The sequence below is a fragment of the Lissotriton vulgaris genome, chromosome 5 (genome assembly GCF_964263255.1).
Source record: "Lissotriton vulgaris chromosome 5, aLisVul1.2, whole genome shotgun sequence".
In the NCBI taxonomy this organism is placed as follows: domain Eukaryota; kingdom Metazoa; phylum Chordata; class Amphibia; order Caudata; family Salamandridae; genus Lissotriton; species Lissotriton vulgaris.
In genome coordinates, this window is record NC_141693.1 from 970,692,094 (window position 1) to 970,764,182 (window position 72,089).

At 42.1% G+C, this 72,089-nt stretch overlaps 1 protein-coding gene and 1 pseudogene across 1 annotated transcript; one reads left to right on the forward strand and one right to left on the reverse strand.

Annotated features, from left to right (window-relative positions):
- Positions 1–1,481: 1,481 nt before the first annotated feature.
- CLRN3 (clarin 3) lies at positions 1,482–55,376 on the forward strand. The gene is made up of 3 exons (XM_086922568.1): positions 1,482–1,855; positions 49,784–49,966; positions 54,163–55,376. The coding sequence occupies exons 1-3, from the start codon at positions 1,615–1,617 to the stop codon at positions 54,432–54,434; spliced, it is 696 nt and encodes a 231-aa protein (XP_086778694.1). The 5' UTR covers positions 1,482–1,614; the 3' UTR covers positions 54,435–55,376.
- On the reverse strand, positions 2,915–24,492 carry LOC147711841 (ATP synthase F(1) complex subunit alpha, mitochondrial pseudogene; annotated as a pseudogene).
- Positions 55,377–72,089: the final 16,713 nt, after the last annotated feature.

Sequence of the window (72,089 nt, forward strand, 5' to 3'; positions counted from 1 at the left end):
AGCAGTGGCAAAGTGCCCAAAGCATCAAAATCAGCAAAACGAAATCCATCACAGCATCAAAAATAGAGGAGGTAGAGGCAAAAAGTCAGGGGTAACCACGCCAAGAAATGCCAGGTCTAACATCTTCCAACACTGGTGTAATAAAACATTAGAGCTCCCCCCAGCAAAGCATGTGGAGGGTTCCCCTTTGGGCTCAATCAGGAGCTCTCCAGCCAAAGTATTGTGCTGAGGAGGCTCCCAAGCTCCAGGGGGCTGCGGAGGCCTATGTTACACCACTGCCTTCTAAGTCTATGGGAATCTGTTCCCTTCTAACAGTGTGAACGCTAATTAATAAAAAAACAGAAACATCAGCAACAATTGTATCTCTTCTCACCCCACCTGGAACCAATCACCTCTCTTGTCTCATCCCACAAAGCTTGCATAGTTACTGCAACCTTGACCATCCTTCATTTCTGATACGCGATGAATAGGAGGCTTCCTCTGCTCATTAGGTCTTCACGTTTTTTGCCAGGAATTCTATTCCGATACCTGACTATCAAGAAACTAATACACACAGCAAGACTCCTTTTCTCTAGTCAATCAAACCTTGAGAACGCACCCTCAAAAGAAAGAACACAATAACCAAGCAAAATATATGTAAAAATCACAAGGCCTTTAACTGAACATTCAAACATGCACTTCAAATACGACAACAACAGTATACCTGTGCACATATAACTCAAGAATAGATGTACACGTGAGTAAAGGCATACATGATTACGCTTTGAAATATGACTTTCAGAATATATGTAATTGTAAATTCAAATATAAACGCAAAACATAAATACAGAATACATGTCTTCATATTAAACTGAACATTATTCACATGTGTATAAAACTTTAGTTTATACAGTAAATAAATTTCATTTAGGCGTTTAAATGTTCACATGTTAATATTATTAAGGCACACAGTAGATATAATATCAGAACATAAATGCAAATTAAGCATTGATGACGTGTAAGGGATGGAGTCTAAATATCGTGCATCAAAATAATGAAACTAGTCTGACAGCTAGGAGAGATCGAGCAATTAAGCACTCTTTCTTTATTGCAGGGCACATTTCATAACAGTCATGGCATAAGGAAGTATTGCATCTTCAAGCCGCATACTGAAAATGTATCTCCAGAACTTCCAGGTGAAATATTAGTTTTAGTTTATGGAAACAATCATTACTCAGCTCTAATTGGCGCCCTCCGCTGCTGACAGATGAAAAGTGACAAGAAAACCCACTATCTGCAATGTAAAACTGTATTTTTACTTTCATTTATGGCCTATCCGTGGATGCGTATTTGTTTGGAAACAGGCAATAAAAGACTAGACTATTCATGGACATAGTAGTGACTTATTCCCGAATGTTCTGCTACACCGGGCTGCAGTCTCTATAGCAACACTTCTCTCCCGACCAAAGTCTAACCACCTTTATTGCCTTGGTTGGTGCAAAGTTTTCCTACATCCCATGAGAGGGAAATGAGCCGCTGAGAAACATCTGGAGTCCTCGGGCGCCTTCCTTTTCACAGCAGGGCTCTCGTAAAGAGGGAGACGCGCAGAACAGCTCCCCTCTAAAGGGCGTCACCATGCCGTCCAGGAAAAAGACCTCCATGTTCATGGCCGGCTTCCTCGCCAGTGTGGGGTCCTTCGTACTGGTTTGCACTTCCCTCGGAACACAGGACTGGGTGTCGAGCAGGATCGCGTTCACCGAATCATCTGCGAATAATGCTTCTGGGGGGTACGTCAGCTTAGCCTACGGGCTTTTTGAAGGCAAATCACAGACAATCTATGAATCTGGACTCGGCATACCAGAATCCACTTTTCAAGGTAATTATTCGCATTTTATTTTGTATGCTATTACTTCTGGATTCCCAAGCTTTTGCCTGAAGTTCCAAAGTTACACCTAAGCATATAAACATTGAGACTTGAAATTGATATTGGGTTGCGGTGAGTGGGGGAAGGATGGCCTTTATATTATTCTCTGCTACTGTCTGTTGTGCAGTCAGACCAGCCATTCGCCTGGCAATCCTGCTTGACAGTATTGAAAATATCTGTATAGGAGGCCAATTTTCTGTTTATGTCCTACTTTTAAAAATAAATATAGCCAGCAATCAAGTTGTTTTCTGTACTTATCTCTAAAAACGAGCAAATACGGAACTCAGAGAGACCTAAATGTAACATATCCAGTAAAAGTTCAATCAGTACACTCTTTTTTAATTTTTTAAACTTTTTTAGCAATTCCATTATGAACACTTTTTATGGAACACATCAGGGACGGCCTTAGGCATGTGCAAGCTGTGCACCTGCCCAGGGCCGCCAAACCCCAGGGGCAGCCACGCCAATATATATCCTTAATATAATAATCCTTTGAGGATGGATACATATTTGCTTGGCGGCCCCTGGCAGGGATTTGGAGGCCTCCGGCTCTGTTCCACTTCCAAACACCCTGACCTCCCCCCTCTTCACTGGCCTCCGCGCCTGCGTTCCTCCTGGTTCCTGGTTGACTTATTTTTTCCCTTTCCACTGCTGGCCACGTCGTGTGTCACAATACCCTCCTCCTCCTGAATGTAATCGTTCTGAGATGAATTCGGAAGGGTAGGAGTAGCCGCAGGTGCTGGTGTTAACACCTTTTCTGGACGTTTTATTAAAACCCCTTCCTGAGCCCCGTGGGGCTCCGCCCGGCCCCCTCTTCCGGGCCCCCTACCTACGCTCCCTGCTCAGGGCGCCATGAGCCTAGAGCTGCCCCTGAACACATTTATTCTCAATTAGAGACATTTCTGTTCAACAAAAGCATAAATTCTTCAATAGTTTATGGAGAATGGGACCAGAGTATAATTTCAGAGTGTCAAGAGGACTGGCAATTCCAAAATTAAGTCTGTTGGATGGTTATGCTTCAAAGGTGGACAGGAAGTTCACCACAATCTCCTTCATCTTGGCATCAATCTGCTCTGAAATCGTTCCATCGGTCCTGATAGTGGCTTAAAGCTCTTGGTGCTGGATATGGATGTGAGCAACAAAAACACTCTCAAACTTTGTGATCTTTGAAGGCTCCAATTTGTCCGGGTATCCTCTAACACCAGCACAGATTACTGTTACCTGCTCTTCTATGGCCATAGGGACCTATTGACCTTGCTTCAGCAGTTCTGTCAGATGCACACCATGATTCAGCAGCTGTTGTGTAGCAGCATCAAGATCAGAGTCAAACTGAGCAAAAGCTGCTACCTCACGGTACTGGGCAAGCTCTAACTTCATAGAACCGGCCACCTGTTTCATGGCTTTAGTCTGAGCATCAAATCCGACATGGGATACAGAGAGCCCAACATTGATGGCAGGGCGGATACCCTTGTAAAACAATTCAGTTTCCAAAAAGATCTGTCAGTCAGTGGTGGAGATGACATTTGTTGGAATGTAGGCAGACACATCCCCTGCTTGGGTCTCAATCACAGTCAGGGCAGTCAGAGAACCACCTCCAAACTGTTCGTTAATTTTAGCTGCTCTTTCCAACAGATGAGAGTGCAGGTAGAACACATCGCCGGGTTAAGCCTCACGGCCTGGTGGGTGACACATCAGCAGGGACATTTGATGGTAGGCGACAGCCTGTTTGGATAAATGATCGTAGATGATCAATGCATGTTTGCCATTATCCCTTAAGTATTCCCCCATGGAGCAGCCAGAGTAAGGAGCCAGGTCCTGAAGAGGAGCAGCATCAGAAGCAGTGGTAGAAACCACAATGGTGTACTTCATGGCATCTGCATCAGTGAGTCTCTTGACCAGTTGAGCTACTGTGGATCTTTTCTGACCAGTGGCAACATAAATACAGTATAGTAATCTTTTTTTCATCTGTTCCATCGTTAAATCTCTTCTGGTTCATGATGGTATCAATAGCAACTGAGGTTTAACCAGTCTGCCTGTCGCCTATGATCAACTCACGCTGTCTACGGCCAATATGTACCAAACTGTTAACAGCTTTAATACCAGTCTGCATTGGCTCTCGGACAGAAATCCTGGGAAAGTTTCCAGGTGCCTTCAGACCAACTCTTCTGCGGGTTTTGTTACCGAGTGGCCCCTTCAATCAATGACATTGCCCAGAGCATCTACAACACGGCCAAGCAGTTCAAGACCAACAGGAACATCGACAATGTCTCCTGTTCTCTTCACAATGTCACCTTCTGTTATCAGTTTATCAATATCAAACACAACCAAATCTATGTTGTACAACCAGTACACTCTAATGGGGCTACTCACATAGGTAAGTTACGCTTGTGGGTAGTCTACATGTATCATCTTACTCTTACACCTCTGAGTAACTTTACCACTTTTGACAATTCACAAAATCTGAGTGTAAAGTTACTCAAAAGTGTAGACCTACACCACTCCACCCCTGAAAAGGGGGTGAAGCCTAACTTACAGGTGTAAGTTACTACAAAAACAAACAGTTTTAGGTCAAGCACCACACATGGACAATCACTTATAGTGCAACACCTTCCCATAGAAAACAATGGAAACATGGACTTAAACGTTAATATTTGAAAATATAAATATCTATAATTTAATATTAAAATATATGTTTTAAATTATGTATTTTTAATTTAATTGTAAAATATTGTAATAATGTTTTTAATTAAAAAAATTATGTATTGATACATTTTATTAAATATAGATATAATACTTTAAATTAATATTATGCATTACTTTTATTTATTTTTAATGCATAATAAAAAATCCACTTTGTACTTTAGGTAGGAATTTAGTTTTTAACTTAACTTTAAGAAAATACATTTAATGCAATTTAACGTATTTTAATTACATTTTTTATTCACAATGTAGTTAATAATTCTGCAGCATTTTCTCTTTTGTTCTACATTTAAAATAAATATATAAAACAAACTTTCTCCAAGTTGAAAAAAACTGTTTTACCCTTCCCTATTCTTTACTGTATGGAGATCTCTGCCAGCAGGGTGGAGATCTACCTATGCTAAACTATAGGCAACATTTCCCTGAACGTTTCCATACAGAGATCTCAGCTTTGATTGCCATGTCTCTCTGTGGTTAAGTATAGGAATAAGTAAAACAAATATTCAACATATTAAAAGTTTGTTGAAATATTTCTTATGTAAAATATGAACATTCATTATTTTTAGCTATTTATTGTAATCATAGAACTAAAGAAAAAATGCTACAACATTATTACCGATGTTTTAAATTATTAATTTAACATTAAATTAGTTAAAATATAATCAATTTCACATGAAAATATTTTTTCTGAAGGTTAACTAAATACATTTATTCCCACCTAAAGTAAAAAAAATATTATACATTAATAATGATTAAAAGTAATATGTCAAAATATTTAAAAGTAATTTACTCATATTTAATAACATTTATTTTTGCATTCATTTGTAAATGCAAAGTAATTAAAATATTTTGTATAATGTATATTTATTTTCCAACATTACATATTATTTAATTATATTTTTAAATGTTTAATTACTATTAATACTTGATTTAATTTAACATAATTTCCTTTGTGGTTTTACTTTACGTCCCTAATTTCATTATTTTTTATGGTAGGGTGTTGCAGTAGCAGTGGTTGGCTATGTGCAATGCTGGATGTACTCCATTTCCGAGCTGGAGTACTTTATTGTTGTTTTGGGTCCTTTTTTGGCTGTAGCAACTTTAGAAGTGCAGTTTGTGAATAGGAATGGCTTGCGTTTTTGCACCTTAGCAAAGGCAACATCCAGCAACATGGGCTATGCTGTCTGCCACACCTGCATCTGTTGCTCAGATGTTTGATGAACAGTTGAAACCAAGCTGTGGTGTCTGATTAGCCGAACATCTAGCAGAGTAAAATGCACTTTCTATGATACTAATATGGAATGCCTACCATCACAATGAAATCAGAAACACTGTGAACAGGGTGGCACATGACATGGGTGACATGGACATGGGTGGTTCTAGAGAAATTAAACACTGTGAACAGGGTGGCACATGACATGGGTGACATGACATGGGTGGTTCTAGAGAAATTAAACACTTACACCCCAGACCTTCAAAAAACCTGTTCATAGAGAATAAAGATGGGTGTACTGATTGAGAACATGGGAGAAGGGGCTAAACGTTGAAATATCATGGTTACAACTTGTATAAAGACCTGATTGCATATGATTACAACACTATAACGCAGTCCTGATCCACCTAGATGCATTACGTCTGATATAAACTCTGGATAACGGACATACATTTACATCTGTACTACATCGTATTAATAAAGTCTGTGGAGCGCATGCACACTCACATTGGATGCATGGGGTACACCGGTACATCTCGGTAAACACTCATAATGACTCGTAATGCCAACGGAGCATATTTTATTTTTCATACAATTGTTGTTTTTTTTAATCACAGTGTAGGAGATCGAGACCCACATGCAGAGAGAAATCAGCACTCAGGGTGAAACAACTACCAAACATTGAAAAGCAATAGGACTGAATGGACCATAGTCTGAGACCACAAGTCCCATGAGCATGCAATGTAGGGACCGGGTGTGGTCCACCATGGGTGCCGCCTTTATGACATCACTAATCATGGCCACACCATGCAGGAAAGCCCTCATTCAGGGAACAGGACCCATATGTATTGGGTCTCTCCCAGCCGGTGGGCTTTGACCGAGTAATTTACGAGTTTGGGACTATGAGTACCATGAACCTTAAATGAACGACCGGGATTGGTCTGTTTGAGATGCTGCTGTATTGATGTCATGACCGATGTTGTCTCTGTGCAGAGAAGCATACCAAGCACTCTCTTAGAAATGCTGCCACAGGTGAAGGCAATTGCCCCTCAGCGGTTAGGCATTATGAGTGACTACAGCTGCGATTTCAATCGGCATTAGCTTCCCTATAAATATGCATCCCGTCCCTCCTCCTCACGTCCGGAGGAAGGAGCAGACACAATCAAGTTTCTTGAAAATAACACACCTTGACAAAGTAAGAGGGTGGATGTGTACAGGGATTTTGAATCCCATGATGTATTTTACTGCAAATTGGGGTAGATGCTATAACTGACTGATGTTGAACTCCTTTCCGTTGCTACTTTTAGAGTGTGACTACAGGGGTTCCTGAGCCCTTCCTCCATGGGGAACAGATGAACAGATACTGGGTTAAGATTGTGAGCAAGTCTCACAACTCGCTAAAAAAATTGTTTCAGGTTATCTCACATGTGCAATGTCACTTCTCACCGAGCATGAACATGTTGCATGCTGATGGTTATCTATACTTGTACATATCCGTGATCTACACTAGGCGATATCTCAATATTATCTTTATCTGTTACAGGTACTTATAGGCCAAATACAAAAGAGGTTGACATAGGTCACCCTTTCTCTTAGGAGTGGCATAATTAGTGTATATTTGCCATACCAGGATCCCATGTTTCCATCCTGAGGAATGCCATGGACTCACATGAGCCACCAGGCAGAAACAGGTTAATGGTACAAGTGTCATTTCTAGTAAATATAAAGGTCGGTTCAGGATGTCACATTGGTGTTTAGTTTATGTAGATCACGGGCCCCTTCTTAGATAGAAGTGCCTCCCTGACTCCAGGTGAAGGTCCCCTCTCCATCAAACTGGGTTTATGGAGAGCATGGGTTGTCCTATGATGAAGCATGAGTCCTGGTGGTGTCTGAGGACATCCTGTCACATTTTTGTGTATGTCCAGCAACGGATGCTATGTTGAGTAGAAGCATGAGGGATATATAATTGAAAAATTAAATCTCGCGTGGCTCTTTTGTGTTAAATCAAAGGCAAGGAGCACACTTGAAAAAAGATTGTATTGTATTTGATAGGTTCCCTGTAAAAATTCTGGGGCAAGTTTACTAAGATTTTGTATCTGGGTTGTATTAATTTTGTGGTGCAACCCCAATGCAAAATCATTTTTGTTACTTACAAAGCCATGCAAAGCCACATTGGGAAGGCGTTCCATGGGTGGAACATTGGCATTACTATGCATCCACGCATGAATGTTGGAGCATTTTTCAAATTTAGAAAGATTTACAAACCTGGTAATGTATCAGAATGCTACTCCTCTCCATTTAGGCATACCAAGGAGAAATGTCTTTATTTCTCCTTGGTATTTCCTCTTACCAGGTGTGCTGCATTTTGCAGTACACATAGAAAGAGGAAAATGCTGTTAAGGAATGTTTTCATGCAGGAGCGGTCTCTTCCTGCACAAGCAAAACCCTGCCTGCAATGCACTGTGGTGCAAAGGTGCCTGTGTTTTAGCGCTAAGCAGCATACAGTTTGCCATCTCTAGGAGGCAATAGAAATGCATAATATCTTAGTTATTATGTCACCTCTCAGGCCCGGGCTGGCGTAAGGTGCATGATTCTAAAAGAGCAGAGCTCTGCAAACATTCTCTCTGACAAATACAGATTTTCCAAATAGCTTTTCATTCCCAGGAAATGGTCCATGTGCCCTGTTCTACATGTTTCTCCAGTTTGCTGGCATTCCTGTATTTCCTCTGAAGTCCAATATACTGCACATTTCACACAACTATGTTGCAGAGCTTCTTCCCTTTAAACTGCTCAGGTTCAGGTAACCGTTCGCAGATTGCCAGGTTGCCTAAAAGTTAAGAAAAGCTGTGAAAGTCCGAGTCTAGTTAAGCAGTGCACAAAAGAAAAAGAAAATGATAATATCAAGGCGTTATAATCATTTTATTTTTCTATGCAGCACTCCGAGCCAGGTGGGGGCGGGGTTGGGCTTTATGGCACCAAGCAGAGTGAGGAATGGTTTGCACTCCTCTAAGTGCACATGACAGTTTGGTCGGCCCTTGGGGCCAGATAAAAACTGTCATGTGCCCTTGGCATGTTCCACAAGAACATGCCTAGCCTCCCCAGGCACTGCCTGAGCATCCAAATAGGATGCTCAGACCAATCAGGACACTGCTTCCACAGCGTCATGATTGGCTGGGATCGCCCGGAAGCCTGAGTGCTTCTGGTGCTGTAGCAGACCTGGACGGAAGAGAGGTGGCGGTGGCGCGTCGGCAAAGGAAAAGGTATGTTTATTTTTTTGTTATTATTATTTTTTTAATCCATTTCCACCAACCACCCCTGATGCGAGGCAGCCACCACTGGTCTCTCCACATGGAACTGCCAAATTATATTTTACTTAAACCCAGGGCCAAGAAACTCATGGGTAAATGATGTGTTAAACAAATATCATAGGCAGGTTTGAAAAACAAGTTTTTCTTTATTTCCCACTGATGAGTCCAGACTAAGATATCCATGCAGTGGTGAGACACAAACTTTGGTGATGTCAACTCTTTCATTGTAGGAGGGCATTGCCCACATACAGCCCAGACGTTCTATACACAGGCCACCATAAGTTCCTGGAGTTGATGTCTTGTTATGCAAATTGGAATCTTTTGTAGCCACTCTGTGCTAGGGTGTACCGTGTTTGTGTGTTTTTGTGCATATACAATGTGCTGGGCTACACGTGGTCCCAGAATGTGTGTGCTGCAAAAGGAAAACTGTCTGTAGATGGACATTTGGATGGATCTAGTTGAGTGATATGATAGATACTGTGTGTATGACACAGTATCGTAGCGCGTGAGGCTCACGAATGAGCATGGAAGACCACCTGTGGGGAGATGAGAGCCGAGGTATGGGCTGTGCACATTAGGAAATGCTCTGCTATTATCTGGAGGGCACCTTGCATGCTGTATCATGAGATGGTATGAGACAAACCCTAGCATGGAGAAGTGAAATAAAAAAAACTCAACTGATATGGAAACTATGAGAACCAGAGCAAGGGTTCTGCATTAAAACAGAATCTGGAAGTAAATTCAAAAGGCCTGTGGACCGGAAAGGAAGTGAAAATAAATAACACTTAACTAAAATACATTTTCACTGTTTCAACGGGCATCAACTCCTTTAATGCCTTCTTGTCTTAAACATAGTTGCACTGGAACAAGGGGGGACCTGATAAGAGTGCATTACCAGAAGACCCTTTTAGAATCTGCAAAGAAGGGTAAAATCCTCATCCCATAATACCCTTTCGTAATCCCTGACAGTACCGTAATTAAAAGACCAGATGTAAATCTCAGGAATCTAGATGTGGGCCATCATGAGGTTACACACAGGCAGAAGTCCCATTGTAGCTCTTTCAGGACTCTCTTCTCTCACCCCAGCAACACTACACGTTCATGCCTCTGTACCAATCTGCTCTCTTCAACCATTTCTTGGAAGTGGATTCAAACACTACGCCTCAGTTGCTTGACATTTACTCTGGAGAGTCTCATGTATTCCAAACATGCTATAATAAAATACATTTCACAAACAAACATGCATATTTGTTTTATGTGCAAGTTAGCGTTGTGTCAATGAATCTAGATGAGAATCAATAGCTGATGATATCTTGATTACTTAAAACTCGGAACCACATTCAAAAGAAAAGCATTCTAAAGTTTGTATTACCTTCTAGAGATTATTATATTATTTTTCTGTGGACTCAGGTAGGGAAATGCAAGCTTTTGGCTGGGACAGCCTTATTGAAAGTCAGAACTTTCTGTCTCTGGTACTGATACATAGCAGATATTCTGTTTTGCTCCATCATAAGAAATTGAATGTAAGTAGTAAGATCAGTATAAAAAAAGGAATTGTTATTTGAGGTCAAGAACATTTTGGTAAGAGTGGAACATACACACTGTTTAGCACACTCTACTATGGTTATAATGGAGGTGAAATGCATGGCCATCCTACCTGGTAGATGGCTGCTTGCTTTGACAAAACCTAAGCATATCTCTTTAGGGCTCCCCTTTCCACTCTATCTGCTTGTCGCTGTTCTGTAAATAATAAAGAGAAACAGACTAAAATATCTATTGATTGTTTTGTATTTGCATAAGCTCATAACCCTCTAGTTGGAGCAGTGTTTGGTCCTAGCCTCTCTTCATAACTTTGAAGCCTTCCGAGCTCTAAAGAAGCAAGTACAAAAATAACAATAGAATCTGCTGCTGAGACGAATGTGGGTACTGTGATGTTATGAAGTTAGAATATATCCATCATATTGAGGAGAAGTTTTCTGAAACATCTCATTCACCTGTTTAATTATGGGACAGCTCCACTACCAATTTGAACTTTGAGCACGAAAGGATGCAAGCTCTATGCTCTGTGTATCAGAACCATCAGGCAGAGGAACATCACATTGGCACTGTCACCGTCATAGGTTTCTCTCTCTTGGATGAATTCACTTTGTCAGGGTGATTAATGACTCCAATAAACCCACTCCATTAGCAATTTTGGCTGCTGTCACCTGCACTCACCTGATATTTTTAGCTTCTGTAACTTGCGGCAACCTCAAATCAGAGCAGGCTTAGTTGCATAGAGCAGTCTGACAATAGTTGCTTCTGTTTGAGAAATGCAAGCACAGTGTACCTCCACAGCACTTTTCTAACACCATCTCACATGTTTGAACCCCTCTTGAATTCTCACTGAGTGCAGTGTCTAATTTATACTGTAGTATGGAGTTCAATAGGGTAAAATGTAAATGTAAATGTAAATGTAAAATATAAATGTCAAGGTATTTGTAGAGCGCACTGTCACCAAGCGGTTTCCTGGCGCTATTACTCATACCGCTCTGGAACCCTTCCTGGCTTTCCCTGTGAAGTGTCCACTCCTGGGCACCCCCAGGGTGAAACCAGGCATCCTAGCGCCGTTGGGGCCGGTGTGGAGGTTAAGCAAGCTATTGCCCAGAGTTGCAGCGTGGGGCCCATGATTAGAATAGGCACTGAGGCGAGAATTGTCAGGTCCAAGGAAATTAAGCCCAAGACCCGCCGAGGCGGGAATTGAACCCTGGTCCCGGCCCAGAACTTTGCATCAGGGTCTGCCGCTCTAACCATTGAGCCACACTCCTCCATATATACGTGAAAGCCTTGATGGGGCTCCCTGGCACCATTGATGTGTGTTAAAATCGGAGGGCAAGGTCTTCATATAAGAGTCTATAGCCATTCAACTAGGAGGTAAGTTCTTTAGTCCCTTCGGTTACATCAAGAGCAGGTAGATCCCATAAGGACTCCATCTTCTCCCCAACTGCAACTCTTTCCTAGCTTTTACTTCGGACTACACACCAAGAATCTATTGCATCCTTCTCTCTCAGCATTCCGAACACCAGCTCAGACATAGTGGGAATGGGGCTGCTGGATACTACATACCTTTCTACTTTAAAAACAACAAATCAATAAACAGCCATTCCCTCATTTATAAAGAGCAAGGACAATCATTCACAATCAATCAACATGTCTAGCTTACACATTCACCCGCCAACAACCTGTTAACCTCTCCAATACCCCCACAGACAAAGACAAAAAATATCAGTCACACAAACTCTGTGATGGGCCAAGATATGAGGTTCCCCACACCTCATGTCAAACTACGAAATACGACAACAACTAAGTTGTGCCTACCAGTGTTCAACGATCCAAGATATGCAAGTATTGAGAACTCCTCGGACATGAGGCCCTACCACTACATATATGCACACTCACACTGATGCAACACAACGTTTATGCACGCAGGTAATGTAGTCATGTGACAGCCTGGGACGAACCCACTGGCTTCCTTTGACAACGTTTTCCCTCATCATTCCTAATTCTGGAGACTCAAGGCACAAAACAAAACACAAATGCAACATTTAACCATACCTCACCTCAACTCAAAATTCCCTTGACCAGACTCCAACACATAAACTATCATTAAACCGTACTCATATGTGATGTCCCCAGGCATCTACTTCACTTTACAAACTGCACAGCAGAACAAACTCTTACACCTTCCCCATCTTCCACAAGAAACACAAACATCCCCACAGGGACAACAACTGCACCAAACACTCACACGAAAAAGTGCAACTCAGCACTCGAATACAACCCACACCCAGTCATAGTTGCTTGTCAAACCAACATGATCAAGTGCCAGGCTGAAGAATGCACTTAATCTGCACAAGGTACCATACCCCCTGGAACCTGTATCAGAAAAAGTGACATCCTTTAAACTGAATGATAGTATCCAGTCAAAACCTAGTGAACAATTGTTGACACAAAAATCAAACACAAGAGCAGTCCAGCAATATAGTCATTCACACCAGACCACTTCACCAGTTAAAGAGGTGCTCACCTACAACACACAGAGGCTACGTCAGATACTACCATTCAAACACAAACACTGACCAACTTCATTATAGGCAAAGTGAAAAAAACGTACCACAATACAGTCACAAACAAACTTTGCTCTGTTACCACAAACACATTGAATCTTTTCCTTTTTACTGAATGACGATGCAGGTGAAACTTTTGACTATCACCCACAACACTCAGCTGAACCTTAAGGCTATCACCCACAAAACCCTGGGGTACTCTCCTTCCCCATATCTGCACTCCATGACTTACTTTCTCTTGTGAACCCTTGGGAGATTAAACTTCTCTTCTTCCAAATTGTACACCTCTGGTGCTACCCAATGCATTCTCTCATGCCATGGGAATACTCTTCCACACATTTTCACTCCATGAGGTACTTTCCCATGCAACATCTTGCAACTGTGTACTACTGTTGCCCAATTTAGTACACCGTGGGGTTCTCCTTTCTTTAACCTCTAGTGACAGGGTACTGCTTTTTCCCCAGTCCGCATTGACACACTCATAAGTGTACTATACTGCATCTCTCACCACAGGCTACTTCTGTTCCCTACAAGTGCAACACTTGAACATGCATTACCAGGATGTATCTACACAACAGCACCCAGATTGGTACTAGACTCTTTTCCTCAAACTACTATATGTAGGAAATGACCATCTTTTATGTGACGTGCCCCCAGATTTTCACCCTATCAGTTTAATGACTTGTGAACTCTGTGCACTTTGACCCTGCTAACCACTAGTAAAGTGCCTGTGTTCCGTTATAAGCAAAGTCAGTTTGGTATACTTCTAATTGGTATTATAAGTCCCTAGTATCTGGAAGAAATTGTACCCAATTCCTGGAAGTTAAATGTCACTTACTGCAGCATCTATTGTTCCATCCGCTACAGTGGTTGAGCAAACATAGCTTTAGGCCTGGCATTGTAGCTTGACTGTAGCAGTGTAAAAACTAAGGGTGGGCAGAATATTCTGCTCCCCCTGTGGAATTGGTGGAATTTGGTGACTCCATATTACTCTTGTAATGCAGAGTTATAGCCAAATTCTGCTAATCTCCATGTGGTGGAATTTTAACTAATATGAAGGTCTATAATGGTAAGTTGGTGAGCGAGATTTGGCACCCCTTAGCACAATTTCTGGTCAAAAGGAGGACATCCAGAGGATTTTTTGAATGTAGGGGTAATGTTCAGGGTCAGAAGGCTGCCGATCAAGCTGAAAATCTACTTGAGCTGCAGCAAAATCATCTTGAGAAGTTGCACCCACTGGCACACAGTGTTGTGCAATATGTGCTGATTTTTCAGCATGGAATGTGCTACTAACACTAAATCACAGCACTATGGGCCCCATTAGGATGTCGGGCGGATCGCCACTGCCGTGCGGGCGGTGGCAATCCGCCCGACATCCTTCCCCGCCCTCCACCCAATTCCCCCTGCTATATTACTATGGCGGGGGACAGCGGCGGGCGGAAAGACCGTCCGCCGCTTTTCTGCCCGGTCAACGAGTTGACCGGGCAGAAAAGGGTTTCATACGGTGGCGGTGTCTGTTAGACACTGGCATCCATATTAGGGTGTGTGGGAACATGCTTGTTTCCGTGGTGGCGTTGCCACCACGGAAAGGCATGCAGAAATGTCTTGTGGGGGCCCGTTGCGGGCCCCCAGGGACTATGGGGGGTGGGGGGGTGCACATGGGGGTACCTATGGTACCCCCCTGCACTTCACTGTACAATGTGTCAGGCACCGCACTGTGCCAGTCATGTTATGCATTGAAGTGCGCAGTGTGCATTTTTAGCATTGCGGTGAGCGGTGCTTTCAGCTCTGCCCGCCGCAATGTTAAAAATGCGGGATGCGTCCGCCAGTGTGGCGGGCGCATCCTAATGGCCCCCACGGGACTACCACCCTTATGGCGGGCGGGCGGTCCCGTTTTACGTCGGGATGGCTGGCGGAAAAAGTCCGCCCGCCATCCTAATGGGGCCCCTAAGTGGGGCCCTAAGATTTTTGCACGAAGAAACATGTGTTGGCTGCTTTTCTTTGGATTAAAAATTGAAACATTGGAATAAAATTATTTTGGAAGAAAATGCGTACCTAACTGTACCAACTGAACTCATAATTTACATGAAGATAGATCTGATATGAACATTTCAGTACTGATATTGGAGTGCTCGGGGAAAGTTTGTGTTTGAGGTGCATATATTTGTTCTGCAGGTTCCTACAATCTATCTTCTGGAGAATACCCCACCTAATCTATGAGGCATTGGATTTTGCCTTTGTGCCTCCGTGAATCCAGAATGTGTTTCACTTTGTATTCTAAGTTACCTTCAATAGTGACAGGCAGGGGGGTTTCTCAGGATCGGATAAGGGATTGTACTTCTTTAACAAGGAAGTGTGAAAAACAGTGTGGATACACATGTCCTCAGGTAAGTCTAGTTTTAAGGCAACAGGAGACATCACTTTCTTCACCGGATAGAGTCCTATACATTGGGGTTGTAGTTTTCCTGGACCTGCTAAATTCAAGTTTCTTGTAGCCAATCAAACTTGGTCTCCTTCCTCATATAAAGGGGCAGGACGACAATGTTTGTCCGCTTGTTGTTTCATAGAGTCTTTTGCATGTCTCAAGTCTTGTGTAGCCTTCTGCCATATGCCTAAAAGGGTGTCATGATGTGTTTTGACTGTGGGTATTTCTGTTGAGTGTAAAGGCAGAAATAAGGGCAAGAATTTAGGGTGACACCCAGTACAGAAATAAAAGGGCCACACCCAAGTGCAGGAATGTGTGGTGTTGTTGTATGCAAATTCTGCCAATGGGAGAGTCTGAGCCCAGTCACATGTGATAGTACACATGAGACAGCGTAAATATTGTTCTAATGTCCGATGTGTTCTTTCTGTTTGGCCATCAGTTTGGGGATGGTATGCTGTGGATAACCAATGATCAAAAATCAGTGCTGTGCATATCCCTTGCCAGAACCTGGACACGAACTGTGTCTTTCGATTGGATATAAAAATGGAGGGTAACCCATGTAACCTTACTATTTGTTAGATGAAAACATTCACCAGTTCTCTAGTTGTGGGAAGTTTTTTCAGTGGTAGAAAATTAGCCACCTTAGTAAGCAGATCCACAATTACAAAAATGGTAGTGTAGCCTTGAGCAGCTGGAAGATTGGTCATAAAGTCCATACTGATGGAGTGCCACGGTATCTGAGACCAACCAGGGTGTAACAACCTGGTAGGGGCACAATGAGATGCCTTTTGTCTAGCACAAACAGAAGAAGCATTTATATATGTACTCACATCTTTAGCCATCTTTTCCCACCAAAACCACCTTTGGCATGTCTGCAGGGTTTTCTCTCCCCCTGGATGTCCTGCGGGTGAACTTTTGTGACACTATTATATGACTTGTTGTAAACCGGGATCGGGCACTAGTAACTTCTTCCCATGATAATATAGACCTTCTTTTATGATATTGTTGGGGTCCTGTTGCCAGCCTAGTGTAGGGATCTCAAAGCAGGCCTTGACCAGCAGCTCCAGAAATTCAGTAGAAACTTCGACCCTTTTGTCCCCATCTCAAATAATTGACTAGGTATGATAGCGAGTGGAGTTTCTGAGGTGGTTTTACGTTCCTTGCCCAGTCTGGATAAGGCATAGCTTTTTCTTGTTGAGCAGCAGGACGATATATGATGATAAAGTCGTATTCACAAAAAAAATAAAACCCATATCATTTGGCTGGGAGTGAGGGTTCTGGCTGCTCTAAAGAATTGTAAGTTTTTATCGTCTGAATAGATGGTGATGTGTGTGGCGACCCCAATAGGTACTGCCTCCATTCTTGGAAGGCACGTTTTATTGGTAACACCTCCTAGAAGTCTCGAAATCTGGTTTGTTGTTGGATACGAGAAGGCACTTCTCCGAGTGTGAAAGAAGTAGGGTGTCCGGTGTCTGCAAACACCAGCAGCTATACAAATGCGAACGCGTCCGTGCCTTGTTGAATGCTTCTCATGGCGAAAAATGAAATGCTAAAGGTACAAAGGTATCCCCCTAATAATTTGAGACCTAAGACGGGGGGAAGAAAAATACAATATGTAACAAGGATCCTCTTTACTGGCCTATCTGATTTACAAAATGGTAGTAACTCTAATCTATGTATTACTCACAGCAATAGAATCTATTCACACATATACATTTCCTTTTTTTCTGTTTATTTATTTATCAAAGATATTTTATAGTATTTTTTGTTTACAGACATCTTAGGGATTCAGTTTATGGACATCACAGTTATACCGTAAAGAGAAGTCATTATGTTGTTCAAAACACATGAATACCAAACATTTTTCCACTTTTTAACAAATTGTGAAATGTATTTACAGTGACCCCCACACTAAGACTCATCACACTTACATTCACTCCTGTCATCCTACTCATACATAACTACTACCATACCACACAAATAGATACACGTTAAAAAAGACATCTGAGAGAAAATCATATTCATAGATACACCAGTAACGTTGTAATTAATTTCACTTTTTGACCAAACTGCGGAAGTCCACCAGTTTCAGACTTGGTAATTTCTTCTTCTTGGTTTGATCTTGGATAAGAGTCTCAGATGCTTGTCATGGCCTACGTACGTTTCGGTGAAACCCAAATGTCTATCACCTTCATCAGGACCAAGAAAGACACATTTTCTTCTCTTCTATCATAGAGGTCATGGGGTCTATATGGTTCTAGAGGTGTGTTATTTCCTCTGTTAAGCAAAATGTGCAGTTGATTTCAGAGAGTTGTCACAGATCCTTAATTTTAAAGCTTTCCCCTTCAAAAAGGTAAAGGCGCATTGATTAAATGGCTTCTAATAATGCTGTACATCCAAGAAGGAGGATTTCCCTATTAACCAGAGAACAACATGTGCTCAATGACCTATGAGTCACATAGAGAGTCTTTAGTTCGGAAGAAATAGTTGGAATTCTTGAGTTACTTCAATAGTCAATCTCCCTTGTGTTGTCGTTCACACGTTTATCCTTGTTTTCAAACAAATCATCCGATAGCTACCCTGTGGAGGATACCACCAGTGAAAGGACACCACAAATGTGGCCAATTTAAGGCCTGGCCTATGACGAGTGAAGTGAAACAATTTATCCATAACAACCACACCTATTCCTTACAAGAACACAGCAATTGTAACATGTCAGGAGTAATATGTGCCATAACATGCCCTTGCAATTTTATGTACATTGGACAGAAGGTCCAAAAGGTAAAAAGCAGCATATTACAACATTGCAGTCGTATCCGCTGTAAGGTCCATGGAGCACCTTTGGTGGACCATTTCACATCTTTTGAACACACCCCTGAGAGTCTCAATGGTGGGTTATTGAAAGAGTAAAACCCAACCCCAGAAGGGGTGATTTCGTGAACATTTTGAACGCTCGTGAATGCAGGTGGATACACCTTCTGGATACAGTAGCTAGGGGGCTGGACGAGTCAGAGGAAATAGGTAGACAGGTATCTGTGCTTACCAATGTCTAAAAATGTGCCCTTCCAGCTACCTTACCTTGACTCACTGACATTATCAGAGAACCAGTGCACTTGTTGGACCCAGGTTCCTTTTTAATTGTACATAATTCTATGTATGCCACTGTATGTCCCCACCTTTTAATATGCGGATCCTTAATGTGCTTAGTTTCACATTTAATTGTACTCCTAAATATCAGCTTTATAAACGGATCCTTTGGAACTGCGAGCCCTTGTAGAATTATGTATAACCGGCTCCTGCCACACTATCTATTCTGTCTCACGTGTCTGAAGTATTAAATTATTGTTTTGAATTTTTGATCTATTAAGCATCAGAGTTGTGCCGATCACAAGAAATTGTTGATGTATTAAGTACCCGACCTTATGTATTTGTGAATACTCAACTGATCATACATGATCACTACTGCATCCTGACACGTGGAGCAGTCTTACCTCGCTCTCCATCTATTGAACATGACACGGGTAGCGTGAGCTTCACGCTACCACGAAGTATACGTCCTCGCGGTGCTTTAAGTAACTCCCCAGCACCTAGGCCGCCATCTCTACTAACAGAATATGAGCGGGAGCGCACAACGTACAGGTAAATCATCGGCGCTCCACATGTTTTAACCATCACACTGCTGTGTAATACAGGCCCGTCACAAGCGGTGCCGATACCCAATGCAAGGTTACAGCCTCTCCCAGCCATCATCACCATTATAGAATATGGAGTCACACTCCCTTGTTGTAGACCGACGCCCACAGCGGCTCGGCATCCTTTGGAAAATCCTTACCTACTGGCAATATTGCGTCCACGCCCCAGGTCATCATCACTCCTATATCTTTTTTAGATCCATGCCCTGGGCACTCCGTTTTTAACTATTAACTACTGTAAGCATACCTTGCTGACCGCCAATACCTCCCTCTCATTGTTTCACAGGCCCCTATTTATTCGGTGCATGTCTGACCGACCCCCGAGCAGCAGACTTTGACCCATGATTGACGCTTTTTTGCGGCAGAGAAAGGCTGTTCCTGCCTTGTGACCTGAATCACCAGACTGTTCCCCGCCATGATGAAATGCAGGTAAGCTCCTACCACTCTGTCCCCACTTTTCTGGAACTTTGGAGATGTGCCAGCCCTGACAGCTTTTTTCCTTCATTAGATGAGACATCCTACACCACTGGTTGGTCGCCCCCCGTTCGCCAGTCCTGAGGAAGACTCGCAGGCCAAGGTTCAAACACTCCTATGCGCCACAACTCGAGTCGAAAACGTTGACGACTATATACCCCCACACCTGGACCCACCCAACACCAACTCATGACGTGCCTCACAGGATAACAATCTGTGATTGTAAAATTATGTAAATAGACCATGTAGATTAACTTTGGGCCAGGCCACCCAGATTGATATCCTTTATCAATCTCCCTTTCTAACTCCTTTATGTTACTCTACTCCCTGGATTTTTTTCTTAACCACAACTTTTGAGCACTGTCTCTTCTGCACGTTCCCCCAGAGCAACCTTTTATGAAATTGTTATTGTGTTTTTTTGCATCTTGAAAAATTAAGAAGAATAGCTCCGCTACTCAACGGAATGAACTCACAATCTTCTGTATATGTTTGGCTGTTGCACATCTTTTCTTCTTCCCTTTAGGATTTGTTTTCTACCCAAAGAGTGTGATAATCAATTAGCTCTAAAATGTGTAAATAACGTAATTGAATTAATTTTGACAAAAGATTGGTTTGAGGACCATTGTTTTTCTATATCCCGAATTGCACCCAGGTCCACAAACTAGTATTGGGTTACCCCCTTGCTTGTAATGGTTGATGTGGCAAGGCAGGGAAAGCGGCCAGTGAAGGTGATCCAAAATAGGAAGTTGGAACCAAGAACTGCCAGCTGTAGAAGAGTCAGGAAGGGAATCCAGAAGACACGTCTCCGATATGCAGGTGGTGGCATGGTCATGTTCAGGACCAGTAAGCCAAGCAACGGCTCGATGGCGTGAAGCATTTTTTAAAAATGCTTTGCAAGGGAGAGGGAGCAAAGGCCGACTCCTGTCAGCAAACTTAAACGCATTTGCACCATAAAGAACTTAAAGAAAAGGAGGTTAAAATGGGAAACATAAAAAGCAGTCGTAGATGCCCAAACACAAAATGCACTTTCTATACTGGAGCCTGTTCCAGTTTATTGCACAGGACGGCTGGGTTCTGACATACAGGTAGTGACTTACCATCTAGGGGAAGAATGTGAAGGCTCTGAAAGACAAAGGAGCCAATATGACCCTGTCAGGTTTCATCTTGTGCCTGCAGTGCAGATTACCTCAGATATAGTCCACTTAGTAGTGATTTCTGACAATCAGGTCAGAAACTATCCCGTGGTGATGATTCCCCTGGTGTAGGATGGGGTAAATAGTTTTGCTGTAGCTGTAAGTCCAGCTACGCTGGTCGACTGTCTGCTTGGGAATGACCTGGAGCATACTATCTGGAAGAAGGTATATCCCATGTCACATGCTGAAATGTTAGGATTGCCTGAGTGGATGTTTATGAACACACAGACTATAGCTGCCCTGATGGGGAGTCAGGCATGCCTGGACCCTGAAACAGTGGCCCTGGTTCAAACCAAGATCAGAAGGGACTGGGGCCATTAGAAACTAGTGCCAAGGATGGCTATGGTCCGGAAGGATTCCAACCCAAAGGGGAAGGAGCTAGTAGGTACAGGGGAGGATACATCTGTCCTTGGATATCTGCCTAAGCTGGCCTGGGTGACAAGCTGTAGGAGGACCAAACCAGGCAGAGTTCTGCAAAGTGCAGAGGAATTACCCCATTCTCAAGGATCCTTAGTGAGAGGCTGAGGTGCAGAAGGATGGAAATATCTATGGTGATCACCACATTTAATGGGAGAATGGTCTCCTATATAGTGAGTTTAAGGTGACTGGGTCAACCAGAGTGTTAGTGGTCCCCCAGAGCTATCTGGCTTTTCCACTGGAGCTGGGTACAACATCCCCTTAGGAGGTTCTCTCTGGTAGACCTTTGACCACCTGGCCACCCACTTTTAGTGGCCCCAAATAAGTATCCAGGCAGATGCATTCAGTAGGACTTGTATGACCTATCAGGACAGTGGCAAGTTAGGAGGGAAGTGTAAGGCTTCCCTCCAGAATTTCCCTGCACTAGGGACACCCTTTAAGAGGACAGGCGTGAACATTGGTTTTCCCCTTAATGCTAAGACAGCCCTAGGGAGCAGGTTTATCCTACTGTTTGTGCCTGGTCTGAGGAAGTGTGAGGAAAGAAACCACTCTCCTCCCCTTTTGTGAAAGACTGAAAACTTTTTTATGTTAACAAGTTTGGCACTAACAAGTTTCACAACTTTCAGATGAGCGCCAAGAGCCCAGTAACATAACCTGAGATTGTACCCCTGAGAACAGTACCTGTGCCAAGACAATGATGGGGATATTTACTTGAGGAGGATTCCCCAAGGGACATGGTGCCTGATAGAGGGGCCAATTTAGTTTCATTGTACATTAGGTCAATGTGAGATGAGTATTGGGGTTACCCACAAGTTCTTCACATCGTAGCACCCTCAGACCAATGGGCTTATGGAAAGGTTTAGCAAGACCCTGAAAGGTATGATTGTGATTATGGGTGTCACTGAGCTCATGAGGCAGAAGTGAGACATCTTACTGCCATGCTTGTTGTTTGCTTACAGGGAAGCACTAAAGAAGGAATAGAAGTTTCAGCCCCTTTAAATTCACCCTGTGAGAGGATTTCCAGTCTTGTGAAGAAGAGATGGGCGAAAGCCCAAATGACATTCTCACAAGACCCAGTAGAGTATGTGTTGGCCCTCAGAGCAAGGATGGTACAGATTCAAAATGCTTTATTCGGTATATATAAGTATATGACCATATAGCAACAAAAAAACATCAAAGCATAAAATAGTACATATACAAAATATATTCAGCCCATGAATATGAATAACAACAGCAATTTCCTAAATCTTCGAATGCAAATACGTGATAAAATACAATTTTATCTTTATAATGCATGTGCAAAATTTGCATAAAGTGACGCATACTAACAATTAATAGAACTTGTGCAAAATTAGCATTCGGAAAGTGCAATAGTCAGCTTTTAGTTTGTATGCAAGACTAGCAATAATAAGATACATAGGAATTAAAACACAGGTTAAAAAGGATTAAGATGCAAAATCACTGTTGCAAGGATGGTACAATATCTGGAAAGGGCCAACCTTATTTTGGAGGCCAGCCAGGAAAGAATAAAACAATGGTTTGACCAGAAGGCCGCTCTGGGAAAAAACAACCTGGTCATAAAGTGTGGCTTGTGGAGCATAAAATGCCCTGAGCCCTCCAGGATTAGTGGATCGGGCCATATGGAATGAATGAGAGGAAGGGGGTGGTCACCAACCTGGTGGATCTGTAGACCCCATGTACTCCTTAAGGGTCAATGTGACAGATTGAAGCCCCATTATGAGAGGTTTGAATTTACTATGCTCATGGTGACAGATTGGGGTGGGAAAGAAATAAGTTAATTCCTCCCTGACCTATCCTGTCATACAATGAGCAGGGTGGGCAAGTGGAGGGAGCAGTCTACTCCCCTACTTTGACAGGTTAACAGATGGAATGCTGCCAGTTGCTAGGGCTGTTTTCCATTTTGTTCTCAGTCCAGCCCAGTGGTGTTGGTACCAAAGTCCCCCCTGGGTAGCACCCCAGGACATTGAGTCTGTGTGGACTACAGGGGAATCAGTCCAGTCACCAAGACTGATGCTCACCCAATATCCAGAGCTTGTTGGCAGATTAGGGTCTGACAAGTTCTTTAGTATCTTTGACTTGACATCAGGGTATTGGCAGATTGCCCTAACTGAGTATTCAAATGATAGAAAAGTAGTCTCCATGCCTGAGAGATATTTCCAGACCCTGGATAATGCCCGTTGGGTTAAAGAATGACCATGTCACCTTCCAATAGTTAGTCAACCATGTACTGGTTGAGTTGGAGAATTCAATGCCGCCTCGATTGATGACATTGCAGTCTTCAGCTCTATCTGGGAAGACCACCTGAGTTACTTGACAGAAGTGTGTCAGCCTCTGCAACAAACATGTTGGCTATCATGGGCAGTAAGTACTAGATAGGACAGGGTTCACCTCTGTACTTGGGCTGCCAAGTTGATGGAGGACATGTAAGGCCCGTCCAACCCTAAATTTAGACCACCCTGACTAGGGAACCTTTCAGAACTCTCACTAAGTATTGCAGGTGCTTTGTGAAAGCTGTATGACCATTGTTGCCTCCTTGCTGAACTCACATCATGAAATCAACCCACAAATTTGATCTGAACAGAGGCTCCTCAAAGGAAATATGACACATTGAAGGAGATCGTGTGGTCAGCACCAGTACTCAAAGCACCCGACTTCAATAAGGAATTTACTGTGTGGACAGATGCTTCAGAGCATGGCACTTGGACAGTTCTCCCACAGCTTAATGATGAGGGGCTAGAAAAACCTGTAGCATTTATCAACAGATGGCTACTACCCCGGAAGCAGAGGTGGAGTGCTATGAAAGGGGAGCATTCACAGTGGTCTCCGAAGAAATAGAGATCATAAATGTTTGATACATAGTTCTGGTTCAAACAGAATACAGATCTGTCAGGTGGCTCATGCGAAATGTGGAGAGACAATCCAAAACTGATGTAATGGTCCACAGGATATGGACTTCATGGTGGAACACCACCTTGGGACTGACTTCACCAATGCTGATGGTCTTTCCAGATGTTTTTGCTTCAGCTATGAGAACCTTCATGGCTATCCCCGCCTTCTGTTCTGGCTGACCTGTCTAGGAAATGACCATCTTTTGCATGAAGTCCCCCTTATTTTTGCTCTACCTATTTTGAGGGTTTAGAATGCTATGCACTTTACTCTTGCTTACCAGTTGTAAAGTGCCTTTGCTCCCCTTTAAACATGCTCAAATGGGCATACTCCTAATTGGTGTATTTAACGTGATTTTTAGTCCTAATATATGGTACAAAGTGTATCCAGGGCCTGGCAATTAAAGGTCACTTGTGGACTACACCATCTGTTGTGCCATCTGCTACAGTGGAAGGGCAAACGTGGCTTCAGGCCTATCACTTTAGCCTGATTGTAGAAGTGTTAAAATTATAATTTGACCTATCAACATAAACCCTTTTGACATAATCCCTTTCTTTTTACATGTTCATAATTTGCACCTTGTAGGCCATGTAGCCCTTCAATGCAAGGTGCTTAGAATATAAAATAGGAAATATAGAAATTGATTGTCAACATGTCCTTACAGTGACTAGAAGCCAAAAGCTAATATCACTATAGGAAGGCTGGCTGGTCCCTAGAGAAACGATGGGAAGCAATAATAAATATTATTTCTGTTATTTCAGAGTAGGAACCAGCAAGAAAAATGATGTAACAACTCCTTTTAATATTGATTAAAAATATTGATTAAAAGACCAACTTAATGCTGAAGATGGATTTTCTCGAAGGCCAACTTACATTAGCCTTCAACTGCCACCTATCAGGTCAATGTTCCTGAATGAGATATAAAAGTGCTCCCATTAAAGGACAAAAGATTGGGATTGAGGAGGGTTTGGGCCATTTTGACTCTGCCCAGTAATGTAATTTACTTCAGAGGGTGCTTCCATGTCACAGGCAAATGTTAGATAACCCCTGGACAGCCTCTTACTTTGTTTCCTGAATCGGCTAAGCAACAAGCCCAGTGGGTGGGGAAGATGCCCCCAGAACTAGTTTGGAGTTACCACTGAGGAAGGGTTACTTATTACCCAGGCCACACATGCCCTGCAACAAGAAGGGAGAAGGGTTTTGCCGTTTTGGATTTTAGGAGGGATGGGCACTGTGGGACTGTTTGCAAAAGAGAAGATAAAAACTGCTGCAAAAATAAACAGTGTTAACTCTGAGAACGTTCACCCAATTGGGCATTGAGAGACGAGGAAAACCTTTACACAAATGGTAGTGGCAGCCACAATTGTGGCATTCATTGGCACCGTAGACCAGACTATCTGTGGCCTGAGAGAAGCCCTAAAGCATTGGACCTGCTCCCTCTTTTCCCAGGACAAATAAGTGTACTCAAGGTTTTTAGGAGGGTGACCTTCTGTTAAAGCTACTGGGCCACAACAAGCTGCAAGAGGCCTTTTCCTGGGCCTGCCCAACTGACCTCCTCCAATTAGATCAGACCTGGAGCCTGCTTTCAGCCTCTGCTAGAGTGAGCCCTAAGCCCAAATGGCTGTTCCTGAAGTTCTGCACCCTAAGCTGTGTCTGGCTGGACTTCTCTTACCACCCCTGAAAACCTGGCTACTACAATTTGAAAACTTTAAAACATCAAGACCTCTGGGTACAGGAACAAGCCTGCCAAGCCTATCAACCCAGGTGAATTGCTGCTGGGCTTAAGATTCAGGCTTGTTCCGATCAAAGTTTCTCTGCAGAAGTAAATCCAATTCAGCGAGCCTTCGCAGAGAAGGTATCCAACCTTGTGGAACCCTCTAATCTGCATCCTACAGCCTTGCTCTGTTGAAGGATTCCAAACTCTGAAAAGTGATTAACTGCGAACATAGAAATCTTGATTGGGTGAACACCCCAAAAGACTGTCATTTTCATTACAAATTATCGCTCTCTTTCAGGGGCCATAAATATTCAGTCCCAAATCAGGAGCACAATTATTACTTTGCACATTCCTTTAAATGCTTTTCTTATTACTTTCCGGAGAACTTCCTTCTTGTTAATTTTCAATGAAAATGAAGCCTGAAAGAGAGCGGTAATTCGTAACGAGAATGACAGTCTCATTTATTATCAACACCAGATAACTAAAAGGAAGTCATTGAGCACATATTTTTACCGTTATATTTTGAAGCTGCAAGAACTGCAGTAAAGCACTCTGAATGATTAAAATTTTCATTGATTGTGTGGAGGTAATACAGTGGATACGAACAAAATAACTACTTTATTCATTGTCTAAAACACGGAAAGTATTTTGTCTATGTTTACCTACTCGCACATGTGAAAGTATTTAATCTGTGGATATAATGAGCCTCTCTTAGGTTGACAAAGACTGAGTGAACAGCCGAAACGCATTCCTGTGGCAAGCATTGTCTTCAAATAAATGAATAATGCTAATATTTCTCAGTGCAGCCTTTCTCCTCACTTGGGAGAAAATGCAGTGATGTTTAAAAAGGGCGTAGTGGTATCGCTCCTAAAGCTAGCACCACCAGCGGTTTGGCTGCTCACCAGAAAACCACAAGTCCAGAAGTATTATATATATAAATATATATATATATATATATATATATATATATATATATATATATATATATATATATTCACTGAAAAAACCAAAGGTTTTACACACGTTATAGTTAGGAAGTAGCATTTACAAAACCTATGAAATTCACTGAAAAAAACATAGGTTTGACACATGTTATAGTTAACTGGACATTTTACTCATATAAAACCAATGAAATTCCCCCGTTATAGTTACTTCAGCTAACTATAACTCGCGCGCCCGCAAAGCACTGCTGATGACGTCACATATTACATCACTCATGCTTTGAACATTTTAGCTTCTATTTTTAAATGTGTGTATCAAAGGTTATATTACGCTGAGAGGAGGTCTACCACTCTTTTACAAGGATGATGTCATCAGTGATTTCATCAGTGATGTTATTTCAGATATCATCAGTGATGTCATGAGTGATGTCACTGACCATGTCATGAGTGATATAATATGTGACGTAATCAGCAGTGCATTACGGGCGCGCGAGTTATAGTTAGCTGAAGTAACTATAACGGGGGAATTTCATTAGTTTTATATGAGTAAAATGTCTAGTTAACTATAACATGTGTCAAACCTATGGTTTTTTTCAGTGAATTTCATAGGTTTTGTAAATGCTACTTCCTAACTATAACGTGTGTAAAACTTTTGGTTTTTTCAGTGAATTTCATAGGTTTTTTTGAATGCTACTTCCTAACTATAACGGGTTTAAAACCTATGGTTTTTTCAGTGAATTTCATAGTTTTTTTAAATGCTACTTCCTAACTATAACGTGTTTAAAATCTATGTTTTTTCAGTGAATATATATATATATATATATATATATATATATATATATATATATATATATATATATATATATATATATATATATATATATAAATTTATATATATATATATATAAAATTTCTATGGCAAAATGAAACCCCTCATTTTGTTCCTTTTCAAATTAAATGTATTAAGTGTTATCACTTTATTCCAATCAAGATGAGTTCAGGTGTGCCATACTTTTGTCATAAGTAAGACTGTTAGCGTTCTAGTTGTTCTTTAGAACACTCTGGGACATTCTGTCATTGGGCTATAGTTGGACTACATCTGGCTGGTATTTGGGCTACATTTGGGCTCTTTTGTCTCTGGTGGCCATCTTGGGAGACTGCATATCAGAATTTTTTTTATGAAATATAAGAGGATTTGAGAAGTCACCCAAAATGTGCCCTAATTTTTCTTTCTTCAGCACTAATCATAATTTCTATGGCAAAATGAACCCCCTCACTTTGTTCCTTTGCAAATTAAATGTTTTAAGTGTTAACACTTTATTCCAATCAAGATGACTTCAGATGTGCCATACTTTTGTCATAAGTAAGACTGTTAGCGCTCTAGTTGTTCTTTAGAACACTCTGGGACATTCTGTCATTGGGCTATAGTTGGGCTACATCTGGCTGATATTTGGGCTACATTTGTTTTTTTTTTGTCTCTGGTGGCCATCTTTGGGCTACATTGGGCTACATTGGGCTACATTTGGGCTCTAACATATATATAGCCCAATGTAGCCCAATATATATTTTTTCAAAGTTAATTTTCTCAGCAACTACTGAACAGATTTACACCATTCAAAGAAAAGCGTAATCTGTGAGCCGGACTCTACCTTTCTACCAAATTTCTTATAAATCCATTCAGCCGTTCGAGCTGTAGCCGTGCCTAAACGTCCTATAGAAAATAACATGGGGAAAACACGTTTTGGGACCCCCCTTTTATCTGAGCCCCCACTTGACGAATCCCCCCCAAACTTTCAGGGAAGGAGCGGAGCGGAGCAGGCCATCTTCTTTGAGAAATTCGCAAAGATTCGTCCACCGGCGCCAAAGTTATTCTCAATAGAATGTTGCGGATTTCCTATGGAAACTAGGTCCTAACTATAACTACCTACTGGCGACCGCCAGTAGGTAATATATATATATATGATGGCGGCGGCAGGCTTGCTGGAGAATAAAGACTTCAATTGAGCACTGAATCTGGGTCTGTTCCTTCGTCATTATATAGCTGTGTACTGGGGCGGCTGCTTCAGCTTGACGAATTTACGTTCATATATATATATATATATATATATACATATATCTTCACAGAAAAAAACATAGGTTTCAGGGGCGTTATAGTTGGACATTTCACTCGTTCAAAACCATAGAAATTCCCCCATTATAGTTAGTTCAGCTAACTATAACTCACACTCTCGCGATGCACAGCTGATGACATCACATATTACATCACTCATGACATGGTCAGTGACATCACTCATGACATCACTCATGACATCTCAAATGACATCACATTGTGATAGAGTGGCAGACCTCCTCTCACCCTAATATAACCTTTGATACACACACTCAAAAATACAAACTAACATTTTCAAAACAATGGACATACCAATACCAGTTACAACACACCTATTCAGTAATTCCAAGATCTACACACACATCCACTCATTCACCAACAGTCCCTATACAGTCACTCATACATGTACTCACTCATCATGTGTACTCATACACCTATACATCATGTTACACACTGTCACTCATCCATAGAGTTACTCACACACATAGTCACACATGCAAACAAAGTATCAAACATCCATTTACTTGCATATACAGTTATACACACACTACCACACTTACTTCTACAGAAACTTACACATACTTACTCTGTTAAACAATCACTTCTAGAAACACCTACTTATTTGTACAGGAACTCTTCCTATCTCTCACTCTCACATACACTCACTTATATACACAAATACTCACATATACGAGTTTAAAACATATATAGTTACTTATAAAGACAGCATTGAGATAGTCATTCACTCACTAACACACCCATACACACCTATACAGTCCTGCACACATGCTGTCTTCAACACATACAAACAGTGAGTCTCTCATTCATGCATCTATGCACTAAGTAATGTCTTATTACTTACCGGTAATCTTCATTACCCCGATTAGAGTCCTCCCCGTCCCAGACCTAACAACGTGAGGCAGTCCTGCCTCCACCCAGCCAATCACAACGCCAGTATTTCAATAATACATAAGCCCCGCCCACCTACCGCCATGCCTGTTATCAACAAGACTCCGACACAAACACAGCGGGAGGGTGGGAGGGAAGAGGACTGGGACGGGGAGGACTCTAATCGGGGTAATGAAGATTACCGGTAAGTAATAAGACATTACCCCCTCATGGGTCCTCCCCGTCCCAGACCTAACAACGTGAGGAACTCACAAGCAGAGAACCAATAAAGAAAACACGCAGGACACCAGGGATCCATGCAGAGTACAAAACTTTAATCAATAAAAGATTAATGAACAACAGCGTTCAAGACGCCAACAGAAAAACTGTCAGCAGAGGCATGTAAAACATCAAGCCGATAATGTCGCACAAACGTGTGATGAGACTGCCAGGTGGCCGCCCTACAAATCTCCTGGATAGAGACCCCCGCCGCCTCAGCCCAGGAAGCAGACACAGAACGCGTCGACTGACCCTGTACATGAGACGGAGGAGGCAAATCCAAAGACTTGTAAGATTGACAGACCGCCAAACGGACCCACCGACTGATCGTGGAAGTGGAAACCTTCTTCCCTTTAGCCACACCCCCACAGGAGACAAACAGGGCAGGAGAACTCCGGAACCCCAGGGAACGTTGGACGTAAATCTGGAGAGCCCTGCGAACATCCAAAGAAGGGGGAACAAGGGAATCCCCATCAGCAGGCAAATCAGGAAGAATCACCTCCTGCTGCAAATGAAAACTCGAAGAGACCTTAGGCAGAAAAGCCGGATCAAGCCGCAAAACAACCCGATCCGGGAGGAACTGCAAATAGGGAAACGAAACAAGCAAGGCACCCAACTCACCCAACCTGCGAGCAGAGGTAATGGCCAACAGGAAAGCCACCTTAGCGGACAGCCACAACAAATCCGCCTCCATCAAAGGCTCAAAAGGGGGCAACTGCAGACCACGCAATACAGTAGGCAAATCCCAAGAAGGAATGAGAACAGGAGAAACCGGCCGACGAAGCCGAAAGCTCCGAAGAAGCCGACTAACCAAAGGAGCAACACCTTCCAAGGAGTCCCCAGGAACCCGACAAGCACGAACCGCCGCCCATTGAGCAGACACCGTGGAAGGGGAAAGGCCTTTCAAAAAACCATCCCGGAGAAACTCCAACACAGAAGTAGGAACCCCCAGTACAGGATCCACCCCATGAGAAGAACACCAAGACACAAAAGAACCCCAATGGCGGCCATAGCACTTAAGGGTCGAAGGGCGCCGAGACAACTGGATGTCACGAGCCACCACCGACGAACAACCCAAAGACTCTAAAGTCAACCGCTCAAGAGCCAAGCCGTCAGCTGCAAACGACGAAGACAAGGCAGAGACAGGAGTGGAAACTGAAGAGGAGATGGACACAAAGGAAGCCGGACAAACCGACCCTCCGCCAGCTTCAGCAGGAGAGGAAACCAAATGCGGCGAGGCCAGAAAGGAGCAATCAACAGGACCGAAACCTTCTCCCTCCGAATCTTCTGCAGCACCCTCGGGAGGAGGGGAATGGGAGGGAAAGCATACAGAAGGCCCGAAGGCCAGGGAATCGAAAGAGCATCCACCGCCCAAGCCTGAGGACACAGCACCTCCGAACAAAACCGGGGCAGGAGAGAGTTGTGAGGGGACGCAAAAAGACCGATCCAAGGAGTCCCGAACCGAAGGCAAAGGGACAGGAACAGAGGAAGAGAGAGATGGTACAGAACAGAAGATGGAAGGTCGCGGCTCAAAGCGTCCGCATGAAAATTCAACCGTCCCGGAATGTACACCGCCCTCAAGGCCAACAGATGAGATTCCGCCCAAGCACAAATCATGGAGGCCAACATGTTCAGAGACGCGCACCTGGTCCCCCCCTGGCGGTTCAAGTAACAACGTGCCACCTGGTTGTCGGTACGAACCAACAGATTCGTCCCCAGGAGATGAACCTGAAAGAACTGCACCGCCTCCCAGACTGCCGCCAACTCCCGCCAGTTCGAGGAACGGGTGCAGGTACCCTGAGACCACCGACCCTTGGCTTCCAAGGACCCCAAAGTGGCCCCCCAACCCCAAAGACTGGCATCCGTTGTCAACAAAAGGGGAGGAGGAAGACAAAACCGCACCCCCTTCTCCAGGTTGGGAGTGCAAAGCCACCAGTCCAAGTCCAGAATCAGAGTAGGAGAGAGAGGAATCAGAGTCTCGTAATCCGCCCGGGAGGGGTCCCACCGAGCCAACAGATGAGTCACCAAGGGCTTGAGATGGAGGCGAGCCCAAGGAACCACAGCAGTGGTCGCAGCCATCAACCCCTGGACCCGCAACCAAACACGAGCCGGGGCAGAGGGACGACTCAACAGATCCCGCAGCAGAGTCTGTAAGGAAAGGATCCGAACAGGAGGGAGAAACACCGCCCCTAGAGAGGTGTCGAACAGACCCCCGATGAACTGAAGTCTCTGAACAGGAACCAGATGAGACTTGGCCAAATTCACCTTGAACCCCAGCTCCTTGAACAGGGACAATGTAGCCTCCACCGCCAGAAGAGCCTGAGGGAAGGAGGAAGCAGAGACCAAACAATCATCAATATAGGGAAACACGGAGAAACCCCGATGTTGCAAAACCCCCACAGCAGGAGCCAATACCTTGGTAAAAGTCCTGGGAGCAGTGGAGAGGCCGAATGGCAGAACCCGAAACTGGAAATGCATCCCCTGGACCACAAACCTCAGGAACCGCTGACTGGCAGGATGGACCGGAACATGAAAATAGGCGTCCTCCAAGTCCAGGGAAGCCAAAAAATCTCCCTCCTGGATGAGGGGAATGACGGACTGCAATGTGACCATCCGAAAATGATCCAACCGCACCAACTTGTTCAGGGAACGGAGATTCAATATGGGGCGGAAGGAACCATCGGGTTTCGGAACCAGAAACAGATGGGAATAGAACCCCAGGCCCACTTCCTCCACCGGAACCGGCACCAAGGCCCCTTTCCGGAACAGCATGGCGACGCCGGACAACATGGCAGACCGCCGCACGGGGTCTCTTGACAACGGGGTAACCAGAAGACAATCCAGAGGGGGAGGGCCTCGGAAGGGAATCCGGTAACCCCACCTGATGATATCCAAGACCCATTGATCGGAGATCAGAGCTGACCAACGGTCCAGAAACAAATGGAGACGAGCCCCCACAGAAGCATAGTCACTTTTGTCCAGCACCAGAGGGAGGCTGTGGCAGCTGCTGCTGCTGTTGCTGCTGAGGCCGGGATTTATACTGGAACGCGGCCCCCCGACCACGGGCCCGACCACGAAAGGGCTGAGAGGACAAAACCCCTTGAAACCCCTGCTTCTGGAAAAAAGACTTTTTCTTAGGAGCAGGCTGAAAAGGCTTCAACAACTTCCTCTCCTCCGCAGAGCGCTGCACCATCGAATTCAAGGCATCCCCAAAGAGACGAGGACCCTCAAAAGGCAGTTTATGGACCAAAGACTTCTGAGCAGCATCAAGACGCCATGGCTTTGTCCACAGAGACCTCCTCCCAGCCACCGCCGCCCCAGCAGCCGAGGAGAAAGCCCACAAGGAATCAAAAGTGACATCCGACAGGAATTGCGCCAGACAGGGAAGCCTCCTCCGAAGACAAAGAGGAAGAGGAGGAAGCCATAGAAGACAAAAGAGAATTAACCTTCGGAATCGCAGGAAACTGGGAATCAAAGTCCGCCAGGCGATATCGCTTCCCCAGGAATCGTGGAATACCCTGCTTATCCACCTCCAGCCACTCCTTAGTGAGGATATCCTTCAGGACATCATGGAAGGGGAGGTCATCCACCACAGAGGAACTATACTGAGCGTAAAATCCATCTTCAGACAGGGATTTAGGGTCAAACCCAAGCACCTCTCGAATATGCACCAGCATGTCCGAAAAAACCTTGCCCTGGATGTACTTTCCCTTAGGGGAATTGTCCAGTTCTTCCTCATCATCCTTAGCCCGCTTAGCCGCAGGCTCCAGCAGCGCAGACTGGACCGCAGAATCAATCAAGTCCCTTAAATCAGCCCTAGAAATCTGCAAGACGTCGTCCTCCAGCAGATCCTGAATATTATGCTGCTTGGAAACAGCCTTAGCCGGCACAGGAGAAGAAGGACCCACACTCATGGTGACAAAACCCAGAAGTTACCAAACAGGAAATCACCACAACACAGGAAGTGCCCAGCAACCTCCAATAAATACTGCCCCCAATCAACTAATCACACAAAGGTGCGTAGGAGTATGTAATAAAAGGAGGGCAGCCCTGATGTCTCCACCTACAGCCACAGGTCAAAAAGAGAATGGCCGCGGGGGCCAGACGCTGCGATAGTGCAGCAGCGCCGGAACGACCCGAGGCCAGGATACCAATAAAACTCCCCGCCCCAGCCCAGCACATGAGCGGGGAGCATACCTGACCCCAGAACAGGAGCACGGCCGACCGGAAAACCGGACCGGCCGAGCCGTGCATTACAAGAAATACAACAGTTTTAAATAAAACACACAAGAAAAAACTCACGGAACCGCCACCAAAGGAAACTGGATCCAGGGACCGGAACCGGGAGCACCAGCGTTCCGACAGCCGTCGGAGCAGAAAAAAAACAGGCATGGCGGTAGGTGGGCGGGGCTTATGTATTATTGAAATACTGGCGTTGTGATTGGCTGGGTGGAGGCAGGACTGCCTCACGTTGTTAGGTCTGGGACGGGGAGGACCCATGAGGGGGTAATACCCCCCACCGAACCATACAGACACTCATACTGATACTCAAAAAACCAACTAATAACCCATATAGACACTCATGTAGCTACTCACCAACCCATGCAGCTACTTATACACAAAGTGGGAGACTGATACAGATATTTACATATTTGAACATTACTCACTAACCTATACACCTATACATCATGTTACACACTGTCACTCATCCATAGAGTTACTGACACACATAGTCACACATGCAAACAAAGTATCAAACATCCATTTACTTGCATATACAGTTATACACACACTACCACACTTACTTCTACAGAAACTTACACATACTTACTCTGTTAAACAATCACTTCTAGAAACACCTACTTATTTGTACAGGAACTCTTCCTATCTCTCACTCTCACATACACTCACTTATATACACAAATACTCACATATACGAGTTTAAAACATATATAGTTACTTATAAAGACACCATTGAGATAGTCATTCACTCACTAACACACCCATACACACCTATACAGTCCTGCACACATGCTGTCTTCAACACATACAAACAGTGAGTCTCTCATTCATGCATCTATGCACTAAGTAATACCCCCCACCGAACCATACAGACACTCAGACACTCATACTGATACTCAAAAAACCAACTAATAACCCATATAGACACTCATGTAGCTACTCACCAACCCATGCAGCTACTTATACACAAAGTGGGAGACTGATACAGATATTTACATATTTGAACATTACTCACTAACCCATGTATTCACTAGGATACACTTAGTCAGTCAGTTATACAATCAATTTTACAAACAAAATCATCCATTTAGGCACTTATATACCCATTTATTCTTCCATCGACCATTAGATATACATATATAAAACATATTTAATTTTCAGAAAAACACACATTCACAGTATGACCTCATCAGTGATGTCATTTGAGATGCCATCATTGATGTCATGAGTGATGTCACTGACCATGTAATATGTGACGTCATCAGCAGTGCATTGCGGGCGCGTGAGTTATAGTTAGCTGAACTAACTATAATGGGGGAATTTCTATGGTTTTGTACGAGTGAAATGTCCAACTAACTATAATGCCCCTGAAACCTATGGTTTTTCAGTGAATTTTCAAAGTTTTTAAAATGCTAATTTCTAACTATAACATGCCTGAAAACTATGTTTTTTTTAGTGAATATATATATATTTATTATACTATGTATACATATGAAAATGTCTCGGTCCACCTGTTTACCTTGGTGGCACGGAAAAAATGGGTGGAACTGACGTCAGCACGCCGACGAGGTCTTCTTATGGCTCCGATTATGTCATACGGTGTCGCGAGCGGAGCCGTGCTATTATGATGTCCTCGTCGACGTGGGAGAGCTAGGAAAGAATTTCCATGGAATGCTGGTGCAGGGGATATTCACCTAATTGTTCAGGCTAGTTCTTTGGGAGCAACTGTTTATGTTGCCACTACAGAAATCGAAACCAGTGATCCGAGGGCAGAGGCCCTGCAGATGGCACACAAGGTGGGGTGCCCAGTCGTGACAAGCACCACAACCCACAAAAAAGGTAACGAGGGAACTGAATAACACAGGATCTTCTCTTTATATCTGGCAGGAACAACAAAGTTAAAATGCCCTAGTACCAAAATGTAGAATTAGCGCTACAACGGTCTTCAAGAGGACCTGCAATGCTGATTCTGTCTCCCGTACCCTTGGAGGCGGCACATGGGTCAAGCGGTACGGTCATACTGCGGTGGGACGCACACTCGTTGACCTCTCATGGCACTGCTCCACACTTCAGGGAGGACACTTTCCATTAGCTATGTTTTCTGATGACGTGCCGCGCCGGCCCCGTCCAACAACAGAACTCTTTTAGATCCAAACAGACTCTTCCACTTTCTCACCGGAAGTGAAACCAGGCCAAGCGGACACTTTCACAATACAACAGCCCCTGAATGCACTTTTCGGTAAAAAAAACACATTCCTTCCTCCTAATTGATCAAATAAACATCTAACTGAAGAACAGGGGCCAGCTTCGATTGATAAACCGGCGTTACAACAACTTTTTTACTTTGCGATACCATGCATGTTTTGTACATCGCAAAGTCATTACTACGCATTTTTTTAGAACGCATGATCATTTACCACACATGCCTTTACAACAAATTTTGTTGTAAAGGTATTATGGTGAATGACCATACGTTCTAAAAAATATGTAGACGATCCACGTCGTTGTAAGGAAACAAAGGCTGTTCTGTTTCCTCACAATGACTTGCACCGCCCCTCAGAGAGGACGTGAAGCAGGAACCACGAGGAGAGAGGAACCATGAGGAGTGAGAGGTAAGGGGGATTGAGCATGGGGTGGGGGTTTCTTTTCTAGGGTTTAGGGTAGTGCAGTGGTGTTTGGGTAGTGAAGGGGGTCATGCTGGGGGTAGGTTGTAGGGTTTAGGGTAGTACAGTGGTGTTTGGGTAGTGTAAGGGGTCGTGCTGGGGGTAGGGTTTTAGGGTTTAGGGTAGTGCAGTAGTGTAGGGGGGTGTGCTGGGGGTAGTGTTTTAGGGTTTAGGGTAGTGAAGTGGTGTATGGGTAGTATAGGTGGTCGTGCTGGGGTAGTGTTTTAGGGTTTAGGGTAGTGCATTGGTGTTTGAGTAGTGTAGGGGGTCATGCTGGTGGTAGTGTTTTAGTTGTAATGCAGTGGTGTTTGTGTAGTGTAGAGGGTCGAGTTTTAAGGTTTAGGGTCATGCAGTGGTGTTTGTGTAGAGCAGGGGTCATTCTGGGGGCAGTGTTTTTGGGTTTAGGGTGGTGCAGTTGTGTTGGGGTATTGAAGGGGGTCGTGCTGGGGTAGTGTTTTAGGGTTTAGGGTAGTGCAGTTGTGTTTAAATAGTGAAAGGGCCATGCTGGGGGGTAGTGTTTTAGGGTTTAGGGTAGTGCAGTGGTGTTTGTGTAGTGTAGGGGGTCATGCTGGTGGTAGTGTTTTAGTTGTAATGCAGCGGTGTTTGTGTAGTGTAGGGGGTCGAGTTTTAAGGTTTAGGGTCATGCTGGGGGTACTATCCCACTCCGCTCCATGCCACTCCACTCTACTCCACTACACTGGATGCCACTGCACTGTATGCTACTCTACTCTGTGCTATTCCACTTTACATCACTGCACTGTATGCCACTCCAATCTATGCAATTCCACTGTATGCTGCCCCACTCTACACCACTCTGCTGTACGCTATTCCACTGTATGGCACTCTTCTTTACGATAGTCCACTGTACCACATTTCACTGTATGCTTTTCCACTTTACCCCACTCCACTGTTCGCCACTCCAATCAAGGAGACCCAACTATATGCCTCTCTACTGTACACGTCTCCACTCTATGCTATTCCACTCTCTGGTACTCAACTGTATGTCACTCCACTCTTCACTATTCCACTATAAGCTACTCCACTGGACACCACTCCACTCTATGCCATGCCACTCTACCCCACTCCAGTTTACACTATTGAATGAATGAATTATGAATTTTTAAAGCGCAACTAAACCCATAGGCATCAAGGCGCTAAAAGATGGTACAACTGTTTGAGCAGAGGTGGGCAGATCACAGGTAGGCTTCTCGGAAGAGCCAGGTCTTAAGTGCTTTGCGGACGAGGGCATGAGAAGCAAGACCCTTGAGGACGTCAGGGAGCTGTTCCACAGTATGGGTGCGAGGGAACGGAAGGCCCTTCCACCCCATCTGGCCTTGAAGACTCGGGGGACGGTCAGCAGATTTTTGTTGGCGGAACAAAGAGCCCTGCCATTGTATGCAACACCACTCTACACCACTCCACTCTATGCTATTCTACTCTATGCTACTCCACCTCACTGAACACTACTCTACTACATGCTATTCCACTGTACGCACTCCACGCTATGCCACTCCACTCTACTCTAACCCACTCCACTCTACGCCACTCTACTCTGTGCCACTCTACTGTATGAAAACCCAGTCTATGCCACTTCAGTCTACGCCACTAAACTGGACACCACTCCTGAATGCTACTTTAATCTACACTATTCTACTCTCCTGCACTGGACGTCACTCCAATCTATGCTATTCCACTCTATGCCAGCCCACTATACGCCACTTAACTGTACGCTGTTCCACTGTAGGGCACTCCTCTGTGTGATAGCAAATTGCACCCCACGCCACTGTATGCTATTCCACTTTATTCCACTCCACTGTACACCACTCCAGTTTAGGACAATTCACTATATGCCGCTCCGCTATATGCTTCTCCACTTTATGCTATTCCGCTCTACTCTACTCCCCTATATGCCACTCCACTCTATGCTATTCCACTATGTGTCACTTGACTGGACATCACTCCACTCTACAACACTTCACTATACACCACAACAGTCGTCTCCATGACACTGTACATCGCAATACTGCATGATACGACACTCTATGACACAACACTGTTTGACACTGCACTCTATGCCACTCCAGTCTATGCCAATTGAGTCAACTCCCCTCTACGAACCTCTACTCCACTGTACAACACTCTATGCCCCTTCACTCTTCCGACCTGTACTATACTCTATACTACTCCCCTACAGAAAACTATATCCAATCTGTCCCTATACAACACTGTAGTCCACTGTATGTCACTCTATTACACTGTACTCCACTCATTGACACTCTAGGCATCTCCCTCAATGCCACTCCACTGCAGTTTACTTCATTCTTCTCTATAACATGCTGCACTCTCCTCAGCTCTACTCCACTGCTCCTCTTCACCCAACAGCACTGTATGCCACTCCACTTTACAACACTCTATGCCACTCCCCTATACCATTTTGTACTCTACTCTAGCTCACTCCACTCTACAATACTGTATTCCACTCCCTGCCACTCAACTCTACTCCATTCTACAAGTTTTCCACACTCTACGATACAGCATATCACTCCACTGTATAACATACCACGCCACCCTATAACACTTTACTCCACTCTATGCTACACTACTACACTGTACTTTACTCAACAGCTTTGTAGTATACAAGACTCCACTCCACTATCTGTTAGTTTAGTCAACTCTGTGCTACTTTATTTCATAGGAGAATTGTGGCTCACTGGTTAGAGGAGGTAGACCTGGAAGCAGAGGTCAGCCCGGGACCAGGTTTCAATTCCCGGCTCGGCGGGGTCTTGACTCCTAAAATGTCCATGGACTTGACAATTCTCGCTCCGGTGCCTACTCGATTCACGGGTTCACACTCTGCGACTCTGGGCAATAGCTTGCTTAATCTCCACAACGGCCCCTCGCGGCGGAATGCCTGGCTTTCACCTTGCGGATACCCTGCCGGGGTTATCTCACAGGGGAATACCAGGATGGGTTCCCTAAGCAAGCGCTTAGAAACCGCTCGGTGATTTGCGCTATATAAATTCCTGTACATTTACATAACTCCACTGTATGGCAGTTTACTCCACTCTACACCAGTGTATCACATTCCAATGTGCACCACTCCACTCTAAAACACTCTATAAAACTGCACTCTATGCCACTGTACGACACTGTACTAAACCGTATGCCCTTACAATTCCCTTTACATCACTCCACTCCACTTTATGCCACTGTAGGACACTCTACTCAACTTTACTCCATTCCACGTCACTCAACTCCACTCTAAGGCACACTACATAGCCACCTCTATGCGAATTCATCACACCTTACTCCACTGTACTGTATAACATACTACTCCACTCTACTCCAATGTACTCCACTGCTCAACTTTACTCCACTCTACTCTATGCAACTCTTTGCCACTCAACTCTACAACACTCTATACCACTTTAGTACACCACACTCTACAACACTGTACTGTATGCCACTCCACTGTACAACACTCTACTCCACTATGCTAATTGGCTGTACAGTGCTAAACAACACTTTACAACACTTTGTGACACACCACTCCACTCCACTGTACCACCCAGCACTCAATACTATGACACTTTGCTACATTCTATGAGGTGCCATGCCACTCTACTCCACTCCACATCACTTTACTGTACAGCATAACACTCCACCACTGTGTTACAGTTTACTACACTGTATCCTACTTACTCCTCTGTAGTAGTAATACTAGTAGTAGTAGTAGAATGTATTTGTTGATTAGTTAAAATCATTACAAACAAAAGAAAAGAACCAATAAAATAACATGCAAACAAATATACACAAAACTATAAACATCCTTAAAATGATCCACCAGTAATGAGATGATAAATAAAATTTCCATAAAAATATTAAAACATTACAAAAAAATAATTAAAATGCATTATACTTGCTAAAATGCCTTATACTAGCAGCAAAATACTATTATAGCAGCATTTAACTAAAGTGACATGTGTTAGCAGTGGGAATTATAAATACAAATGTTTAGCTGTTTTCCATTTACAAGCGATAATAAAGTGCAATGTGCATCACTAGATTAGATTGTACTAATAGTCCCTTAAGCTGGAATAACACTTTGCTTCAGACAATTCTTCAGTTATATTCCTTAGATATTTTATCTCGAAATCCATTTACTTACTCCATCAACTCTTTTGAATTTCTTTTCTGCGATAATGATGAACTTAACAAAAAGATAAATAAGTTTAATATTGACCCCACTCAAACAGGTAATATTTGCTTGCCTACATGTTCTAACTCCTAGTTCATTAAAAATTGGTTTTAGGATAGACTTCTGAGCGTCTGCCAATGCTGGGCATAAAGTTACTATATGCATTATTGTTTCCTCCCTTAGCCCACAAAGACTGCAAATACTCGATGACCATTGATTCTCCCATTTTGGAATTCCATCCTTTGACGGATATCTTCCCAACCTCAAGGACATCAATTTATTCTTAAGCAAAGGTCTTAGATAATCTGACAGATAGGGTTGGGGCGACAACCTACCAAAAGAATTAGCAATTGACCAAAAACATTTTTTTTCCTTAAGTCCTCCTTATCCTCTATAGTCGTTAGTAATGCGGCCATTTGATTCATTTCTTTCTTAAAAACTATTCTACTCCTCATTTCCTCTTCTAATTTAGGGCAATCAAAATTACATAAGCATTCATTTAAGTACAGTTGCCAATTTTTCGAATATTCACCTTCTGAAATTTCGAGCTAACACAGTTTTGCTAAAGATTCTTCATCCGAACGGACTAATGATAATAATGACTTCAAAAATGTTGATTGACGCGCCAGAAATTGATTCTTCAGTCCAAATTCCAGTCTTATGTTTGCACGACTGATATATTTAGGGATCTTAAAAACTGTTTTATATGTTCTAATTTCTATATCGTCAAGCAATTTCGCGCCTTTGCCTCTAAAGATGATTGAGCAATAGTCCAAAGATGGAATTAACTTTGCTCTCATCACCTTCGTTAGATTTTCATAGTTAGGGCATGATAATTTGTCTCTTAATTTTCTAAAAGCAAATGCGAGAGAGCAAGCCCTGGCTTCAAGATTATTAAAATGCTGTGTAAATATCAGTTCGTCATCAAAAGTAATCCCAAGATATTTATATGATTTTAAATTTTCAATTACCAGGCCGTTGACATTCCACTCTTTAATCCTCGGTTTCCCTTTTCCCATAGTCATTATTTTTGTCTTTTTTTATATTAATTGTTAGTCCATTTTGTATGACATAACAATTAAAAGAATCAATTAACCTTTTTAACCCTATAACTGTTTGGCTCATTAAAATGGCATTGTCTGCATATTGCAGATATTTAATCTCTTGACCATAGATCAGAGGCGAATGCGAATTAATATTTGTAAAATGAGCTGGCAAATCTGCCATAAAAAGATTAAAAAGGCAAGGAGCCAAGACACAGCCTTGTTTCATTCCTACATTAGTAGCCAAACGACGGGTCATATGTTTTCCATCGCTAATTTTGATCTGCACCCAGGTGTCGGAGTATAAAAGTATAATCATTTTTAATAGAGTTTCCGGTATACCCCAATTCCTTATCTTGCACCAGAGAGTTTTTCGCGGCACAGAATCAAAAGCGGCTTTTAAATCAATAAAACAAACATATAATCTTTGCATTCGAGTTTTGGCTCTCTCACCTAATAGTGTTAATAAAATCAAATTGGTATTGGTTGATTCACCCTTTCTAAACCCAGTTTGAAAGTTAGGAATCAGCTCCTCTTTTGTCGCCCAAGCCTCTAACTCATCCAACAGGCCACTTGCAAATAATTTTGCATCCACGTCTGTGAGTGTGATTAAACGATAATTAGCCGGATTATCCTGGGGGCCACATTTATACATTGGTTGTATCATACTTCCATGCCACGATAACGGAATAAGGCCTGATTTAAGTACCTCATTAAACAAAAGCATTAATAACTCCAGCCAATTACTTAATTTAGCTTTAAATATTGCATTTGGAATACCATTTAGAGCTGGTGCTCCGTTGGATCTAATCCTATTTATCGCTTTTCTTTACTTTATCGAGTGACCAGGGCTCAATATCCACACTACATTGAGGAGGAGGGATACAATCCGGCCTCCCTCTATTTATTGTTTTATGCATGTCAGTAGTACTATTACTATTACACTTGTCATAATCTGGACATTGGGTATCAATTTTTTGATTAAAAAAGTTCACCCAACATACTTCATCTACATTAGCACTATTGCTTCTAATATTACCATTCTCGATGTTGTTAATGATGCTCAAAAACAGCCGTAGATCTTTGGATTTACAAGCATGATGTATCTTTGCCCATGTTGATTCATAATAAGCTTGCTTTGCTCTCCAAACTTCCCTCTTATATCCCTGTTTTAACTCTCTAATTTTAAGTGATATAATAAAAAGTGATAGCCTGTTTTTATTCCTGTGCAGTAACCTTTTTGCTTTATTAAGCTTTCTTTTTTGATATAGTAGGTGGGAAGAATACCACCCTGGTTTCCTATGGTTCAGCGTTATACCTTTAGAGGGCTCATCCCTAGCAAATTTACCCAACAATTCGTCACACAAATGTGACCATAAATCAACCATGGAATTCCCTTCACCGTGAGCAGACTGCACATCCTGTATTAAACAGGCAAGGACTCCCAAAATATTTTCCTCAATTTTTTCATTCCATGTTAACCTTTTAAGATTAAAAGCTGTTGGGTCTTTTACCAGAGTCCTAGTTTCTGGCAGATAGTCTAGAGCTAGATCAAAGAGAATCACTTGTGGATTGTGATCACTTTCCATCCTTGGGACTCTCTGATAGCTCTAATTTTAAGTGATATAATAAAAAGTGATAGCCTGTTTTTATTCCTGTGCAGTAACCTTTTTGCTTTATTAAGCTTTCTTTTTTGATATAGTAGGTGGGAAGAATACCACCCTGGTTTCCTATGGTTCAGCGTTATACCTTTAGAGGGCTCATCCCTAGCAAATTTACCCAACAATTCGTCACACAAATGTGACCATAAATCAACCATGGAATTCCCTTCACCGTGAGCAGACTGCACATCCTGTATTAAACAGGCAAGGACTCCCAAAATATTTTCGTCAGTTTTTTCATTCCATGTTAACCTTTTAAGATTAAAAGTGTTGGGTCTTTTACCAGAGTCCTGGTTTCTGGCAGATAGTCTAGAGCTAGATCAAAGAGAATCACTTGTGGATTGTGATCACTTTCCATCCTTGAGACTCTCTGATAGCTCTAATTTTAAGTGATATAATAAAAAGTGATAGCCTGTTTTTATTCCTGTGCAGTAACCTTTTTGCTTTATTAAGCTTTCTTTTTTGATATAGTAGGTGGGAAGAATACCACCCTGGTTTCCTATGGTTCAGCGTTATACCTTTAGAGGGCTCATCCCTAGCAAATGTACCCAACAATTCGTCACACAAATGTGACCATAAATCAACCATGGAATTCCCTTCACCGTGAGCAGACTGCACATCCTGTATTAAACAGGCAAGGACTCCCAAAATATTTTCCTCAGTTTTTTCATTCCATGTTAACCTTTTAAGATTAAAAGCTGTTGGGTCTTTTACCAGAGTCCTAGTTTCTGGCAGATAGTCTAGAGCTAGATCAAAGAGAATCACTTGTGGATTGTGATCACTTTCCATCCTTGAGACTCTCTGATAGCTTTTTACTAAATTATATAATTTCTCAGACATTATAGTATAATCTATTGCAGAAGAACTACCTGCTTTGTTAAAAGTCGGGATATTATGCGGGTCATGCATAATCTTTAAATTGTATTTTATAACTCATAATCTGTCCATTGAGCTAAACGTTTTAAGTCAAGTGTCTGCTTTTTAAAAGCAACAAAGTGCATGTTAAAATCACCTGAGATAATAAATACTGAGTCCAAATGACCAAAATATAACGTTTTTACCATTCCCCATAACTGAGTGATTTGTGTGGGTCTAACCTTCTTTTTACAACTTAAATACGCATTTAATAAAATAATGGAATGACCAGCTATTAATTTAACACACTGTAGCCATTTTACCTGAAGGTCAATTTCAAAGTGATCTACTTTAAGATTTAAAGAAACATATATAGAAAGACCACCACATGGGCGACCTGACTTAGCTTCACGTGTTGCAACATTACAGTATTCAAAGTAACCAATAAAGGGTTCACTGCATGTGTTCCAGGTTTCTTGAAACATTAATATACTAAAAGCCTTCAAGAAATCTATTACATATTGATCCTCAATTAATGGTTTTAAACCATTAGTGTCCCAGGAACAAAGATTCAAAGGATTTGATCGGCATCAATCCTTCTTTTCAGGATTTGCATTTGTTAATATTCCTGGAAGCCAGCTCCAATCATCTACTAACTCTGGGACTTTCCTAAACGCCTCACATGTTCGCAAACCAGACTGGCTACTCCTTATCTTGATGTCGTATGCTAAGTTTAATTCCGTAGATGGGCCTGACGCACTTTTTAAAACTTTAACCTGTTCTGCTGTAGCTTTGGAGAGAAGATGTACTATTCTTACTCCAACATAAGCTAAATCCAAGACAGTGTTGAACTTTGCAGGGGTTAGATTTACATCCTGTCTTTTACCAAGAAAACTAGATATTTAAATAGCAAATTTGGCAGCGAACACGAAAGAACCTGATTTCATAGTATTTCAATTAAGGGACTAGAAGGCTAATGTGGAATTTCCCTTGTAGCCTAATTTCAAATAATGTTTTGCCAAGTGAGGACCCTGATGCTGTTTCTATTTTTCCTTAGGCTAAGAGACAATCCATAGAGTATCTGTTCCTTGCTTGGGCACATGCATAAAATGTCTGTGCTTAAGCAATGAGTTAGATGCTCTTTTGGCTATTTTCTGAGCCTAAGAAAAAAATCATGCCTGGTAACAGTGTAAATACACAAACATTTGAGGCCTTGGAAGGAGCTGGACACTGGCTTTTTTCTTAGCCTAACAAAAAATACAAACACCCTCTGGCTCCTTGCCGATACACTGCCACACAAATCTGTGACCCAGTGAGGAATCTGATGCTGTTTAGATTTTCTGTTACCCTAAGAAAAAATCCAAACAGACACACACAGGTATGGGCCTGGGGTTGTCTGACACCTAGGGCAACTAACCAAACCTTCTCATTTCTAGCACTGGACACCTGGAGGAGTCTTGGATAGTTTGGGAAAGTGGACACCACCCCTGTTTATTACCCAGAATTCCCTGCATAAATTAAACATTGATTATAAAAAAGTGAACTACACAAGGTCACATTTTTTGGGCTATACCTGTCCTGCACAATGGACCCATAAAAAGATATGAGGTAATGAAGTGTTACAGAACATTGATGAAATTGTGTGTTGTTTCTCCCATACTTTGACATTTGTGGGGGATTCTGGGTAATACAACTTACTGAGAGTCATATACCTCGCCATAGATTCACTTGTGTCTCTAGTTTTCAGGAATGTCTGGGGTCTTTGGTACTGGCTGATTCCTGTGAATAATACTGGATACATCCATCATGTATTCTCCCTCATCAACAGCATTTCCAGGTGCCTAGTGTGTGGATCACTGCTCAAAACCATGGAATGAAAATACATGTCTGATACACCTATACCAAGAAGATGTAGGGGAACACAAATTAGGATCAATCCTCATGATGGATATATTCCTTGTGAGGAAGACTGAAGGAAACGACTATGTTTTGGGTACAAAATGCTTACATTCTGGCATCTTGGTCAGCTCTTTGACCTGGCCAGCAAATCAGGGTGAAGGAGATCTCACACTTAGCAAAACAAACATTAGAATGTGCAGATGGAAAGGAAATATGGTTGTGGTTAGCTCCCCTCTGGGGTGTAGCAAGGGGGGGGGGCAGTATGCCCAGGCGGGAGGGGTTGGGGTGGCGGCCTCCCCCTTGTTACCTGTGGCTGTCACGGGGCGACAAACTCAGGAATCGCCAGCACCCCTTCCACCGCTCTTAAATTCGGCTGCCGTGGGTGGCAAACATGGGGACCGCCATGGGCTACCAAAGGTCTACTACGACATTGGTTCCCCTGCAGCCCGGGAATAATACCTGTGACCTGTGTTGTTTTTCAAATGTTTAAATTGCCCTGCACCTATTTTATCATCTGTGGATACCCTGGAACCATTAAAACACTCACACATGTCTGGTGCCTACATACCATGCTCAGGAAACCCAAAGGAACAAGGTTGTGGGTCAAGCCTTGGCAGTAATGCACTGCTTGACGGTCGCTCATAAATAGTGTCTCAAAAAGCACTGGGTTTGTTTTTTGCAGTGAATCAAGTATCTTCAATCTATTTGAAAGTTATAAAGCATCTCTAGAAAGACTGTTAAAATCCACATCCCTTTACAGCAGATTTTTTAAATTGTTTCTTTCTGCAGGTTTTTAGCTACAGAATACTTTTAATCCTGCCGCCCCCTTCTTTATTTTGAATGCATTGCTCCTTCTCTTCTTTTCCTGTCTAAATGCATCTTGGGTATCAACACTATCCTTTTAAAAAAACAAATGTTTTAATTGAAATCCACAGCAGCAAGATACAAAAGTCATCCATCACTGATTATTACAAACAATAACAGAAGACATGGTCCTACATGATATAACATTACATCAAAATAGCTTAAAACATAACAAATTTCATTTGGCCATAACACTATCCTGCCATACACTCTCTCAAGGACCCCCAAATCTGGCTGGGAAACCCCGCTATCTCATTGGTGAAATCGATTGATTTGTCTGAGAGGATTCTAATGCCAGCTAATTTAAAAAGTCAACATTATAAAATGCTCCTTAATCTGTAGATACTCCTGCCAAGATGATGAAGTGGAGGGGCCAGCATGATGGAAAATGCTTTAGGCGCGGAGCAGATAGTGCATTTATTCTTCATGTTTTTATGCTTGTACTGCTAAAACTCTTTGATAGGATGCATAGAGAGATTTTTGTCAGAGATCACGGGGGCCCCCTGTTAAAATTTCTCCACCTATGATGCTGTTAGGGATTGGGGAAGAATGTGCGTCAGGGGAAACCAATGTATAAAGGCCATTACTTCATTTGTATGGCTACGGCGGTGGCACGGATATCAATAGCGTCCTTTTGGCTACAATAAGAGGTTCCTTCTTTCGAAATGTGGCGCGCCAAGCTGTTTAGTATTTTTAATATGGAATATAGTCTATATGCTGTTAAAGGACCTAGGAAAAGAAAATTGGGGCTACGGGTATCAACAGAATCCTAAATTAAATGCCTATCTTAATCTTTCTTTGTTTGAAACCATATCCCTGCAACCTAACAAAATCAATGAATTCCCTCAACCATTTGCTTCCCACATGGCCCTCTCTTATCCTCACACTTAAGTCATTAATGTGCCACAAAGAAACATGAGCCAATCCATCAAATTGTGGCTTTTCAGAGCACCATACTAATCCCATTAAACAATAGATTTAACATTAACTTCGACTCCTGGCTAGCGATCTACCCAATGTAAAGTGCTTCAGTACTTGGTCAAGGGTGGTCAATTCTATATAAATGTGATTTCGGTCTCAATACAATACTGTGAGATGTATGGTTTACTACGGAAGTTAATTTTGACATAAATATAGATAAATATGTTAGCTAAGTAATGTAGCTTAATTTTAAAATTGTGTTAACAACTGGCCTTAATGTAGTAATTTACAATATTTATATAGAGAATATATGCAGATCTGCAAGGTGTGAAATACTATTAATTCACCAGTTTTGAGAATGGATTGATAAGGTGTCACATGCTCTGATGGCTATAAGAGTTATTGCGTTTATGACCGAACAGCTCGCCAGGAGCTACTGCAGGTATGCTACAGTATTTAAGACGAATGAATGCAGAAATTCACACATATTGCTATAAGCATCAGTTGGGAATGAAAAGGGGTACCTACTGCTGTCAGTGCCTTGTAATTTGGAAATCTTAGCATTGAACCGTCTAGTGTTCGTTTAATGGGTTATTTACACAGACAAAGGAATTAAAGGTCAAAGGGTTAAATAAATGAAACAGGGATGCAAGAACTGTGATTGCCTTCCATAGTTTCCCCTCCATGGAATTCCCTAGCCCCCTCAACATATGAGAAAAGGTGCGAGGCTGTGGGTGGGGCAGGTGGGGTCAAAGGGTGCTTGATGTCACTTCTTCTATCCCAGGTATTGTAGTAAACTGATAATCTGGGAAGTACGTCAGAAATCATGACACTGTATTTGGTGAGATTATTAGCCATACTATGGCCACTCAGGAATGTTTGTTTGCTCAACAGTGTTCTACTGAAAATACTAGCAAATTACTGGGGTAAAGTACAATTTTGAGGCTACCTAAGAGTTACAATTTTAAGATGTGGGAAAAGAGCTAAACATTTTTTTTAAAGTTGGTCTACTTTCATTAGTTCAATTCTGGTCCTAGTGCTGGAATAAAAAAGAAAGATAGATTGGTGAATGTTTACTAGATATGCATATAACCTGACAACCCATGGTGCACTGTTTTGTAATTAAAATCATCCTATTGTATATTAATCCAATTTTTTTTTTAGTTTTAAAGGAAGCCAGAGGAACAGACAGTGCTGAAATTGTTCATATTTTGATTATCGTGTTGCTGGTGGCTGGCCTTTTCTGTTCTCTTTTGAGCTCTGGGATTACATGCTACAACAGTGTGAGCAATCCCTACCAAACATTTTTTGGACCAATCGGAGTGTACGCATGGAGTGTCCTAAATGGTAAGTGTGTTTGCCTTCAACATGATAGACATGAGATTAAAGATGCCTAACTATGCAATGCCTGGTTCGATTCACTAAAGCGTTTGTGCATCAAGCTTGATATATTATTATAAGAAATCTGGCATTTTCTGTAGAGAAAGTGTTCTCTGTTAGTCTACTAAAAACAGAAAATCTCAAATTGAGGTGGATATGTCCACTTGCCCCCATGATTTACAATTTTTCTTCAAATCGAGATTCGGGAGTGTACTTTCATCTTTTTTAGGCTGCACACTGTACACAAGATTCAGTGAGACAGCAATAGAAGTACTACGTTTCTATTTGTCACTCCATAAAAAACACTTGTCTACTGTTCTCCTGGTACTTGGACAACAAGTTGCAGAGAAGTGCTTCAGGACTGTGCATTCAAATTTGAAGATAGAAGTGTTTGAGTGACAAAACATTCTTTGTGGGAAGCCTGAGATTAAGTCAAACAATCCACCCATAAGGCTTTTGTTACCCTCTAGGGGGGGGAACGTCGTTTACAACGCGGTGTTTACACCGCACGACCTTTTCCCCGCAGCTGTTACAACGCAAGTCGTTACTACGACTTGCACTGGATGGCGCTGTGGGATAAGGAATGTTTTAATTTTATAGTCCAACACCTTCCCTACTGTTACGGGGACTGGGGTTGGAATATAAAATTAAAAAATTCCGAAATCCGCGCCCTCCAACGCAAGTCGTTGTAACGACTTGCATTGTAAAACCTGCGATGTCAAGTACCGCGATCTAAAAGATCGCGTTGTACTGAAATACATCCCTCTAGGGCTGTGCCTAGATGTTGGTCCTGTGGATGCTGTGCCATATGGCTCAAACTACACGCTGTTGATAAGACCCAAATAAGTTGAAGCTGGTCTAGGTGCTCTTGAGCTCCCATTCAGAAGGGACTTGTCTTGACAGTCCTGGCTGGACTGTTACTATTGAAGCTGACCAAAACTGATTTGCACATTGCTCATTCCACTCTGATTTGACAAATTGGGCAAACAATTTATGTATTGAAGCATGGTCCAGATGAATTACAAATGGCTGAGATTAATTCAGGTAATTCACCCATCACTTCTTTGTTTTCTTAATTTAGATGTTGGTGGAGTGGGAGAACGACCATAAATCAACAGTGCTCCTGTCCTGCCAAACCTAGGGGCATATTTACAATAAAGTGGCGAAGCGTGTCTTTAAGCCAAGATGACTAATGACACGCTTGGTCACTTTAGAAACGCAGGGCTGCAACATATTTACTAGAATATGGTGCAGCCCTGCGTTTCCCTCTGCGCTGGTGCCAACTTTAGCTGCCTAGAACCAACGCAGGCACCCTTGCACCATAGTGCAAGGGTGCCTGTGTTGAGAGGAAGATTGTTTATGTGCAGAAAGGTTTCCCTTCCTGCACATAAACAATCTTTAAATGCTGTTTTGTAAATTCTATATGTGCTGCTTAATGCAGCCCACATAGAAGTTGCAAAACACATTTTTTTAAACATGATTGTTTATGTGGAGGAAGGGGGACCTTCCTGCATATAAACAATCATAGGCAATTTGGTGTTTATATGCGTGCTGCACAAGGCAGGACACATGGAAACAATAAAAACGATGAGTAATAAAGCATTTCTCCTCATTTCACCTATTTAAGATCAGGTTTTCACTGGTCTTAATTTTGACGATGCATCCTATTTACATTGCCCTTGTAAATAGGAGGTAGCGTGAAAATCAATGGGCGTTGGGGTGGAACGCCCATTGCAACACCCATTGCCCTCCCCTTTCACCCTAAGTACAGCGTGAAAGGGTGCATTATTTACAAGGCAGCTCTAAGCCACGTTAAATGGCTTAACGCTGCCTTGTGAATAAATCGAAGCACCTATCACAAGTCACTGAAAGTGAAGTTGTGGAGGTGATAGGGGCTAAATATGCTCCCACTGTTTCTTCTCTCTATTTAGAGTCATGGAAAGCACTGTGTTTACACCAATTGAGCCTCTGTTGGCTTCACCTGTGTAAATCTCTGACCTCGAGGCTCATCCTGCAAAGGGGCACCTGGCCACAGACACAATGGCCCACACAATCAAGGGTTAGTGAATGATTACTGGTTTTGCTTGCTCATGTCCAACACATGGTGGGCATATGCAGGGAAAATGTGGCATGCCCTGGACGTACAGGTAGAAAACTTTATTTTAAAAGTAAATCATTTAATTAATTTAACATTATTTTCTATAGGGTTTTATTTTAAGTCAATATTTAAATACTCTTCTATGGGAGGGTATTGCAATACCAGTGGTTGGCCATGTGTAGTGCTAGCCTTACTACTGTTTTTTAGTAGCAACTTACCGTCAGAATTTGTAACTACTCTAAATTATTAAACTTATCCAAAAGTGTATAACTTACTTGAAAGTGTAACTTCCCGATGTGAATCAGGCTCTATGATTACATTATATTGAGTCGGCAAGCATGTGTCCTATGTTGTATATTCATTTTTTGTCAATTTTAAAACATGGCAAAGCACTTGCACACAAAACAATTAGTTTCATGGCATTCAACAATTTAAATAAACTATAAAGTGAGCCATTCAAGCGCATCAGTTCTTAGAATACAAGAAGGAGGAAAATGCTGAAATATATACTCACTCAATTGGATTGGGTTTGAATGTATACATGTTTGGAATGTGGTTCTTGGCATATATATTTATGACAAACTGTGAAAAGAAATTCCCAAGAAAACAGAACTACAGATTTTAAAGTGATTTGACTTTACATGCCACTGACATGAGCCTCATTTCAAGATCAGGGTTACAGTAGAGGAGAACTTTTGTCAATGATCACACACATGACACAAACAACTGTACATAAATCCGCGCACACACTCACACACGTATACAAATATGCATGAATCAATGTAGATATAGATGCACACTCATGTACACAGATTGTTACGTGCAATCTAAGACCTCTTTGCCACGAATATGATGCCTTCACTTTTTATGTGTGTGCCCGAGTTTATAACTATGAGCTTGAGACAGTATCATTGTGTGTGTTTGGACATTTGTGATGGAGAGGTGTGAAAGTATGTACACAATAAAGACAAAAAGGGTGTGAACAAGCATTTGTGGGCACATGCAAATTTGGCCACCAGGATAAAGGCTTTGACACGTCAATATGGAACCCACTTAGGCAACCTAGGTGAAGACCTTTGAGATCCGAAAAGTTAGCCTCCAGGACACCCTACACTAGGCAAGTGCAAAAGCTAAATGTTCAGCACCTTGTGGTGCGTTGCTCAATTAATCCTGATGCTCCCCTTTAAGAAGACTTTTGAGTTACTATAGCTCTTCTTCCCTTCATCTCCCTTTTCAACTATGTTTTCTTAAGGACATGTATCCATTAGGAAATAGGTGGCTCGCATTCTGGTGAAGAGGGAGAGGGCAGTCTTCTGCCTTGCAAAGCACTCTTTCTGGTCCACTCTGCCAGCTTCCTAACAGCGCGCTGTAACTCTCTGTGTTGCCTTCCCCTAATTCCTCTCACTGTCACAACTCACCTCACCTTCTAACAAATTCACGCTCCGATTCCCTCCTGTACTTTGCTCCGCCAACTGTCACCATTTCCCCTCCTCTTCTCTTCCTTTGTATCAATACATCAAGGTGGAGGGCCGACTACCCACAATGCACTAGTGCTCCAATCAGTGTGGTGCTAAAGTGTTGGGAGACATCCGTCAACCCACAGAGCTCATTCTGATTCCCTCTAACATGTCACCTCCTTCCCTCCACCCTGACCCACTTTTCAATCGTCCCTGGCCCGTGCTCTGTGAAGAGCCCTTATAGGGGCAGAACAACATATAACCAACATAACAACTGCATAGAGAATGACAACGAACTGGAAAAAAGCGGTTCAATTGACTTGAAACACTGAGCTACGTCACTCAAAAATAATATCGTGTCTTTCACTGTCTAGTGATGCACGGTTTGAAGCCACTCCCACCTCAGAGGCCTTTCGTAAATAAATGTGTTTTATGTTCATTTGCACACCATGGATGGTAATGGAGAGTATAGGGTTAACCTGGGCCCCATGTGTTTGTACTGTATCCAAGTTGTGGAATAATTGCACTGAATACCTGTAAAATGTATGCACAATATATTACAGTGATGAGCTTTTTGAATGAGCACTAATGTGTGCCCCATTTTCTAGGTAGCTTCATCCTACTCGCCCTGATCCTGGGCGCGGTCAACACAGAGGTAAACAAATTCCCAGAGCGTTTGATAAAGAAGAACTTTAAAGGCGAAACAACGTTCAGCCAACAGAACAGCTATGGATACTCGTTTTGGCTACTGCTGGTCATTATTCTGTTGAACGGTGCCACCATTGTGATCATATATCTCTATCACCACGCGAGATACAGCGAGAGGCGGGAGCAGCAGAGGCCCATGGAAAACGCGCCCAAAGACATCATCCTATTCTAAATGGAAAATCACGCGCTGTAAGAACTGAAGTTTGAAGGAACTTAGGTTGCCTAATAAATTATTTTCCTTTTATTGGTGTACATTGAAGCCACGTGTGTCGAGAGATAATGGAATGCAGTTCCGCAGTATGACTTCACGTGCATGACTCTGTGGTTTAGAACGTCATCTTTGTGCTGCGTACATCATTAGGGGGCAGATATATCATACTTATACGCAACACATCAAGACAACTTGCTGCGCCATATTTATCAATGCATAGCGCATTCCTTGCGTTGGCGCACAATGTGCTGCCTTGTGCCAACCCAGGCACCCTTGCGCCTGCGTTGTAGCTAGGATTATTTTTGTGCAGAATGCACCGCACTTGGAAAGAAGAAAGAACGAGGAGAAACAAAGATATTTCTCCTCGTTGCAGCTCTGTTGTGAAGGCGTACAGTTCTGAGGTGTTTTCTGGATTACCAGTTTTAGAAAATCAGGGAATGCATCATAATACATGAATGGATCCATGGGAATACCCATGCTCCAACCATGTAACGCCCCAACCATGCAGTATAATGCACGGCAGCGACTTGCGCAGCCTTGCGTTACACCAGATTTACCAAGCCGCCAGGGTGGCCTTGCATGGCTTGGTATATCTGAATCTACATTTTACGTCTCCTTCCATGGTGCTAGGGTGACACAAAACTATCGTAAAACAGGGCCTGTATGTTTTAGGGTGAGCGCTGTCAGCTGTTTGTATACGTACGTGCATAGTGGGGTCAAAGTTCGATTTATGGGAGAAAATGATAACAATATCGAGGAAATGTATACATTACAAGACCAGCACGATTGCATCATTGAGGGGGAAAAAACAGGGTAATTATCTGTCTTCATATGTACAAAGTGGTAATTATTTTTGTTTTAATTGTGGAGTTGCTTAATAAATATCTACATGGGAGGTTCTTATTGGTTGTACAGGCTTTAAATTCATTGCATGGCTCATCTAAGTCTTATAGAGCACATACATTTGTATAGACATACCCAGTGCTTATTTTGTGAAAGAATAAGTGGTGGGGCCCCACGTTTTGCACAGAAGCCAGCAGCTGGTGTTATCAAAGGTCAGGGTGTTGGAAACCAAAGCTGCGTAGCTGCGTAGACTCGATTCCACGTGATATCTCTTGAATCTACCACCATACACTCCCTGCCTAATTTGATCCCTCTTGCAGGTTCCTGCTATCTCCGTTTGTCGCTTTTTATTTTCTATTTATTCCTCCTTTCCCCCTTGCATGTTTTTCTCTTTCTTTCTCTGGGTCAAAGTTTGATGAAGGAAAATAAGAGCTGGTCCTCCAAAATGAGTGCTGATGGTTCCCCACCTGCAACCAATGCCTCAAATTAAACACTGGACATACACCAAGCAAATGATACTGGAGTCTTGCCTTGCTTTTTCTTGAACAAAATGAAATTCTTATTGCAGAATATTGGCAATATGGGTTGGTAAATTAAAATCTATTTTAGCAACCTTATGTGTGTTCTCATGTTATAGCCTGATTTTGGCTGCAATGGCGAACTGAGCAAGGCTTTGCACAGGAGTTGTTCCCACTTTGGTGTCACTAGAATAGACACAGTTTCCAAGGGCCAGATGTGCCAAAATTAGAAATACCGATTTCCTAGTTGCAATTATCTCCAAATCACAATAGGAAAATTGGTATTCCTAATGTTTGAACCTTTTTATTTCCCCAAAAAATGTCTAGTAGGTCGCAAATTGACCTACCTGATGAATATTATTTATTTGCGACCTGTTCAGAATTGTAACCATCTCACTGATGGTGGTTTACTGGGTTCAGAAGACCGCGGTGTCTGTGATTGCTTTCAAATAAACCTTTTTTTAAAAAATGCAGCCCTTAAAGGAAAGGAAACAGGATGCGTTTCAAAAAAGAACATTAATCGTTTAAGTTTCATTATTTTAAGAACAGGTAGTGTTCATTGGCCCATTGGACCACTGCCTGCTCTTAAGAAATATAATTTTTTCATTCTCAAAAAGTGGAAGGTGACTATTTTGTGATGGAATTTGGTCGCAAAACAACAATACATACCTTTTAGTTTGGTATTGGGAAGGTACACCGTAAACACATCCCTTCCAAATACTGATTTGGCATACATTTGCAATCCCAAATAGCGATTTGGTAACATGTTACTGAATCATAATGTCAGATTAAAACATACCAAAACGCCCTTCTGCATTTGCAAAAAGGCCTGATGCTGTGAATCAGGCCATTTGGGAATGCAGATAGGCTTGATATAGCCCTAAATGACTAACACAGCATGATGATGAGTCGCAATATTCTGCACGTCTTTCTGTTTCTGATACTTTTCTATTAGAATCATGACGTCTTGAAGCCTTACAAGGGGCCTCAAAAGATACATCAAAAATATGTATTTCTTTATGTGTAACAACTCAGCTAATATGGTTCATGTTCCTGTGCTGCTGTGACTGGGAAATCAATATTCAGGTATTCTGGACACAGGGAAACTATGTAAATCACTTTCACAGATACAAGCAAAACGGATCACTGACAGAATATCGACGGACCAAATATCAACCTACAAGATTATCGAGTCTAGAATATCGATGGACAGAATATTGACATCCTATCTTTAAAAAGGTAAGTACAAAATTATCGAAACCAAACTATTGGTTTTTAAAATATCGTATAAAATTTCGTTTTTTTAAATGTCTTAAAAATTATATAAAATTAACTAAATACTAACTATAAACAATAAAAACATAGTTAGACTGTTTTAACAATATTAAAAATGATAAGTATTAAATGTAACATGGAAATTAAAAATACTTTAACATTTTTACAATTATTTTATTTAAATATAAAATGTTAGAAACATACTGGAGGGGATTTTAATTTTATACAGGATTTGAAAAAAGACACTTCAAACAAAAATAAGAAACAACTGAAACCAAACACTAAAAGAATTATGGAAGCCTTCAAACTAGAATATCAATTAGTAGATCCCTGACGAAATAGCAACTCAGAGAAAACAAATTTTACTTGCTATTCGCATCGTTTTCGAACTGCATCTCAAATTTATTTTTTCTTATATCAAGATCTCTCCAGGTTTCTAAGATAGATAGTGGGTGTAATCCCTTCTCAGACCAAACAAAAGTGGAGCTTGAAATTGTACTTGGTGGGTAAAACAGAGAGCGGTCCAGGTGGCAGCTGGACCGCACTCTGCTCCAAGATCAGGATTTGGTGGTGGTTTTTAGAGAGTTGATCTCTGAATATTTCAAGATAAATGAAAATACTGCGTAGCCTTTCTCTGTGTGGGGTGGGTTTAAAGCGGCAGCTCGCGGCCACATTATTGCCTAGACAGCCGCCCAGGCAAATGGTAGAAGGCTGAAAATAGTCAAGCTACAAACCGCAATTAAAAAAGAATATGCCCTTCAGCTCCAGCAGTGTCCTAACCAACTAGAACAGGCGAGAGCAGCTCTGAGAGATTTCTTTGTATTGGAGGAAATTTGTAGTTCAAAAATGTACTAACAGAAGGTGTATGAAGATAGCCAGCTAGTGGGGAAACTATTGGCTAATACAACAAGAAAAAGACAGGAGTCTGCAACTATAGTGAAGATACAGGACACCCAGACCGGCCAGGAAGAGGTCAATGGTGATAAGATTTTACAGATTTTTTTAGAACAGTTTCACCGTATTTTTTCCACAGAGTATACAGTGGGCGAAGAACTGATTCAGGATTATTTTTCTAATTTAGATATCGATCAACTTTCAGATACCCGGATCATTCAATTGGGATCTGAAATAAATTCAGTGGAAATATCGACTTCTATTAAAAAAACAGCTGGGGCAAAAGCATGTGGCCAGGATGGTTTCCCTATCGAATTTTATAAAACCTTTTTAAATGAATTGCTGACACCTTTGAAAAAAACTATTTAAATATATTAAGCAAGGAGGTTTGGTTCCCGCAACTTTCAAAGAAGCGATAATTGTGTCATTTGTCAAAAAAGAAAAAAACCCTGAGGATGTAAACTCTTACAGGTCCATCAGTCTTTTAAATTCAGACTGTAAGATTTTATTGAAAGTATGGGCCGAACAATTTTTATTCGCAGCCCAGGAGGTAATTCATGGGGACCAGACAGGTTTTGTTGCGGGAAGATTAATGGAAGCTAATACTGAGTTTTTAATACAGGCCCTGGATTATTTTAACACTAATTTAAACCCCGGCATGTATAGTAATGGTCGATGCTGAAAAAGCATTTGACCTGGTTAATTGGACAACCCTGTTTTATTCCCTTGTTCGATTTGGTTTCCCAGCTCAGGTTACTGATATGTTACGTAATATTTATCAGGGGGCTTTGGCCCCGGTATTAATCAACTCAAAACGAGCAGGATCGATAAAAGTAAACCGGGGGACTAGACAGGGTTGTCCACTTTTGCCGCTGCTTTTTACTTTTTTTATGGAAACGTTAGTAATTAAAATTAGAAATAATTCTGCTATCCAATCCCCTATTCCCCGAATGGCAAAGTTGAAACTTTTTGCGTATGACATTATTTTATATTTGATGCCCAATAAAGAAAATATTGAAAGTGTATTGAGGGAATTTAGAGACTTTGAACAGATTGGGGGCTATAAAATAAATTTAAATAAAACGGAGGTCCTTGCCCTCAACACTGATTTAAATCTTTTTCCATCTTGTTTGAGGGTTCAAGCCGCAAATCAAGACCCAGTTAGATATCTTGGGATTTTTGTAACTAGCCAATAGCATCAGTTATATCATTTAAATTATATAAGAATGAAAAATAAAATCAATAAACTTTTAGATCAGTGGATTTTTACTCCCTCTTTCATTAGTGGGCAGGGTTTCATTAATTAAAATGTCGAGATTACCGCTGCTTATACTTTTATTCAGCAATGTTACAATAAAAAGTAATTTGTCCTTTTTTAAAGAAATGGAAACGATGCTTAGAGGATTTGTCTGTGGGAAAAAAGTATCAAGGGACAAGCTGTCGGTAGTGCAGTTACCCACTGCCCAGGGAGGTCTCGCTTTACCTCATTTAAAAATGTATTATGAGGCTGCCTTTTTAGATATAGTGGCGGTTTGATAGGATCCAAATGTATTCGTGATAGCTTCTTTTTTGATGAAATGTTACAAGAAATTGGCTCTCAAACCCAAGTGTTTTTAAAAATCTCCAAACTTCCAAAAAAACTAGATATAAGACCTTAAGGGAATATTCTTTTAGACTTCAGTCCTTTATTAAAAAGGTTGGCTCCTCAGGCGTACAATATTTAAGTTTGAGGGAGTGTACCAGCCTTGGGCTTCAATTAAAGACAAGCCATTTTATAAATTGGGAAAATTGTGGGCTACAGGAGCTCAGGCATCTTGTTATTCAAAATAGGGTGATTGCTTGGCAAGAAGTAATGGTTAGGGCTAATAACCTGAGGAGACCCATCTTTTTTGAATATTTGCAAATTGTTCACTTCTTAAAAAATGTCAATGGCCTTTTTTAGTCTCCAAACGAATTGGTGGCAGCCCTTTACGGGGTCAAAATTAATGGCATAGGAAACTGATATAGGCTGCTACATCACCAGGGACAAACATCATTAGTAGAAAGTCATCTGGGTAAAATAGGACATGTAACACAATGCGTTTTTTCATGTCTGGACTAGGAGACCATTTGCCATCTAGGTAACAAATCCCTGCATGCGGCCAATTTTAAAACAATTGCATTTTTATCACCCTGGCTTGCCTATCTGACTCCGGAGGCCCTGGGGAAAAGATATCTAGAGGTTGAAAACAAGTGTTTTAGATGCCAATCCAATTGCCAGGGTGGGTGGCACCACACTTTTTTTACTTGTCCACAGCTAGAGCCCTTTTGGGAGGCAATTTTCACGGACATAGAGCTGGCAATCGGGAAGAGAATTCAGCCTGAGGCTGAGACGCCTATTTTCTATATGCAAAGATAGAACGAAGTTAACCAAGGCCGAAGATTTTTTTTTGTTCATCTCTTGTACGGTAGCCCGCTCCTTAATCCTTCAGAATTGGAAATCTAGTGATGTTCCCTCCCAATTGAAGTGGTTTAATAAAATGAAAGGGACTCGTAATTTTGAAAAAGCATATGCAAGTCGGGTGGGAGCCATCAGAAAATTTGAAAAAAATTTAAAGTATTTTGGAAATTTAGCAGAGCTGAGGGGGGTGATTAACACTTGATATTGATATTGATGATGAAAATGTAGCATACTTTGCAATTAAGACCACTTGCACTTTTTCTTGATGATTGCACTTTAGAAGCACTAGCACTTTTTGTGGCCATTGCACTTTGTGATGTTTGCACTTTTTGAAGTTGCACTTTATCACAAGTTTTTGCACATTGTCACTGTTTAAATTATTGATGATGACATTGGCTGCCACTGTTTTTATATCTTTTTTAATCTTGGTATGGAAGAAAGAAGCTATTTAATGTTTTAAAAGGTTTCAATAATCATGTCCTTGATTTCGATCGCAAAATGTATATCATGTACCTAATGCTCTGCTCAATAAAAATGATTATAAAAAAAGAGATTTAAACATCAATATTTTGATATATCGATATTTAAAACTTGATATTATGACTGCATACCAAGCAAAACAATGTCTGTTGCCTGGTGAATCGCAAACTATTGATTTATTCATAGCCACAATGTTCTGAATGGAATTTAACCCAAGGGTGTCAGAGCGGTGTGCACATGACATTTTAAATAAGACAGTATACACAAATGTAACATACTCTGAGATCATGCCTGGAGAGGAGCTAATGCACACAACAGATACAGAAATAATTAGGGAAAAGTATACCAAGGATTGAGTAGGACAGCCATATGGGAAGTGTACCTCAAAAATATTGGTAAGAACCCTGCAGAATGACAGCCAGGGTAGAGAAAGTCTAAATTTTTTGGTACAGCATTTATGAGTTTTTATACAAATTTAGTGAATGCTTGCATTATAATTTTTTATTAGTTTACATTTAGTATTTTGTGGAACAAAAGGTATTTGCTTCGTGCAGATTATGAATCCGTTGAGATTGTGAGCTTCTTATGGAGGAAGATAGGCTAGTGTACTGAAAGTAAGCAATGCAAACGAACATTAGATTTTGGTTGACACCTGTAGCCAATGTAGAGGGTTTAGAATTAGGATCTGTTCGACCTTGCCTTCTATGCATTGTCATCCCCCAAACATTTTGTTTTAGGTCTCCTGTTTTCTGAACCTGTTTTTCTTGGCTTTCAAGGCTCTGTGCTCTTTACCACTGCTACCCAGTGCTAAAGTGTTTGTTCTCTCTCCTTTAACAATGGTAACATTGACTTAAACCCATTTGGCACATTTATTTGCATGTAGGTCCCCAGTAAAGTGGTACTACATGTATCCAGGGCCTAAGCTATTAGAGGGCCTGCGGCACTCATTGAGCCATGCACTTAAGTAGCCTTTTTAATATGTCTCAGGCATGCCATTGTACCCTCTGTGTGCAGTATGCTCTGCTATTTGACCTGGCAAAATAAACCTTTTGCCAGGCCTAAACCTTCCTTTTTAATACATATAGGTCACCCCTAGGGGAAGGTACTAAACATCCCATAAGGGAGGGTGCAGTGCATTTAAAATTGAAACATGTACTTTTAAGGTTAACAAGCCCAGACAGTGAAACATTCTTAAATACATTTTTCTCTCTTGAAAGGCATGCCTTTCAAATTGGATAACATTGGGTTAATCTAATACATTTAATAAGTGAGAACTTTTAATTGGGAGCAGGTAGTAATATTGAATTTGGTATCTAAAGAATTGTAGTTTAAAACTCTCTGTAATGATAAAGTTAGAGTTTAAGTTACAATTCTGAAAATGCCAGTTTTATAAAGTTGGCATTTTCTTGCCCTAACCATTTGGTGACTGCAGCCTGTATCCTCAGTAACATGCCCATATGCAGCTTGCAGTTGATCTTTGTGCTTTGCTCCTAGACAGTGAGACAAAGGTGGAATAGGTGTTGGCAGAATGGGCCATCTCTGAGTTGATAATGAGGAGGAGATGTCACCTCCTACACTTGCACATCACAAAGCCTCTGCCTTGGGCACACTCACAAAGGGTTTGACGTTTGTGCCCCCAATTAACTTACGGGCCAAGGCAGAGAGGCAGGACATTCCAGACACACCTGGTGTGGAAACATCCAGAATCTTCTTCTACTTCAAAGTGGCCACCAGGTATAAATAATGGAGCCTCAGAACCAACTCTTGAGTACACCCCTGGACCTGTGGAAGCTCAGAAGGACACCTATGCTGCTCTACAAGAAGGAATGCTGCACTGCTGCTTGAGTGAGGACTGGACCTGCATCTTGAACCCAGGATCACCAGAGTGATTCCAAGGGCTAGTTGGCTTGCCTCTTGATCAGAGCCTCAGTGACAGAAAAGACTCAAACCTTCTTGAACCCAGCATCTGGACTTTGACTGCATTTAGTCTTCCCCCAAGTGATGCCTCCCCAGTCCTGGCTGCTTGAAACTGAGCCTGAAGGTATTTTGCTAGCCTAGCTGTGTTCTCTTGGCCAGAACTGACGCAGTGTGATGCATCAGCTTGCAGTCCCGAATTGCAACCTCTGCAGCGAGAACCATCCCTGATGGAGGACTCCGCAGTTCCTCGGAACTGCCGCTTAACAACAAATCCTTGTTGCAGGACCACGCATCGCAGCCTTGCAGTTCCTATGAACCACTGCTGCATGATGCCTCCTTGATGCGGAACCCTGTGGCCGCCACTGCATGCCACATCCTGGATGCGGTACCTTAAAACACTCCGCAACCCCAATTTAGGGTACTTTGTTAGTGGGTCTAATCTGGTCCGAGTATCCGGCCAGTGCTCCAGCGCGATCAGCCTGAACTTGTGATTTTGTTCTGGTTCAGCATGACAAGATAACCATAGTTCTCACTCTTTGCTTCTAAGCACTATTTTCACCTAAATCTTTAAAATTGAACATCTCCGTTCTGCCTGTTGGGTTTTTGTCATTTTGGTCTCAAATAATTTTTTTAATATTACTTTACTTTTCTAAATTGGTGTGCGTTTTTTCCTGTGTTGTGTTTTCACTTTAATACTGTTTAAGTGCTGTATAAATGCTTTACATATTGCCTCTAAGTTAAACCTGACTGGTTTGTGCCAATCTACCAGAGGGTTAGGCAAAGGCTAGTTTGTGTTTGCTTGTGTTTCACCCTGACAAGAAGTGTGGTTGCTGCTTGAGGAGGGTTTCACCCCCCTCAACCTGTAATCATATTTCCAAGAGGAACAAATAATTTTGACCCTAAAATTTGCTTTGTAGCTGTACTCTGGTCTCCTTCAACAGTATCCAGGCACACTTTTGGGAGGCCTTCTAGGAGGCTCTCCCCTCTGTCTGTTTAACCCAGGATAATAGATTGACCAACCTGATGAAGTTAGAGCTGGGAATTATTGGCTTGATTTTTTGGAGCAATTGGATTTGACAGGAAGCTATCTTTATGATTCTGGCTATATGAATCTGCATACTGAAATTGACATTCATTGTGAGCCCTGTTGATATGGCTGATGTCACTCTAGATTGTGAGATGCCCAGTGCTTTGCAATCATCCAGTCATCCAAGCAAAATGGAACATCTGATTTTAATTTGACTACAGAGGCAGGAAGTCAGTTGTGGTGGAGTTTAGCTTCATGGGTGCGGCCTTACACTGAGTTTTAGAGATTTAAGAGGAACTATATTGCTTTCGGATAACCTTGAATTATAGTTGTTGCATGCTTTGTTTTAATAGTCGCTCAATGATCTCCTGAGACCAAACTACTGTGTCACACACTTAAGGCTCTGCATGGCACTGGCCCTGCTAACTGAGCAGAAGAATTTGCATCATTAAACCTACCATACTCTGCTCCACCTTTTTACAATCTATTTTGGTTCCCCAAACACAAGATCCTGGTGTTGTGCCTTTTCCTTCCAGGGGCCTCACAATTGGAAAACCCTACTGGCCTCTCTTTGTCTGACTGAAAACTTCATCGGCTTTAAGAAACAGTTGAAAACATGGGCATTGTAACATTACCTCACTTTCTCCCATGTTGATGTTTCTTCAACCAGGGGTGGCCTTAGGCATGTGCAAGCTGTGCACCTACACAGGGCCACCAAACCCCAGGGGCCACCACGCCAATATATATCCTTAATATAATAATCCTCTGAGGATGGATACATATTTGCGTGGCGGCCCCTGGCAGGGATTTGGCAGCCTCCGGCTCTGTTCCACTTACAAACACCCTGACCCCCCCTCTTCACTGGCCTCTGCGCCTGCGTTCCTCCTGGTTCATGATTGGTTTCTTTTTTTCCCTACCCACTGTTGGCCCGCTGGTATCTTCCTGAGCTCCAGGGGGCTCCGCCTCACCCGGACCGCCTCTTCAGGGGCCCCCTACCTACGCTCCCTGCCCAGGGCCGCCATGAGCCTAAAGCCGCCCCTGCTTCAACGGTTCGAGTTCCCGGCATAATCCAGTAATATGCTTTATAGAGCTAGGATACCCCTCTTTGGGATGAGTAGGTGGTCATACAAATCCAAATAACATAACAGGACAGAGAGTGGATAGGAAGAAGCAAGGCAGGCACTGCCACCGACAGCTGAATCACAAATGGCATATAAAAAAGTGGAAAGAAAAATCGTTCCCTGACATCAGCAGTGGAAAGATACTCTAAATCAATCAAAAGCCATGGTGAAATGTACACACTCCAGGGGTGGGAGAAACACAAGTATAAGGATGAAAGTCATTGCTTTTGGAGCACGGAATTCCAATAATAAGCAAGGAGCAGCAGACCAAAGCCCACTCTAAGTGTATCTTAAGGGATGGTTCATAATGCCCTCTGAGAAAGACAGCTTAAGCTGTTTGTAGAGCGACTGCAAAAAACAGTGATGTGGCAGTCAGTAAAAAGAGTCAGTAATTGTTGAATAATTACAGCACAATGGGGAGCAAATGGGCCATCCTGAGAAAGAAGGGTTGGAGTCAATTAAGGTAGCAGACAAGTTAGCAAAATAGTTGTAAAAAAAGGTCAGAAAGTGCTTAGTGGAGTATGTTGTAATTAAATATACGCACATAATATATTATCCTTACACCAGTTTGATGTCTGCAAATTCGCACAGCTCAGTTTTTCACCAGCACCAACGTCTCATTTTAAGCTAGCCAGGCGAGGGAGCAGACTGAAAATGCCTTAAATTCGTTTTGCTGTTACCTTTTTTCCGGAGCTGGACTGGCATTACATTAGTAGGGCACCCTGCCCACTGCCTTCAAAAGAAAGAACCAGGCCCCAGCAAGATTTGGAATCCATCGCTGTACGTTATCACCAAACCTCCTTTCTTCCGTTTAGCAGCGTGATGGCTCACTCAGGACAGTGTGCTTTATTAGAATGATGAAAAAGCAAACATTTATCGAACGGGTGATGCGTGCCAGCTGCTGTGCATCAGTAGCCCACACCCACGCTACCCACAGCGGCCATTGGAAAGAAATGGGGAAGAAATGCAAATCTGACTTTTAAAACTGGCGAAACACTTCCTGGCACGCCATTCCTCTCCTGAAAGGTTAAATCCTAAATATTGAAAGTATGTATTAAAATTAGACAAAAAATTAAACCTATGTGAATAGAAAGTTGCACCTGCATTGTTCCATAACTTGCGAAATGGCTTCAAGCTGCAGCTTCCTTAACTTGCAGTGATTGACGTAAGTGGCCGGAACAGCCGCCCTTTGCACCGACATGCACTATTTCACGGACATCATTTGCTTCTGACCTTTGCTGCTGATGTAAGTCGCGAGTAATAGATATTTAAAGCAGTCATATAAGAAGACGTCAGCCCAGGCTGTCACTTATTAACGGAATTCAATGATAGAAGTGCTGAACTAAGCTGCTTTACCAAGGGAACAAAGGAAAGAGCAGAGCACAGGTTCGTCGTGTTAAGGGAGGATTTCCTCTGTACCGGGGGTTGCCCCATCATTGCAACAGTAGAAAAGCCTCTTTCGGTTGCTGGTGGATGCGGATTATTCTTTGGAAAGAGCTTAAAACGAATAGCCTAACAGCATCCTGTTCTACAAAGCAGTTTATAATTCGCGAATTAAATATATTTTACGAAGGTTTAAAAACCTGGGGTGCTATATAATAATACCAGCATGTGCAGTAACAAAAATTGTCATTTTTATTGTATGCTCAAAAACCTGTGTTGGTTTATAGAACATCACACATAGAGACACATAGTCTCATATTGACTGACATTCTTGGTCTGACTCTTTCTAGAGGATTCGAGACTTACAACACGGCACTGCTGTGCTTAAAATAGAGATATCAGTGCTAATCCGATAAACATTAAATAAACAGAGCTGAAATCCTACAGAAAAGAAAAAATACAGTTGTCGTGCAATTGAAGGAGTGCCCAATAAGGAGAGACACGTGGAACAAATTCAAGATGGAAATAAGATATAATGTGTACAGAAGAAGGAAGCAATCAACATCACACTAATTTATGTAAGGCAGACTTTTGAAACAATTTCAAATTATGGAATTGTCCACTAATGAAACACGTTGACAAACTTAATATGAAGCACTGCACACTTCTATCGATAGTTGAATGATTTCCGAGTTAACGCAGTGAATTTCAGGTGCCTCATGGCTGCATCTGAAAGGGTGTCCAGAGTTCTGTCTTAATTTGTCATCTGTACAAATGCTGTTGCAGCTGGTTCAGGAAGTGGAATTTCTATGCCCTATTGTATATCACCTTTACAACCATAACCCTCAGTCCTCTTTCGACTGTTAATCCCAGCGTCTTGTGTTTATGGCGCTCTCAGCAATATAAATCAACAACAGCAGAACATGATGTTTGTCCCGCCCATTTACAATTACTGATTGTGCATGGATTAAGTGTCATGGAATATACTGTTGTAAAGAATGGTCATTGCACGAGAAGCTAAGGATAATTCTCAGTGCACGTGATGGACCCTGTATTTAAACCTGACTTTTTCTGGTAGCCAGTATCACACCTCAGTCGCATTATTAGTGCTTTCAGAAGCCCTCCAATATATGGACAATAGTGGTCCGAGCAGGGGGGTGCTGCCTGTTCCTTCAGCGGCTATCTGCAGTGGGCGCAACGACCAAAAGTATGCACACATTAACAGAAAGATACCATTACTTGTGGATTTCAAAAAAATTGGCGGCCACAAAGGGTCTCCACATTCCAGTGCTTTAAAACATATTGTAAGCTCTCCTGTGGTCATGTATTCAGTGACCCAGGAGACCAACTGCACCTTTTATTTAAATGTTCCTAGCGTTGCTGCTGTACTACCTACAGCCTTGCACAACATTTGCATTTTTTTTCTAGTGCCCCTGCCCCTTCTAAGGGCTCCAGGAGGATAAAAGTATTCAAATATATAGCCCTCGCTGGGCATATTGGTGCACTTGTTGGTGGCAACAGTGAATGTGAAATGAGTGGCGTCTGGGCTCATCCTCTTGCTTTTTTATTTGAACAAGAAATATTTATATTTGGGTGATCTATCAGAACCAGGGCATCAAACAACTTGAAATGTTTGGGGCTGCATGGAGAGGCCCATGACCCCCGCGACACCGCCAGCTCCCTGCCAGCACCAATCCTTTAGTAGAGACGTGAGCGGTCAATTCTCACCCTGCACATTCACAATATTGCTTGCCCCGGGAGCTGTAAGGGAAGGCCATGGCCTCCGCGGCCCCACTTGCTCCCCATCCAGAACCCACCCTGTGTGACGGTGGGAGTCGCCTTCACTAGTTTACTCCCGCCCAGCTGAGAGCAGCTTTTCTTTAGCTTCTGTCAGGCAGAAGCAATCTGGGGGCATATTATCAAGCCTGTGCGCTAAAATTATCGCCGCTTTATCGGCCGAAAACGGCCGATAAAGCGGCGATAATGGGCTTGATAATATGCTCTGTGGAATTCCAATCGAAGCACATGTTAGATGTGAAGACATCTAACATGGGCTTCGATTGGAATTCCACAGAGCATATTATCAAGCCCATTATCGCCGCTTTATCGGCCGTTTTCGGCCGATAAAGCGGCGATAATTTTAGCGCACAGGCTTGATAATATGCCCCCTAGTGCTTTGCTCCCACACATCAAGGAGGTGCTTTATTTTCTGCTCTCACCAGGCGGGAGAAACCTACAGTGTGCTGGAGGAGAGAGTCCCCGGGACACTATAAAGCATCAGGCTAAGTGGATGGTTATGTTTTAGCTGACATTTTCATCTCACTATAACGTCCCTTTAACCTTTGTCTTTTTCACAGAATTTCAAGGTTCTTTTTCATTGCAAAGCTAAATATTCTTACCACATCTAACTATAACGTCAGTTTAACCCTATGTTTTCCAGTGAGTTTCTAGTTTTTTTTAATGTAAGCTATATTTCTTAACCATACAGAATGACAAGTTCATGCAAGCCAGGCCCTGCTCCCAACACGCTAGGGGCAGCCAATCCCCAACAGGCAACCAACCCAACATCTGCAGGGCTTTGCAGCAACCGTAAGCCATGCACAGCCGTGTGTGGCATGTGGGTGGCTTCAAGGCCTGGGTCCGCCCTTGCCCGTGAGGTCACCTGGATCCCTACGGGCACACAGGACTGACATGTGATGTTACACTATAAAGGGTAGTTTTAAATAGTATAAAAAACCACCACAAATTGAAATTTTTTAGAGAATTGTTTTTGAAAACACATGAAATTACAAAAAGGAGTCCCGAACTGGAGACGTTACTCCTAAGGGAAATAACGTGTGTTTCTACACAATATAAAGGGTATCAGTTTAAGTAAGTTAGACCTACTGATTTTGTCAAAGAGCCAGAACATCAACATTTAAAAAGTGGCCTGATTGGCTACATCGAGGGTCAGTATATTAACAAATAAAGAAGACCTATTATCTATGTAAAGAAAAGTCTTCATTAATTATAATCAAATGTACATTATATAAAGTCCTACATTGCAATGTTTAATAAAAGTGATTGTTGTGTTTTTAAAAATAAATAAAGTCTTATTAAAAAAATAAACACCAACCAGTCTTTGAGTCTTTACGTTTTGACATTTTTCAGACCACAAATTTGAACCATATATCCAACCACAAGTGGTCCCTGCGCACCAGCTGATGAGAATACAGCTCCAGCTTGTAGTGCTTGAAAAAACACAAGGCAAGCTATCCTGAGATCATAAATTTAATGAACCAAGAAACATACTGTGCTTCTTTAATGTTGCTGGGGGCTGCTGCATTCAATGCACTCCCCACAACATTAGAAACATGCTCAGTGGTGCCCCTGCACCTTCTAGGGGCACCACCAAGCTCTAAAATATATAATTATTAAGCCCTTGCAGGGCAAGATGGGATGCTCCTTGCAAGAAGCATTGATTAATTAATGTGCCACTTCTGCTGCTAATTTATAATTTCTTTTATTTTCGTTTTTTTTAATTTGTAAACTTATGTGGTTGTCCTGGTGCCCATCTTAAATAGTAATAAAGTGAGAACAAATTCCCAAACCAATCCAGACAAATCGAGCACATTTTGATATACAAAATCATACCAAAGTGACAAAAATCCGATAAGTTAAACCGGAGTTATGATTTTTTTTTGGTTTATAGTTCAAAATAGTGCCAAAAAACATTAAGCTTTAACCATGGTCAGGTGGATGCACTTGACTGGGACAAAGTCAAATGTTAAGCTGACTGCAATGGAGCACTGCACAGATACAGGGATCAGATTCATGCTGGGAAAAAGTTTTACCTTTGGACTTAGTTTCTGGGTTGGAAATCAAAACTCCTCGACAGGGCAAGGCAGCAGGGTATGTCCATGTAGTCCGACAGCTGCTGGTTGAGGTCTTGGTGAAGTTGTTGACTTTTAGTGGGAAAACTCCAAGCAGGATAATTTAAATGCCCACATTAACATTCAACATTAGAGTTTGAATTTCACAAGACAGACTGTATGCTGTACCATCCCTGCAGCTGTTTATTGAGGGGTTTGACCCCGGAATCACAAGCGGTGAGGTATGTAGACATCCCACTGAGGAAAATGTACTGAGCCCAAGGCTAGACTAAACACTGAGAAGCATTTATTGTAAAATCGAGATTTGGAAGTCGAGCAGAAAAAGTAAATTAAACGATTGAAACATTACTGTATTCAAAGAAAGCGTTAATGAACTGCTACTAAACCCCATATTTCATCCCCATTCAGTAAAGAAACACCTACCAAAATCTTAAAGCCTATGGGTGCAGATAGAATGGGAAGTGATGACATTTTTGTTAGAGGCTAACAGATGGAGACATTTTCAAATAGAGGTTACCCAAGAGATATATTGACAGAAACAGTAAACAAAATGCAGAACATCAGTAGATGGAACTTATTACAATCTAGACAAAAGAAATCTACAAATCAAATAATAGTTGTGATTAGATACTTGGTGAATCACAACAGACCAAAAAAACATTCTTTAATGTGAGGCAAAAATTTGAGAATGCTTATGAAATTCTATTTTTTTTTAACGGTCCTACACAAAAGGATTATAGAAGAGGTATCAAATTAAAAGGTATGTAAAACCAAAAAACACTGAACTTCACCAGTTATACATAAATGACATAAGTATAACATGAGCCCCCGTAGATTTAACGTTATCAGTGATTTGATATGTGTGGTCATAAGCAGCACATCACAGAAGGGCAAGTTATACTTATGTAAGTTAGCTATAACGATAAAAAGAATTTCTGATTTATTTTATTTTAAATTGTAGTTTTTATTATTGGAAGACCTATGTATAACTCCACTTTCAACTTTGTTTTTTTTAGAATGTCTGTCCTTTTTTTAACACAAAGTAATATCTTGTTATGAAATGTATGAGGCCTACCCACTGACACACCCTGCCTTTATTAGTGACCAATAGAGTCAACATATTTTTGTTGTGTGTATTTTAATCCCAGGTCAGATTTGGATGTAGCAATCCACTTTTTTTTCCCTCATTCTTTCTATCCATCTTCTTTGCCTATTGTTTATGTTGTATGTAGTAAAGGAAGATGCACAGTCAAGCTGTATAGTTAGATAATCCTTTATTTTAGATTCCTTCTAGGATAGATGAGTAGGAGAAGATAGGAAGTATAGGTAAAACCCCACCAGGAGCAGGCTCCAAGCAGCTCAGCCTGAGTTGACTGACACTGTGAGCCAGAGAGTCACCCAGACATTCTATGATGTCATTTCAAGTGATGGACATTCTATTCAGTGGAGAAGAGTAGAGAAGTAATTTACTACACATCCTCTTTCCTTAGGGAAAGACAACAGAGTAGAGAGAAAGATAGGCAAGATACCTCAAATATAACATTTGCATGAAAGTACAGAATGAGATACAGAAATCTAATAACGTACGACATGAGGTATCATTAGCATGAGCAGAAATACAATAACATGCTAAATTTTACTACTACATGCCTCATTCCCCTCCCTTAGAGAAACAGCATGGTTTAAATGAATAAAGACCAATGCAGTAAAGAAAGGTGGTCACGCTCATAACCTCCCCATACATGGGTACACCACAGGTTAAGCACCCTGGTAAACAAAGATGAGCGTAAACACAGACCTTTGGGAAAGATACAACAGGGGTAACATTCACTCTAGACAACCAGAA

What these genes read in the sequence shown, in the direction of transcription:
- CLRN3 (XM_086922568.1), top strand. Translation starts at nt 1,615, where the DNA reads ATGCCGTCCAGGAAAAAGACCTCCATGTTCATGGCCGGCTTCCTCGCC. An exon ending in ACCAGAATCCACTTTTCAAG is followed by an intron (nt 1,856 to 49,783) that starts GTAATTATTCGC and finishes TTTTTTTTTTAG; the next exon opens with TTTTAAAGGAAGCCAGAGGA. An exon ending in CGCATGGAGTGTCCTAAATG is followed by an intron (nt 49,967 to 54,162) that starts GTAAGTGTGTTT and finishes CCCATTTTCTAG; the next exon opens with GTAGCTTCATCCTACTCGCC.